This window comes from Sphaerodactylus townsendi, linkage group LG10 (genome assembly GCF_021028975.2).
Source record: "Sphaerodactylus townsendi isolate TG3544 linkage group LG10, MPM_Stown_v2.3, whole genome shotgun sequence".
Lineage (NCBI taxonomy): Eukaryota > Metazoa > Chordata > Lepidosauria > Squamata > Sphaerodactylidae > Sphaerodactylus > Sphaerodactylus townsendi.
The window spans coordinates 77,845,275-77,906,877 of record NC_059434.1 but is presented as its reverse complement, the minus strand read 5'-3'; the positions used below and the strand labels follow the sequence as shown (position 1 = coordinate 77,906,877).

The window sequence follows — 61,603 nt, the reverse complement described above, 5'->3', positions numbered from 1 at the left end:
TGCCCGGCAACGCCCCCATCGTGCCCCGCCCAGCCCCATTGGCGTTACGCCACAGTTTGAATCCCACCACCGTGGGAACCTGTTACTAAAATTTTTGGATCCCACCACTGGAAGTAAGCGTTCGTTTTTGGTTGTCACTTGCACATCAACATGCATTTGACATTATAACCAGTCCACGGCATTGTATTGTTGCAAGCACTACTCTGGCTGGGTGTGAGGGCATGCTTTCCTGAGCAAAAATGGGTTTTTTTACAAGAATGATTGGTGACTTGATAGTGTTTACAATGAAGCAGGACATCTCTATAAAGAGCACATATTTATCCTGCCACTCTTAGCATCATGAGCCTGTGTGTGTGAAGTGCCATTATTATTATTATTATTATTATTATTATTATTATTATTATTATTATTTAATTTATATCCCGCCCTTTCCCCGTAAGGCTCAGTCCCATCAAGTTGCAACTGACATATGGTGACCCTATAGGAGATGAAGAGTTTGGATGTATATCCCCCCTTTTTCTCCTGCAAGGACTCTCAAAGGGGCTTATAATCTCCTTCCCTTCCTCTCCCCACAAAAAACACTCTTTGAGGTATGTGGCGCTGACAGAGTTTGGAGAGAACAGCGACTAACCTAAGGTCACCCACCAGGCTTCATTTGTAGGAGCAGGGAAACAAATCCAGTCCACCAGATAAGAGTCTGCCACTCATGTGGAGGAGGGGGGAACCAGTTCTCCAGAACCACCACACCACAAAACAATCCCAAAGTGAAATATTTTCACAGTCACTTACACACTTCCATGTCACTGAAGCAGTCAAATAAATCCGTCTGCCATTGGCCTGTCTGTGGCTGGACGATTATAACCTGCTGTGGTTGAGTCGTAATCACAGGTTTAGTAGTCATTTTATTAGCTCCTGGGTAACGTAGAAGGAAGTAAGACATTTGTTAACAAACCATCTGCATTCTGAAGTTATGACAGTGTGGCACAAAAGTAACGTACTTTAGGATAAGGTAAACGTTATATGCCTGAGCTTCCTTAATTCCACAGTTGTTAATACATTTAGCAGTTTTTTAAATTTTAAATTTGATTTATAAGCCACTTTTCCCAAATAGGCTTAGGGTGCCTTATTACCAGTGGCGTAGTGCCAAGGGGATGGGGGGTGCACAATGCACCGGGCGTGAGTGTAACCCCCATGCTCAGAATGGGTTGACCCAGTAAGGGGTGGAGACTCAAAGCAGCAAGAGGCTGCAGCAGACCTCATGTAGTTTGGAGGAGACAAGGCTACCAGACTCAGACCTTGGTTGTATAAGCCCTTAACACCTTGTTAAGGTAACTGCAATGTTGTTGGGAACTACTGGGAAGGTGGTAGTTTATTTTTGCTATGTTGTAAATGTTGGAGTTTGTTGTTTCAGGGTTTTCTTTTTGTGGTTGTAATGGGTGAGAGTTCTCCTGGAAACCTGATACAAGTTGAATCCTCCCATCTGCCTTTGGATGCCCTTGTGGAGCCAAACCCACTCTGGGCAGAATTGGACCACAGTAATTGGGTAGACTGTAAATATAAGGACTTGAAAATGCAACCTGAACAGGACCTTGAAGTGTGATGTTAAATGTTGATGTTTGATGTTATATGTAAAAAAAAGTAAACCATTTTGTTTTTTAAAAAATTGTTGTTGCAAACTCATTCCAAGTTCTGCCCCACAGAACCCACAAGCTGAGGTTACATGAGCACCTGCAGGGGTGGACGGGGGTGTGGCAGGACGGGGCATACCAGAGGGCGGACAGGGGCTTGGAGGGGCGCTGGGTGCACGCATGCACCAGGCGCAATTCCCCCTCATTCGGTCCCTGCTTATTACATATTAATAACAAATTTAATAAAATGGTACAATTAACCATTCAAATCAACATGAGTACTTAACTCAGCACCCCTGAGTAAGCAATGGTGATCTGCTGAACAATAGCTGATCAATAGACCAAGTCAAAAACAGTGACCTAAACAACTGCTTTACATACAAGCAGTTAATCTCTTGGTAGCTGGATTGTGTGAGCAACTTGCAATTACCAACAACCGGGTGCTGGATGGATGCTGGAGAGTGAGCATACTTTTTGGCCATGAGCAAAAGGATAGCAGGGCAAAAACATAGGAAAGGACGCTGAGACAAGGTAGGGAAGCCGAAGGGGAGAAATTAGGTCATACTGTACCTGAGCTGGAAAACATGTTTAGCCCGATAGTGGTGGTGAAAGAATCACCAATAGGTAAACTAACTGCCAGGAAAAAAGCATCAGGAAACCAACTTTCAGAGTACTTAAGTTATTCTGAAGATTTAGAAGAAGAAGAAGAAGAAGAAGAAGAAGAAGAAGAAGAAGAAGAAGAAGAAGAAGAAGAAGAAGAGGAGGAGGAGGAGGAGTTTGGATTTATATCCCCCCTTTCTCTCCTGCAAGAGACTCAAAGGGGCTGACAATCTCCTTGCCCTTCCCCCCTCACAACAAACACCCTGTGAGGTAGGTGGGGCTGAGAGAGCTCCGAGAAGCTGTGACTAGCCCAAGGTCACCCAGCTGGCGTATGTGGGAGTGTACAGGCTAATCTGAATTCCCCATGTTACCCACAGCCAGGGGTAACTAGGAAGTGATTTCAGAGTGATTTCAGCTTTGTCAGCAATGAGCAATAGTGATTTCAGAGTGATTTCAGCTTTGGCAGCAGTGAGTGGATGCAGAGGCAGGCTGCCTTCAGAGCAAAGGTTCTTTATTGTGATTTCAAGCTCTTTCCAGGCCAGACTGCCCAGTACAGAACGAAACACAGCCCTTTTTATACAGTTTTTCACCTGATCAGAGGGAGGCAAGGGGGCAGCCCCCTGCCAAAGCATAATACAGACAATTTGAAACAAAGAGGAGGTAGATAGTCTTTGCTTATTTGCTGATGGGATTTTAAGTCCTGAAAGAAAAGGCTGCCAATGAATCTTGAGATCCTAGAAGTGGAAACTTCAATAGTCCAAATGGTCTTGAGATCCTAGAATTGGAAACTCTTTAATAGTCCAATGACCTTCTGGATCCTGGAGAGTAAAACTTCAGACAGTCCAATAGCAAAACAGGGTGACATCCTTTGTTAGTCAAAAGTTGTCCTTTTGTTGGTGAAGATGCCATCACCCTGGTGTTATTCCCAAACCAAATTCTGCAGGACTAGCCTCCTCGTCTCTTATTATCAACCTTTCTGGCCACTGCTTTGGCTTAATGACATACATTTCAAAAATAACATTTCTAAACTTAAAACAAGTTAGGGAAACTCTTTAAAGGTAAAAACATGTACAAATGGCACTTATGGGCAAGACTTTAGACCTTCTTATTGGTATGGCTTTCTTAAATCTAACAATAACAAACAAACCTTTAAACTAACTGAAGAACTCTAACTAAAACTAACACATCCTAAACTGCAGGCACATCACAAATCAAACTTAAAAGGGCCTTTTAATACATCCTAGAAAGGTACAAACAAGAGGTTCATATAGCATTTCTGGTTATAATAAAACATACATGTGCATTCTCTGTGGAACCTTTATGGAGCCTTCTGAACTACATGTAAGTCTCCATATCCAGGGCTTGAAGCTTGAAGTGTAGCTAGGTTAACCCTGACCCCGTGGAAAATGTTACTGTTTATTTTCCTGTCGGTAACACCCAGATAAGCCTCCACAGCTCAGGCGGCAGAGCTGGGAATCAAACCCGGTTCCTCCAGATTAGATACACGAGCTCTTAACCTCCTACGCCACTGCTGCTCCTTTACTGAAATATCTTGTGTCTTGGGCCATAAGACACTTTGGGGTCGTAGGGAGCTTTGGGGCCTCTAGCTGGCAATGGGGGTTGGGGCTAAAGGCACCAATCTCCCCTTTAAACTATAGCTCCAGCCAGCAGTTGCATTTAGTAAAACAAAAAAAGTCAACAAATGGTCTTAATTTCTTTTAAAAAACCGACCCAGGTTATTTTGCAGCGGACTTTTAACAGCTTTATCTCTTTTATTAATACATTCATGTATTCATGTTTGAATAAATTGATTCGGCAAGATGCAATTTTTATACTAATCCAAAAATAAACACAAAAGCCAAATAAAGGGTTGGATCCCACCATTTTGCCAATTTAATCTCATCCAATTCTGTTCCTCTCCACAGCGCCTGTCCCCAGTGATTTTGTCAAGGCAAGGCTCCACGGTCCCTGGCGTAAACTTTTCAATCATTTGCAAGGGTCTTTCCTTCCTCTTTCACTTGTGGTCAAGTTGAAAGGATCACGTCCAGAAATTCAAATTCAATTGTTAATTAAAACTGCTTTGAGCCACCAAGGTTGGTGGGACAGCTGGAGCGTAAACACTGAATTCTAGATGCTGTCCTCACATGAAGCAATGGAACTGAGCTTATTTGCAACTAAGACCACACTCCTAAAGACACTCTCTTGGGACTAAGCCCCATTGATTAATATGGGACTTATCTCTGAGTAGACCCCTTAGGTTAGCTCTCTTTAGTCTAGCTGACATGCCAATTTTGATGTCAACAGGTGGATGAATAGATAGATGTAGACCTCATAAAAACCAAAAGTAGGACTTATCCTCCCATTTCTTAAATGCGAATCAATTGCAATATTTTACACTATGCTGCTAGTCGGATCAGCTGTCAAGGTGGTGTTCAAATTGCACACTAATACAGAAATATTTTACTGTAGCATTCTTTCTCAGGAAATCTGGAGGCAACAATTAAGTACGTTTAAGTATTTAAAGAAAGAATTGTAACATTAAATAGCATAATTGCATAAGTAAAAGCCATATACCAAGTGCTCAGAAGGGGATGGTGATCCTCCTTGGTAGAAGTCCAGTGTAGTTATAACAATATTTTAGTGTACATATCAACCTTTATGAGTTTCCAAGACTATGTTTGGCAATTGTGGTCAAGGAAGCAAAAAAAAAAGATGCTCATAATTGCCTTCTGTTAGCTCACTGGTAAGGTTTGTAGCAACATGAACCAATACACTTTGTATACATGAGAGACCAAGATTTTATGTAATTCAGGCAAATCATTCTCAGAGGCCCCTTCCACATGGGCCAATAAACACAGGTTTAGAACGGTAAAAAACCCGCTTTGGAGGAACTTCTCACAGATCCCGCCCCTAAAGCAAATCTGCCCTGTGTTATTTTCCCCTAACCAGGGGCGTTTCCCCACTTGCCACGCCCCCCCGTATGCTGCGCGCTGCTCTCAGCGCGCGTCATTTCTGGCACGCGCCCGGGCTTCCCCACGACCCCGTGCTCTGTGCAGGGTCATCAAAAGGCGCCATTTGGAAGAGCGCCAGGAATGACGCACGCTGAGGGGGCGCGACAGCGGCAGGGCGCTGCGTTGTCGCCGCCCCTGTAGTGGGGAGTCTTGCCTACAGTAGCGCAGGCCAGAAGGTAAGTGGGAAAACGCCCCAAGTTTTTTGGGAATCACACTATTTGCAAGCCTTTTTTAAAAATCCCAGGTTGCAGTCGCTTGTGATCGAATGGCCAGGCAGGAGGTGCTTTATTTGCCTCTGTTTTCCTTTTTTACATTTTTTTTTCACGGATTATATCTGCGTAGTCACGCTTTGCAGATGGTTGTATCGTGAGGCGTCAGCATGACTCTGGGAGTTCATTTGTGCATGCCTGCGTAGCTACGCATTGGTGGGAAGTAATTTTTTTTTAAAAGGCACGCCTCCGTGTAAGGGAGCGACAGCTGCCCGCATTGTTTCCATGGGCTCCAATAGCAGTATGCACAGATACATGTGAACACATAAACAGGAAAACAGGTTACTTTATCGTGACTGCAAACCACTATACATTTGCTGTGCCGTGTGGGCCAGAGAAAAGGGGGCAGTACTTATTTGTGTTTCTGATGCACAGTAGGGTAGCCAGGAATGGTCTGGTTCTGGCAGGAGATTTGTGTGGGGGGGGTGGGGAGTGGACACAGGGGAGAGACGTTAAGCCAACGTTACGACATCAGTGCTGGAAAAAACCCTGGAAATGACGTCACATGTTTCTAGTTAGTGGAAGTGCTATAGCAAAACCATAGAGTTTCCAGTGATTCCTAGAACTTTCTGACATACATGCTGAGTTTTCTGCAGAAGTGGAATCTATCACTTGACGATTTTGTAAGATTATTTTTTTCTCTTGCCAGCTGCAGGATTGTCAGCAGAAAACAACAGTCAGTGGGAAAATGGTCATCCTGGCTCGTTGACAATATACGTGGCAATATCTTAATGGGAGGGAAGAACACCTTACCTTGTGGGTTCTTAGACCATTCTAGGAACCAGCATTAAATATACTCCTTACCACCTGGCATGACTTTTCTGAATGGTAGTACGTGGACATGATGATGGTGAAGGAATTTTTTTATCACTAATACCACCACAGAGTTGTAGGCTTAAAAATTTTTTCTTGTAAAGTGGGGGGAATGGAAAATTTGTGGGTGGAAGCATCTAGGAGCAATAATCAGAAAGTAGGAGCCAGGTGGCGTAGTGGTTAAGTGCTTGCACTGCCACTCACACGGTCAGGAGTTTGAGCCTCCTGTGGGTCAGATATCCTGGTAGCTGACTCATGGTCAACTCAGCCATCCATCCATTTCTTGGTCGGTAAATGAGTACCTAGCTCATAGCTAGGGGGTAAAGAATCGCCAGGGAAAGCAATGGCAAACTACCCCACAAAAACGGCTTGCCTATATAATCACTGCTTGCAGTGGTACCCCAGGGTCAGATACGACTGAAGGGGAAACGTTACCTGTTAGGGTTGTGAACCTGCAGGTTGTGCCTGGAAGTCTCCCACTGTGACATTTGATCTCCAAGCTACAGAGAATCGTTCACCTGGCCGCTTTAGAAGGTGGACTCTATGACATAATGCCTTGTTGAAACCCCTCCCCTGCTAAACCTTGCCCTTCTCAGGCTCCACCCCCAAATCTCGAGGTATTTCCCAACCCAGAACTGGCAACCCTGGTCGATTCCCCACCCACCATTAGATGCACACTCCTCACGGCAAATACCCTGGGGTCCTGCAGCACTCCCCACTACACCAACAGTGACAACGCAGTTACCCCGATTCTGCTGCTCCTCCCACCCCTCAGCGCGAGTCATTTCGGATCCTGGTTGGAAGTACACCTTTTTGAAACTGCGCGCCGAACACGGAGCAGGGGTCCCCTCCACTTTCACTTTTGAAGTGGGGAAAAGCCCCCTATCAGAAACCCTGAGCGCCTCTCTTCTTTAGAGGTCAAAGAGGTCTTCAACAGGGACACCAACCATGTACTGATCTGGCATTTAGTATAAGGGCATCTCCCTTCCTCCCTCTGTGTGAAAGAGAGAGTGAGGTGGCCCGCCCTCTTAAGTTGATGCTGGGTTAAAACAGGCATCAGGGAGTGATCTTATCAGTGGCATCAGAAAGATAGCTATGCCAGTCATCTATCAGCACCTCTAATGAGTCACCAGTAGGCAGAACAGGAAGTGAGTGAGGGGTGGCATGCAAGGGAGGGGAGGGAGGGGGAGGGGCCTCCGGCATCTGGACATGGTCCACCCACCCTAGCAGGGGGAGAGGGAGGGGAGGGAGAGATGGCATGCAAGGGGAGGGGAGTGGGTAGGGGAGGTAGTGAGGGGTGGCACCGAGAGAACACACGATTCCTCAAATCCAGGTACTCTGAAACTGCGGAGTTTTATTTATTTATTTATTATTTATTTCTTAAATTTATAGGGTGGGGGGGGGGGGGGGTGGGGGGGGGGGGGGGGGGGGGGGGGGGGGGGGGGGGGGGGGGGGGGGGGGGGGGGGGGGGGGGGGGGGGGGGGGGGGGGGGGGGGGGGGGGGGGAGGGGGGGGGGGGGGGGGGGGGGGGGGGGGCGTAGGGGGGGGGGGGGGGGGGGGGGCGGGTGGTGGGGGGGGGGGGGGGTGGGGGGGGGGGGGGGGGGGGGGGGGGGGGGGGGGTGTGGGGGGGGGGGGGGGGGGGGGGGGGAGGGGGTGGGGGGGGGGGAGGGGTTTTGGGGGGGGGGGGTGGTGGGGGGGGGGGGGGGTGGGGGGGGGGGGGGGTGGGGGGGGGGGGGGGTGGGGGGGGGGGGGGGGGGGGGGGGGGGGGGGTGGGGGGGGGGGGGGGTGGGGGGGGGGGGGGGTGGGGGGGGGGGGGGGTGGGGGGGGGGGGGGGTGGGGGGGGGGGGGGGTGGGGGGGGGGGGGGGTGGGGGGGGGGGGGGGTGGGGGGGGGGGGGGGTGGGGGGGGGGGGGGGTGGGGGGGGGGGGGGGTGGGGGGGGGGGGGGGTGGGGGGGGGGGGGGGTGGGGGGGGGGGGGGGTGGGGGGGGGGGGGGGTGGGGGGGGGGGGGGGTGGGGGGGGGGGGGGGTGGGGGGGGGGGGGGGTGGGGGGGGGGGGGGGTGGGGGGGGGGGGGGGTGGGGGGGGGGGGGGGTGGGGGGGGGGGGGGGTGGGGGGGGGGGGGGGTGGGGGGGGGGGGGGGTGGGGGGGGGGGGGGGTGGGGGGGGGGGGGGGTGGGGGGGGGGGGGGGTGGGGGGGGGGGGGGGTGGGGGGGGGGGGGGGTGGGGGGGGGGGGGGGTGGGGGGGGGGGGGGGTGGGGGGGGGGGGGGGTGGGGGGGGGGGGGGGTGGGGGGGGGGGGGGGTGGGGGGGGGGGGGGGTGGGGGGGGGGGGGGGTGGGGGGGGGGGGGGGTGGGGGGGGGGGGGGGTGGGGGGGGGGGGGGGTGGGGGGGGGGGGGGGTGGGGGGGGGGGGGGGTGGGGGGGGGGGGGGGTGGGGGGGGGGGGGGGTGGGGGGGGGGGGGGGTGGGGGGGGGGGGGGGTGGGGGGGGGGGGGGGTGGGGGGGGGGGGGGGTGGGGGGGGGGGGGGGTGGGGGGGGGGGGGGGTGGGGGGGGGGGGGGGTGGGGGGGGGGGGGGGTGGGGGGGGGGGGGGGTGGGGGGGGGGGGGGGTGGGGGGGGGGGGGGGTGGGGGGGGGGGGGGGTGGGGGGGGGGGGGGGTGGGGGGGGGGGGGGGTGGGGGGGGGGGGGGGTGGGGGGGGGGGGGGGTGGGGGGGGGGGGGGGTGGGGGGGGGGGGGGGTGGGGGGGGGGGGGGGTGGGGGGGGGGGGGGGTGGGGGGGGGGGGGGGTGGGGGGGGGGGGGGGTGGGGGGGGGGGGGGGTGGGGGGGGGGGGGGGTGGGGGGGGGGGGGGGTGGGGGGGGGGGGGGGTGGGGGGGGGGGGGGGTGGGGGGGGGGGGGGGTGGGGGGGGGGGGGGGTGGGGGGGGGGGGGGGTGGGGGGGGGGGGGGGTGGGGGGGGGGGGGGGTGGGGGGGGGGGGGGGTGGGGGGGGGGGGGGGTGGGGGGGGGGGGGGGTGGGGGGGGGGGGGGGTGGGGGGGGGGGGGGGTGGGGGGGGGGGGGGGTGGGGGGGGGGGGGGGTGGGGGGGGGGGGGGGTGGGGGGGGGGGGGGGTGGGGGGGGGGGGGGGTGGGGGGGGGGGGGGGTGGGGGGGGGGGGGGGTGGGGGGGGGGGGGGGTGGGGGGGGGGGGGGGTGGGGGGGGGGGGGGGTGGGGGGGGGGGGGGGTGGGGGGGGGGGGGGGTGGGGGGGGGGGGGGGTGGGGGGGGGGGGGGGTGGGGGGGGGGGGGGGTGGGGGGGGGGGGGGGTGGGGGGGGGGGGGGGTGGGGGGGGGGGGGGGTGGGGGGGGGGGGGGGTGGGGGGGGGGGGGGGTGGGGGGGGGGGGGGGTGGGGGGGGGGGGGGGTGGGGGGGGGGGGGGGTGGGGGGGGGGGGGGGTGGGGGGGGGGGGGGGTGGGGGGGGGGGGGGGTGGGGGGGGGGGGGGGTGGGGGGGGGGGGGGGTGGGGGGGGGGGGGGGTGGGGGGGGGGGGGGGTGGGGGGGGGGGGGGGTGGGGGGGGGGGGGGGTGGGGGGGGGGGGGGGTGGGGGGGGGGGGGGGTGGGGGGGGGGGGGGGTGGGGGGGGGGGGGGGTGGGGGGGGGGGGGGGTGGGGGGGGGGGGGGGTGGGGGGGGGGGGGGGTGGGGGGGGGGGGGGGTGGGGGGGGGGGGGGGTGGGGGGGGGGGGGGGTGGGGGGGGGGGGGGGTGGGGGGGGGGGGGGGTGGGGGGGGGGGGGGGTGGGGGGGGGGGGGGGTGGGGGGGGGGGGGGGTGGGGGGGGGGGGGGGTGGGGGGGGGGGGGGGTGGGGGGGGGGGGGGGTGGGGGGGGGGGGGGGTGGGGGGGGGGGGGGGTGGGGGGGGGGGGGGGTGGGGGGGGGGGGGGGTGGGGGGGGGGGGGGGTGGGGGGGGGGGGGGGTGGGGGGGGGGGGGGGTGGGGGGGGGGGGGGGTGGGGGGGGGGGGGGGTGGGGGGGGGGGGGGGTGGGGGGGGGGGGGGGTGGGGGGGGGGGGGGGTGGGGGGGGGGGGGGGTGGGGGGGGGGGGGGGTGGGGGGGGGGGGGGGTGGGGGGGGGGGGGGGTGGGGGGGGGGGGGGGTGGGGGGGGGGGGGGGTGGGGGGGGGGGGGGGTGGGGGGGGGGGGGGGTGGGGGGGGGGGGGGGTGGGGGGGGGGGGGGGTGGGGGGGGGGGGGGGTGGGGGGGGGGGGGGGTGGGGGGGGGGGGGGGTGGGGGGGGGGGGGGGTGGGGGGGGGGGGGGGTGGGGGGGGGGGGGGGTGGGGGGGGGGGGGGGTGGGGGGGGGGGGGGGTGGGGGGGGGGGGGGGTGGGGGGGGGGGGGGGTGGGGGGGGGGGGGGGTGGGGGGGGGGGGGGGTGGGGGGGGGGGGGGGTGGGGGGGGGGGGGGGTGGGGGGGGGGGGGGGTGGGGGGGGGGGGGGGTGGGGGGGGGGGGGGGTGGGGGGGGGGGGGGGTGGGGGGGGGGGGGGGTGGGGGGGGGGGGGGGTGGGGGGGGGGGGGGGTGGGGGGGGGGGGGGGTGGGGGGGGGGGGGGGTGGGGGGGGGGGGGGGTGGGGGGGGGGGGGGGTGGGGGGGGGGGGGGGTGGGGGGGGGGGGGGGTGGGGGGGGGGGGGGGTGGGGGGGGGGGGGGGTGGGGGGGGGGGGGGGTGGGGGGGGGGGGGGGTGGGGGGGGGGGGGGGTGGGGGGGGGGGGGGGTGGGGGGGGGGGGGGGTGGGGGGGGGGGGGGGTGGGGGGGGGGGGGGGTGGGGGGGGGGGGGGGTGGGGGGGGGGGGGGGTGGGGGGGGGGGGGGGTGGGGGGGGGGGGGGGTGGGGGGGGGGGGGGGTGGGGGGGGGGGGGGGTGGGGGGGGGGGGGGGTGGGGGGGGGGGGGGGTGGGGGGGGGGGGGGGTGGGGGGGGGGGGGGGTGGGGGGGGGGGGGGGTGGGGGGGGGGGGGGGTGGGGGGGGGGGGGGGTGGGGGGGGGGGGGGGTGGGGGGGGGGGGGGGTGGGGGGGGGGGGGGGTGGGGGGGGGGGGGGGTGGGGGGGGGGGGGGGTGGGGGGGGGGGGGGGTGGGGGGGGGGGGGGGTGGGGGGGGGGGGGGGTGGGGGGGGGGGGGGGTGGGGGGGGGGGGGGGTGGGGGGGGGGGGGGGTGGGGGGGGGGGGGGGTGGGGGGGGGGGGGGGTGGGGGGGGGGGGGGGTGGGGGGGGGGGGGGGTGGGGGGGGGGGGGGGTGGGGGGGGGGGGGGGTGGGGGGGGGGGGGGGTGGGGGGGGGGGGGGGTGGGGGGGGGGGGGGGTGGGGGGGGGGGGGGGTGGGGGGGGGGGGGGGTGGGGGGGGGGGGGGGTGGGGGGGGGGGGGGGTGGGGGGGGGGGGGGGTGGGGGGGGGGGGGGGTGGGGGGGGGGGGGGGTGGGGGGGGGGGGGGGTGGGGGGGGGGGGGGGTGGGGGGGGGGGGGGGTGGGGGGGGGGGGGGGTGGGGGGGGGGGGGGGTGGGGGGGGGGGGGGGTGGGGGGGGGGGGGGGTGGGGGGGGGGGGGGGTGGGGGGGGGGGGGGGTGGGGGGGGGGGGGGGTGGGGGGGGGGGGGGGTGGGGGGGGGGGGGGGTGGGGGGGGGGGGGGGTGGGGGGGGGGGGGGGTGGGGGGGGGGGGGGGTGGGGGGGGGGGGGGGTGGGGGGGGGGGGGGGTGGGGGGGGGGGGGGGTGGGGGGGGGGGGGGGTGGGGGGGGGGGGGGGTGGGGGGGGGGGGGGGTGGGGGGGGGGGGGGGTGGGGGGGGGGGGGGGTGGGGGGGGGGGGGGGTGGGGGGGGGGGGGGGTGGGGGGGGGGGGGGGTGGGGGGGGGGGGGGGTGGGGGGGGGGGGGGGTGGGGGGGGGGGGGGGTGGGGGGGGGGGGGGGTGGGGGGGGGGGGGGGTGGGGGGGGGGGGGGGTGGGGGGGGGGGGGGGTGGGGGGGGGGGGGGGTGGGGGGGGGGGGGGGTGGGGGGGGGGGGGGGTGGGGGGGGGGGGGGGTGGGGGGGGGGGGGGGTGGGGGGGGGGGGGGGTGGGGGGGGGGGGGGGTGGGGGGGGGGGGGGGTGGGGGGGGGGGGGGGTGGGGGGGGGGGGGGGTGGGGGGGGGGGGGGGTGGGGGGGGGGGGGGGTGGGGGGGGGGGGGGGTGGGGGGGGGGGGGGGTGGGGGGGGGGGGGGGTGGGGGGGGGGGGGGGTGGGGGGGGGGGGGGGTGGGGGGGGGGGGGGGTGGGGGGGGGGGGGGGTGGGGGGGGGGGGGGGTGGGGGGGGGGGGGGGTGGGGGGGGGGGGGGGTGGGGGGGGGGGGGGGTGGGGGGGGGGGGGGGTGGGGGGGGGGGGGGGTGGGGGGGGGGGGGGGTGGGGGGGGGGGGGGGTGGGGGGGGGGGGGGGTGGGGGGGGGGGGGGGTGGGGGGGGGGGGGGGTGGGGGGGGGGGGGGGTGGGGGGGGGGGGGGGTGGGGGGGGGGGGGGGTGGGGGGGGGGGGGGGTGGGGGGGGGGGGGGGTGGGGGGGGGGGGGGGTGGGGGGGGGGGGGGGTGGGGGGGGGGGGGGGTGGGGGGGGGGGGGGGTGGGGGGGGGGGGGGGTGGGGGGGGGGGGGGGTGGGGGGGGGGGGGGGTGGGGGGGGGGGGGGGTGGGGGGGGGGGGGGGTGGGGGGGGGGGGGGGTGGGGGGGGGGGGGGGTGGGGGGGGGGGGGGGTGGGGGGGGGGGGGGGTGGGGGGGGGGGGGGGTGGGGGGGGGGGGGGGTGGGGGGGGGGGGGGGTGGGGGGGGGGGGGGGTGGGGGGGGGGGGGGGTGGGGGGGGGGGGGGGTGGGGGGGGGGGGGGGTGGGGGGGGGGGGGGGTGGGGGGGGGGGGGGGTGGGGGGGGGGGGGGGTGGGGGGGGGGGGGGGTGGGGGGGGGGGGGGGTGGGGGGGGGGGGGGGTGGGGGGGGGGGGGGGTGGGGGGGGGGGGGGGTGGGGGGGGGGGGGGGTGGGGGGGGGGGGGGGTGGGGGGGGGGGGGGGTGGGGGGGGGGGGGGGTGGGGGGGGGGGGGGGTGGGGGGGGGGGGGGGTGGGGGGGGGGGGGGGTGGGGGGGGGGGGGGGTGGGGGGGGGGGGGGGTGGGGGGGGGGGGGGGTGGGGGGGGGGGGGGGTGGGGGGGGGGGGGGGTGGGGGGGGGGGGGGGTGGGGGGGGGGGGGGGTGGGGGGGGGGGGGGGTGGGGGGGGGGGGGGGTGGGGGGGGGGGGGGGTGGGGGGGGGGGGGGGTGGGGGGGGGGGGGGGTGGGGGGGGGGGGGGGTGGGGGGGGGGGGGGGTGGGGGGGGGGGGGGGTGGGGGGGGGGGGGGGTGGGGGGGGGGGGGGGTGGGGGGGGGGGGGGGTGGGGGGGGGGGGGGGTGGGGGGGGGGGGGGGTGGGGGGGGGGGGGGGTGGGGGGGGGGGGGGGTGGGGGGGGGGGGGGGTGGGGGGGGGGGGGGGTGGGGGGGGGGGGGGGTGGGGGGGGGGGGGGGTGGGGGGGGGGGGGGGTGGGGGGGGGGGGGGGTGGGGGGGGGGGGGGGTGGGGGGGGGGGGGGGTGGGGGGGGGGGGGGGTGGGGGGGGGGGGGGGTGGGGGGGGGGGGGGGTGGGGGGGGGGGGGGGTGGGGGGGGGGGGGGGTGGGGGGGGGGGGGGGTGGGGGGGGGGGGGGGTGGGGGGGGGGGGGGGTGGGGGGGGGGGGGGGTGGGGGGGGGGGGGGGTGGGGGGGGGGGGGGGTGGGGGGGGGGGGGGGTGGGGGGGGGGGGGGGTGGGGGGGGGGGGGGGTGGGGGGGGGGGGGGGTGGGGGGGGGGGGGGGTGGGGGGGGGGGGGGGTGGGGGGGGGGGGGGGTGGGGGGGGGGGGGGGTGGGGGGGGGGGGGGGTGGGGGGGGGGGGGGGTGGGGGGGGGGGGGGGTGGGGGGGGGGGGGGGTGGGGGGGGGGGGGGGTGGGGGGGGGGGGGGGTGGGGGGGGGGGGGGGTGGGGGGGGGGGGGGGTGGGGGGGGGGGGGGGTGGGGGGGGGGGGGGGTGGGGGGGGGGGGGGGTGGGGGGGGGGGGGGGTGGGGGGGGGGGGGGGTGGGGGGGGGGGGGGGTGGGGGGGGGGGGGGGTGGGGGGGGGGGGGGGTGGGGGGGGGGGGGGGTGGGGGGGGGGGGGGGTGGGGGGGGGGGGGGGTGGGGGGGGGGGGGGGTGGGGGGGGGGGGGGGTGGGGGGGGGGGGGGGTGGGGGGGGGGGGGGGTGGGGGGGGGGGGGGGTGGGGGGGGGGGGGGGTGGGGGGGGGGGGGGGTGGGGGGGGGGGGGGGTGGGGGGGGGGGGGGGTGGGGGGGGGGGGGGGTGGGGGGGGGGGGGGGTGGGGGGGGGGGGGGGTGGGGGGGGGGGGGGGTGGGGGGGGGGGGGGGTGGGGGGGGGGGGGGGTGGGGGGGGGGGGGGGTGGGGGGGGGGGGGGGTGGGGGGGGGGGGGGGTGGGGGGGGGGGGGGGTGGGGGGGGGGGGGGGTGGGGGGGGGGGGGGGTGGGGGGGGGGGGGGGTGGGGGGGGGGGGGGGTGGGGGGGGGGGGGGGTGGGGGGGGGGGGGGGTGGGGGGGGGGGGGGGTGGGGGGGGGGGGGGGTGGGGGGGGGGGGGGGTGGGGGGGGGGGGGGGTGGGGGGGGGGGGGGGTGGGGGGGGGGGGGGGTGGGGGGGGGGGGGGGTGGGGGGGGGGGGGGGTGGGGGGGGGGGGGGGTGGGGGGGGGGGGGGGTGGGGGGGGGGGGGGGTGGGGGGGGGGGGGGGTGGGGGGGGGGGGGGGTGGGGGGGGGGGGGGGTGGGGGGGGGGGGGGGTGGGGGGGGGGGGGGGTGGGGGGGGGGGGGGGTGGGGGGGGGGGGGGGTGGGGGGGGGGGGGGGTGGGGGGGGGGGGGGGTGGGGGGGGGGGGGGGTGGGGGGGGGGGGGGGTGGGGGGGGGGGGGGGTGGGGGGGGGGGGGGGTGGGGGGGGGGGGGGGTGGGGGGGGGGGGGGGTGGGGGGGGGGGGGGGTGGGGGGGGGGGGGGGTGGGGGGGGGGGGGGGTGGGGGGGGGGGGGGGTGGGGGGGGGGGGGGGTGGGGGGGGGGGGGGGTGGGGGGGGGGGGGGGTGGGGGGGGGGGGGGGTGGGGGGGGGGGGGGGTGGGGGGGGGGGGGGGTGGGGGGGGGGGGGGGTGGGGGGGGGGGGGGGTGGGGGGGGGGGGGGGTGGGGGGGGGGGGGGGTGGGGGGGGGGGGGGGTGGGGGGGGGGGGGGGTGGGGGGGGGGGGGGGTGGGGGGGGGGGGGGGTGGGGGGGGGGGGGGGTGGGGGGGGGGGGGGGTGGGGGGGGGGGGGGGTGGGGGGGGGGGGGGGTGGGGGGGGGGGGGGGTGGGGGGGGGGGGGGGTGGGGGGGGGGGGGGGTGGGGGGGGGGGGGGGTGGGGGGGGGGGGGGGTGGGGGGGGGGGGGGGTGGGGGGGGGGGGGGGTGGGGGGGGGGGGGGGTGGGGGGGGGGGGGGGTGGGGGGGGGGGGGGGTGGGGGGGGGGGGGGGTGGGGGGGGGGGGGGGTGGGGGGGGGGGGGGGTGGGGGGGGGGGGGGGTGGGGGGGGGGGGGGGTGGGGGGGGGGGGGGGTGGGGGGGGGGGGGGGTGGGGGGGGGGGGGGGTGGGGGGGGGGGGGGGTGGGGGGGGGGGGGGGTGGGGGGGGGGGGGGGTGGGGGGGGGGGGGGGTGGGGGGGGGGGGGGGTGGGGGGGGGGGGGGGTGGGGGGGGGGGGGGGTGGGGGGGGGGGGGGGTGGGGGGGGGGGGGGGTGGGGGGGGGGGGGGGTGGGGGGGGGGGGGGGTGGGGGGGGGGGGGGGTGGGGGGGGGGGGGGGTGGGGGGGGGGGGGGGTGGGGGGGGGGGGGGGTGGGGGGGGGGGGGGGTGGGGGGGGGGGGGGGTGGGGGGGGGGGGGGGTGGGGGGGGGGGGGGGTGGGGGGGGGGGGGGGTGGGGGGGGGGGGGGGTGGGGGGGGGGGGGGGTGGGGGGGGGGGGGGGTGGGGGGGGGGGGGGGTGGGGGGGGGGGGGGGTGGGGGGGGGGGGGGGTGGGGGGGGGGGGGGGTGGGGGGGGGGGGGGGTGGGGGGGGGGGGGGGTGGGGGGGGGGGGGGGTGGGGGGGGGGGGGGGTGGGGGGGGGGGGGGGTGGGGGGGGGGGGGGGTGGGGGGGGGGGGGGGTGGGGGGGGGGGGGGGTGGGGGGGGGGGGGGGTGGGGGGGGGGGGGGGTGGGGGGGGGGGGGGGTGGGGGGGGGGGGGGGTGGGGGGGGGGGGGGGTGGGGGGGGGGGGGGGTGGGGGGGGGGGGGGGTGGGGGGGGGGGGGGGTGGGGGGGGGGGGGGGTGGGGGGGGGGGGGGGTGGGGGGGGGGGGGGGTGGGGGGGGGGGGGGGTGGGGGGGGGGGGGGGTGGGGGGGGGGGGGGGTGGGGGGGGGGGGGGGTGGGGGGGGGGGGGGGTGGGGGGGGGGGGGGGTGGGGGGGGGGGGGGGTGGGGGGGGGGGGGGGTGGGGGGGGGGGGGGGTGGGGGGGGGGGGGGGTGGGGGGGGGGGGGGGTGGGGGGGGGGGGGGGTGGGGGGGGGGGGGGGTGGGGGGGGGGGGGGGTGGGGGGGGGGGGGGGTGGGGGGGGGGGGGGGTGGGGGGGGGGGGGGGTGGGGGGGGGGGGGGGTGGGGGGGGGGGGGGGTGGGGGGGGGGGGGGGTGGGGGGGGGGGGGGGTGGGGGGGGGGGGGGGTGGGGGGGGGGGGGGGTGGGGGGGGGGGGGGGTGGGGGGGGGGGGGGGTGGGGGGGGGGGGGGGTGGGGGGGGGGGGGGGTGGGGGGGGGGGGGGGTGGGGGGGGGGGGGGGTGGGGGGGGGGGGGGGTGGGGGGGGGGGGGGGTGGGGGGGGGGGGGGGTGGGGGGGGGGGGGGGTGGGGGGGGGGGGGGGTGGGGGGGGGGGGGGGTGGGGGGGGGGGGGGGTGGGGGGGGGGGGGGGTGGGGGGGGGGGGGGGTGGGGGGGGGGGGGGGTGGGGGGGGGGGGGGGTGGGGGGGGGGGGGGGTGGGGGGGGGGGGGGGTGGGGGGGGGGGGGGGTGGGGGGGGGGGGGGGTGGGGGGGGGGGGGGGTGGGGGGGGGGGGGGGTGGGGGGGGGGGGGGGTGGGGGGGGGGGGGGGTGGGGGGGGGGGGGGGTGGGGGGGGGGGGGGGTGGGGGGGGGGGGGGGTGGGGGGGGGGGGGGGTGGGGGGGGGGGGGGGTGGGGGGGGGGGGGGGTGGGGGGGGGGGGGGGTGGGGGGGGGGGGGGGTGGGGGGGGGGAGGGGGTGGGGGGGGGGGGGGGGGGGGGGGGGGGGGGGTGGGGGGGGGGGAGGGTGGGCTAGGGGGGGGAGGGGGGGGAGGGGGAGGAGGGGGAGGGGGGGGGGGGGGGAGGAGGGGGGGGGGGGGGGGGGGGAGGGGGGGGGGGGGGGGGGGGGGGGGGGGGGGGGGGGGAGTGCCAAAGGTTCGCCACCACGGGGTTAGCCTGAGTCATTCAGGGTTTTTTCCATGTGGGTTTCCCCCCCAGTCAGTACTGGCCCCAAACAGTTTTGGTTTATTCCCCCCGATTTCCTCATGCCTTGCTGTGTATTTAATTTTCACTTCCCTTTTTTTTTTATTCCCCAGGTCCTCCAAAGTCCGAGAGTTGCATAGCTACTCACACACTCCACAGTCAGAGAAGCAGTCGCATAACCCCGTCTGCCACTGGCCTTGTTGTGGCTGAACAATCACAACCTGCTGCGGCTGTGACACAATTACGGGCTGGGTCAGCATGTTAACGGTCTCTGGATAACATAGGAAGAAGCAAAGAGGTAAGTTAAACAGTTGGCATCCTGAAGTTATGACAATACAGCAAAAGGTTCTTCAGGATAGGAGCAGCTTGTTTCGCCTAGCAGCAGATTCTTCCTCAAGGGAGCGAAAAATAATGGTGTTACAATTGCTCATGTGAAACAGATGGGACTTTGTAACCCACCTGAGGGACCTGACCCATAGGCTTGGTGCGGATGGAGCCAGCAGTATAAAGCTGGAGCTGGTCAAACTGAGAGCTCAAAACTTGCAGTTTAAAGCTGGAGCTAGTCAAACTGAGGCCATCCTCGAACTGGCATATCCTGCCCCTGAACTCCACGTGGAGTTTGGGGGTGGGGCGAGCCAAGCTGAATGCTTGCATTGTCCAACTGTGCACCTGCCCCCAAAATCTACATGGAGATGGGGCAGAGTGCAGTCGCTCCTAGAGGCTGGAGGTGCCGGCTGGCACCCTTTGAGGAGCAGTGCCCAGGGCCCATGCCCTGCTCGCTCCACCCTTGATACGCCTTTGTTCATTGCCTCTCCCATTATAAGATGATATGATGCCACTGAATGACAAAACACACATGAGTGAATTTTCAATCATCTCGAGACAAGAAGAGGCACCGTAGCAGAAGGAGGAACCACTGTTAATGGTGGAACAGCTCCATGAGTGACAACCCATCTTTCCCCAGATTAGTTCACAAGTAATAGTAAGGTTCAGAAACAGTAAAAAATAAATGAACATGAAGACAAGGTATTGGCTGGGATTATACGGTCATTGGCATCCTTTTCCTGATAACTCTTGATGGCAAGCCTAGAGAATAACAACAAACGAAACGCGTTGCAACCACCGCCTTTCAGTGCTCAGTCTAGAGTATTAAACAATAAAGTGCATGTGTATATTTGACATACAATACAATTACAACATTATTTTCTCTATACTCTAATATTGAGAACCGTAGCTTTTCACTACAACTGTCACAATAAAGTATCCCTTTAAATACATTGTGTCCAGTTCTTTGTTGATTCCGTTTCACTTTCCTATGACGATAATTATCTCCTGTTTCAGTCTCTGGAGATTCCAAAATTCAAGTAAGCTCCATATATAACGATACTTCCTATACCGATACAATTATCTCATGGTCTGGTCTCTGAAGATTCCAAGATTAAAGTAAACGCCATGTACAATAAACGGACTGCGCTATTTTTTAAACCGTTTTCGAAATATCTTCGTCAGATTATTTATACATCATAGTAGCCATAATCGGGGTAAATATTTATTGGTGAAAATTTTTCACATTCATCAGCCTCCCCATCTGGCTTTCTAGAGCCTAGAGAATATAAACACAGGTAATCCAGAAGAGATCCGTTGGCCCAGTCATGATGTATCCAGGAAAATGAAATGCTCTTTTGGGAATAATCAAAACGAAGAGTGGAAAAATGGCATGGGAGGTAGAGCTGGGAACTGTTGAAACCTGAAGGCCACAGATTCAGGGGAACACCCAGAATGGTAACCCAGGTGCGGTGCCTTTGAAGAGGAGAGGGGGTATTAAATTTAATAAAATAAATAAGATAGAGAAAGACTCCAGGCACAATTGTATGGGGGAAAGGTCCTTGGACTGAGACAGGAACATAAGGAGATCATGTGTGTATTATTTGCTCTTAAGTCACTTCCAAGTTATGGTGGCCCTATGAATTAATGAACTCTAAAACATAGGTGTCAAACTCACGGCCCTCCATGCTGGCAGGGGATGATGGGAACTGTAGTCCATAACATCTGGAGGACCACAAGTTTGACACCTGTGCTCTAAAACATCCTATCATTAACAGCCTTGCTCAGAGTTTGTAAACTGAGGGCCATGGCCTCCTTGATGGAGTCAGTCCATCCCATGTTGGGTCTTCCTCTTTCCCTGCTGCCTTCAGACGAGAATTTGATACACAAGATCATACAAAACAATTAATGATATTATGTCAAGACAAGAATTCCTTGGACAAGAATTTGGTACATAAGATCATACGAAACAATTAATGATATTATGTCATGTGGGGTGGAGGTGGGGGAGGAATAATCACCAAGAATACCATCCATCAGATTTGGCAACCCAACAAAAGTGGCTGAGAAATTACTTTTCCTTATAGTCCACTGAGAAGACAAGCTTTGCAGAAACCGAGAGAACAGTGACATGCTAAGGGCATTTCCTTTAACACGGACCTCTGACACAGATGGACCAAAAGACAGGGAATGATTCCCCGCCCCGCCCCCATGGTTAATGTACCAGAATCCATTTTTGACATGGTGATTTTCAAAGACCCTTATGAAAGTTACGCTGGACATGCAATCCATGCAATTCAAATAGTTTTTAACAAGCGTTATTTCATAACTTGGGTGCCTTATTGGGTCTTTTTTGGTTCTTTTCCTCTAGTGGTTATTCCTGGTGCAGCATATTCCAAACACCAATCACACATTGCGAGAAGAAGTGTTTCCTTTTATTAGTCCTAATTCTTCCCCCCCAGCATTTTCAATGAATGCCCCCTGGTTCTAGTATTGTGAACTCTACTAGTTGATTTGATATTACATCGATTTATGTCTGGCTTATCTGCCTGCAGATTTAAACTGCAGGTTTTTATGACAGACATAAAGTGATTTAATATCGAATCAACCATGAGAGAGAACAAAAACATGGGCAGAACAGGAAAATGCCCCTTGAAGCAAGAGGAACACACAAGCAAGGAAAATGAGGATGCAGAAAAGCCTCTAAGGCCCCTTCCGCACAGGCAGAATAATGCACTTTCAATCCACTTTCAATTCACTTTGCAGTTGGATTTTACTGAATAGAAAAATCCACTTGCAAACAATTGTGAAAGTGGATTGAAAGTGCATTATTCTGCCTGTGCGGAAGGGGCCTAAGACCCTGGAGATTTTGAAAGGCTGCTTCCACATAGACTTTGGTTCAGTCTGGCATCCAAACCTGAGCAGGCTTTTTCGAGGAATTTGCACAGCAGCATTATCCTCCAACTGTCCTCTTTCAGTATTTTTCTCTGCTCTGCTATAGGCTTTTATAAAACCAGTTTCATATGATCTTTTGGAAAGATGCAGTCAAAGCACTTTGTATGCCCTGTGGACAGAAGATGTGCACCTTTTCGGGGTGCATCTACGTCCACCCCATTTCACTTCTCTCAAGCATCCCTAGTATTGCCAGCATCTTTATGTGTAATATACCATCTAATTGTTTACATACCAGCTTTCTCTCAGCATTTGACATCCTGTAAATTTAATTTCTTTAGTCCAAAGACTCTCCCATTGATTCATACTTACATTTTCTTCAAAATTTTGCATCCATTTTACCATACGATCTTTTACTTGTTCTGTATCTGAATTATACTGCAATAATAATCCGTAAATTTTCCCTAACAAATGTCTTAAGGAAACTGGATGTTGTAAACAAAATGTTTTGTAATAATCTTAATTCCTCTTTGTTAAATCTCAAACCTCAAGCCAATAAATGGACTTTGGAGTACTGATCAGTAGTGTTTATTGATGAGGCATCGAAGAACCAATCTTGGCGAAGCCAGTTCTGACAAACCCGGCCTTTGCCATCCTCTTCATTCCATTGCAAGTCCCTCCCGCTTTCCCAAGAAATGTGTGAAAAACAGTCCCTGGAGTTGAGGCTCCCCAAGGTAGGTGGCAGATAGTAAGAGAAAGTCACCTGGCTTCCTACCCCCACAAGATAACAGATGTAACTCTAATTATCTACAAAGCGTGTGAAGTCATAAAGTAAAGATCAAGGAAAGATGGCAGTGGTAACATATAGCAGGCTGGTTACATATATCTTTTAGCAGCATTGATCTGTAGCTTTAAGCAGTTACATCGAGTTAGGAATGCATCTCAATCACATAGATACAATCCCCCTGACACTCAGACAAATATTAATTCCAAGAATCTTTCAAACCCATTTGTTAAATGTACATTGCAAACAGTTGAAGAAAGAGAGGTTTTCATCAGATAAGGATGATGCTTAAGAAGATTTCCATCAGATAAGGATTATTTGGCTAGACATTAATCCTACTCAGGAATTGATTTTCTTTTCATAATACTTCACAATATAAAAGATAAAAATAGGTCCTGTGCTTTGGGTAGTCAATGCCTAGGAAACAAGTTTGTATTTTAAAAGGAAAGGGGGAGAAAGTAGCAATTGCTGTGATTACAGGAAAATATAATCTCCCTAGAAATAAACAAAATTTTGGTGCAAAGACAAGGTTCTATAAACAAATAATATCTGAAATTGCAAATGACAGTCAAACTACTTGCAAAATTATTGGTTTGGATTACGCTGTAGATACTGGGTTGCCATAAATTGTCTGCGACTGACGGCAGTTTATGGACATATACTTGTAATCTGCCTTTAGTCTCAGCAGTGGCATAGGAGGTTAAGAGCTCATGTATCTAATCTGGAGGAACCGGGTTTGATTCCCAGCTCTGCCGCCTGAGCTGTGGAGGCTTATCTGGGGAATTCAGATTAGCCTGAACACTCCCACACACGCCAGCTGGGTGACCTTGGGCTAGTCACAGCTTCTCGGAGCTCTCTCAGCCCCACCTACCTCACAGGGTGTTTGTTGTGAGGGGGGAAGGGCAAGGAGATTGTAAGCCCCTTTGAGTCTCCTGCAAGAGAGAAAGGGGAGATATAAATCCAAACTCCTCCTCCTCCTCCTCCTCCTCCTCTTCTTCTTCTTCTTCTTCTTCTTCTTCTTCTTCTTCTTCTTCTTCTTCTTCTTCGAAACAGGCAGGTTATAAACTTAAATAAATAAATAACTTTGATTCTGCCCAGTTCCTGCCTCTGCTTCTGAGTGGCTTTTGTCAATCAGTTTACACCACCCTCAGCATAACCTTTTCAGTATTCAAAAAAGTCATCTTCTTTGGTTTTTGCAGGTAGACAAGCTGGTAGGATCCAGTCCAAACATCCAAAGACGACAGGACCTTATGGGCCTGTTAATCATGAACTAGAGTTCCTTTGAGCTGCAATGGTTGGTGGGGGCTGATGGAGCATTAAACAAACACTTGATTTTACAAGATTTTAGCTGCTATCTTTGTACAAAGCCGCAGCTTATCTGCAATTGAGTCTAGCCGATTTCGATGGCACATATTGTGCAATCAGCTTAATTGAATTAGGGATGCACAGACTTCTGTAGAGCTGCCAGTTCTGCTTTGAGAAATTCCTGGAAATTTGAGATTGGGGCCTGAGGAGGGCACAGTTTGGAGAAATGAAGTGAAATATAATGCCTTAGAACCTACTCTCCAAAGGTGCTATTTTCTCCACAGGAACTGATCGCAGTGTTTTGAAGTTCATGTATAATTCTGGGAAATCTCCAGGGCCCATCTGGATGCCAGTAACTCTACCCTCCTGAGATTTCTTAACATTTGGCTGATTTGCTCTCCAGTTCCAGAGGTGCCAGCAGGAGGAAATGTGTGTATGGGGCGGGGGGGGGGGGGGGGGTTGCAACATGTGCCAAACTTCTGATTAACTTGTCATGGGTTATTTCAGGTGGGTAGCTGTGTTAATGTGTAGCCGCAGAACCAAAAAATTAAGTTGAATTTGCAACACTTAGATGTACTGTTTGAAATTTTTATTCTCATCTGCATCAACTGTTATTGTTACTTATGTAAAATTTAAGCATCAAGCATTTCGATACATAGTATGTATTATATATGTTATATTTCTTATCTGTTCGCCACATATATTACATTGACTTATTACTGTGTACATTACCGCATTTCGAAAACCAATAAAAATACAATTTTAAAAAATGAAGTTGATTCGCACATTAAAATTTTTTAAATGGGTTGTTCTTCTCAAGTTCCCCTGAACAATTTTGGAGCTACTCAGTACCCTCCAATTTTTGCAATGGTCCAACTTTTGCCACTATATATTTTTCAAAATAATGAAACAAATGTAATAAAGATTTGCCTGACTTGTATAATATGTTCATATTGTTAGTATTAAGTCTTTTGCATGCAAAATCTGCATGTCAAGATACACACACACACACGCGCGCGTACAAAATCAAAAATATAGGCAACTTCCAAACAAAATATTAAAACAGATCTTATTTCACTGTAGTTTTGCTTTCCAAATAACAAACAATCCCTAATAACAATTTCCAAGAATCCCTAATAACAAACAAAAGGGATTTCCAAGAATCCTTTTAACTATTTGCAGCAAATTGTATTGTAATACTAGCAGATAAAGTGCAAAAATACAATCTACTTACCCAGTGCTTCTGCCTTTGTTGAAGTCTAGTATAGCTGTAAATGTATTTTATCTAAAAAAACAACTTGAATAAGTTCCCAAGACTGTGATTGGTTATTTATGTTCAAGGAAGTTGACTGAAAGTAAAAAAAAAACCACTGAAGCGAATTATCCCCCTTTGTTCACAGATTGGGTTTGTAGTTTGTAGAAAGGGAAACATCTGTGTCTGCAGGTGAGTCAAATTGAACAAAGAGGGTATGGCTTATTTGTGTGTTTCGTTTGTTTAGGAAAAGGCAGGATTTATACAGAAATGAAACTGGTGAGACTGTTTGGGCACCTTAGGCTATTTCTGCACGGCACAATTATACCAGGTTACAATCAGTATCTTACAATACGGGTCTATTTTATCCTGGTTTCTCCTTTCACATTGCTGCCTGTTTCTGTGAAGGAATCGAGTGAAGAAATACTCCAGTTTGTTTTGCACAAGCCCGGTTCTTTTGTATTTACACTGCAAACATATCCGTGCATGCGCAAGCATCCCTGGTGTCCTACATTCTGATTGGCTGTTGTTTTGGGGCAGCAGCAGGGGGGAATGAAGTTCCCCCTTTTCCCAGTTTTCCCTCGGTGATATGCCCACTAACATTCAGCCCAAGGTGTACATCTCCCTAGCTATGCGATCCAAGCAACCAGTACATGTACTGAACATGTATTGAAAACGGGGACATTTTGGGACTCCACTCCTGATCAACCCAGGCGAAATGGCACTTGGTCGATACCATGAGCAGAAAATGTGCTTGGGGGAATGTTTCAGGAAGGGCGGGCTGCAACAGTCGGCAGCTCAGCAGAGTTGAGAACTGACATGATGACATGTGGGGAGATCAGGTGGCTGGGCGAGAAAAATAAACTGGTTCTGCTCCCATGGTGTTTTCACGGTAGTGGGTTCACTGTGGTTTTATAAAAAAGAATAGTCAAATTGGAAATTTTTGAAAATCCCAGGATGAGGGAAATATTGCAGGACAAACCCGCTTTAGATCCAGGAACTGTGCAAACTTCTTGGCCAAACCGGAATCTTTCCCTTGCTCAACTGGGATAGTTGGACCGTGCAGAAGCAACCTTAATCATAATCAGAAATTCTTCTAGGGAAAAAAAGGATTTAATTGATTTAATTACATGTAATATTCATATCCTGCCTTTGGACTGTGCAGTCTAGAAAGTGGATTCCATAAACATTTACAAATAATTACAAGGTACAGAAAATTAAAGTTATAGTGACAGAAGTAAAATATGGTCCAGAAGCCCTTACTGCTGACCAAAGTTTTCTGGTTTTAACATAGGCCAGGCAAGACACACACATACATGCACCAAGATAATTAAAGAACCCAGAAGAGAAAGACTTGATGTACACCCTTTTGCTTCTGAGGCTCATTCCGCACATGCAGAATAATGCACTTTCAAACAGCTTTCAGTGCTCTTTGAAGCTGTGCAAAATCCACTTGCAAATAGTTGTGAAAGTGGTTTGAAAATGCATTATTTTGCATGTGCGGAAGGGGCCCCTGATTGATAAGTTCTCCAAGGAAAGGAGAGTAGAATACCTGACATAAGCTGTTAGTTTTTTGGGCCAAGGGCTGATGTAATGTTCAAGGGAGTTTATAAATTTTGCTGAAGGTATATTAAAAGTTTGTTTAAATAGGTTGTGAATTAGGAATAAAACAGTTTTAGAGAATAGCTATTCTATGTATGGTTTGATGAATATATATATATAAATGGTATTTATATTATATGTTCTTAATTATGAATGGAGAGAACTATGTTCTTTGTGCCTTTGAAAGTTAATAAGCCTCTGCTTCACAGAGAGCATTTTAGAAAAAGCCCAGTTGCCCAGGAGTATTGGAAACCTGCCTGAAGATTGAAGATTCTTAGAACTTCAAAGTACCACTGAGATTGCACCGTACTCCCTAAACTTGATATATTACATAAGGTCAGGGTGGCCAGAATGGAAGAGAAATCTTAGATGGTTAATTGCAATTGCTCTATTGAAGCGTAAAGTTTCGTCATGACATATGTGAGATTTATGGTTTTGTTTTGAACAGAGATGTATTCTTAGCCCTTTCTTATAAAAAAGGGCTAACTTTCTTTGTTGGTCCAGCCCTCTCCTGTTTGCCACGAGAATATCTGCTGGTTTGAATAAAAATTATTAATTAACTCAGCCTCTTGTCTCCTGGCATTTCTCACACTTTCCCTTCCAGGAGTAAGAGGGTAGCTTGCCCAAGTTGCTTTCGGAGCAACAAAGTGACCATATACTAAATAAAACAGGTTAGGTGTGAAACAGTATGGTGTAGTGATTAAGAGCAGGTGGACTCTAATCTAGTGCACCGGGTTTGATTTTCCCTCTCCTCTACATGAGCAGCAGACTCTTATCTAGTGAACAGGATTTGTTTCCTCACTTCTACATTTCTTCTGGATGACCTTGGGCTAGTTCCAGCTGATTCAGAACTCTCTCATCCCCACCTATCTCACAAAGTGGCCATGGTGGGGAGAGGAAGGGAAAGGGGTTTGTAAGCCACCTTGAATCTTCTTACAAGAGAGAAAGAGTGGATATAAATCCAAACTCTTCTTCTTCTTCTTCTCCAAACAGAGGTGTAACAGCAGCAACTCAACTCACAATACCTTTAGACAAGAAAGTTCTTTTTTAGCTTGGTGTCAGAGTACCAGATGTAGGGATGCACTGCTGACCCAGCAGCACCGTAAGTAGAGCGCTGGCACACCGGCGCTCCTACGGCCTTCTGGTCGCACCGCTCCCCCACCCCTCATCCCCCGATGAGTCACGGGTCATGAACTACCTGGCTCACAACCACCGGGTGTCCCGGACAAAGGGACAATGGTCTTGCCCCCAGGTGAGGATTAGGCCCAGACGCTGATGCTCCTCTCCGCACGTAGCAGCCAGGTGAGATCACGCATCACATGATGATCTCTTAGTCTCCCACTCTCCCGCTCTCCCAGAATTCCCCCCGTTCCGCCCTTCTACACGCCCCCGCTAGAATAATAATAAAAGGTGCCAGGAACCAGCACGCGGCAGAGTCGCTAGGAACACGGACACCCGCGCTCCCGCTGCTGGCACTCTCCACCAGATGTTATCACCGCGTCTCGTCTCGTTCTTGCGCTGACCTCGCGGTCACGACTACACCAGAGCTCTGTCCAGAACAGGAAAAAGCCAGAAGCCAGAGGTGGGAGTCAAAAGCAGTCCATGACTGAATTTTCCAAGGAATCATGTGAGGGTCTGAAGGCCAGAGGCAGGAAATGATGTCAAAGGCGGGCACAATCCGAAAAGGGAAGGGCAAATTTAAGCTCAATATCAGCTTGGTCTGCTGATGTTCCCCAGCCTGAACACATGAACGGAAGAGGTGTCCTGTTAGATCAGACCAGTGATCCATGTGGTTCAGCATCCTGTTTCACACAAAGAGCCAACAGACTGGGCAAAAAGGCACCGGCCTTTCACTGCTGTTGCCTCCTAAGTCTGATATTCAGAGGTTTGCTGTGTCTGGATATGGAGGTTCCCTTTTGTCACTATGGCTGGTAGCTACTGATGGACCTGCTCTCCATGGATCTATTTAATCCAGTTTTAAAGCTCTCAATGCTTGTGGTCATTGTGGTGTCCAGTGGCACTGAATTCCAAAATTAATTACTTAGTGAAGAAATACGTCCCGGATCTATTGTCCGTCAAATTCATCGGATGTTCCTAAGTCCCTTCCGCACATGCAGAATAATGCACTTTGAATCCACTTTCAATGCACTTTGCAGTTGGATTTTACTGTGCGGAATAGCAAAATCCACTTGCAAACAATTGCATAAGCATAAGCATTTTATTGTCATTGTGCACGCATAACGAAATTTACAGCAGCATTCCTCGATGCACACAATTTCAGACTCATACCCCATCCTCACTTTCCCCTTCCTCCACCCATCCCTACACAGCCCCAAACACATCAACACGAAGCCGCGGAGTTCAGCATCGCCACAGCTCTAGAGTAGAAGCTGTCTCTAAACCTCTTTGTCCTAGTTTTGGTAGACCTGTAGCGTCTGCCGGGTGGTAACAGTTCAAAAAGAGAGTGTGCTGGATGAGACGGGTCTCTCAGAATATTTTGGGCTTTCTTTAGGCTTCGGGAATTATAGAGTTCTTCCAAGGAGGGGAGAGGGCAGCCGATAATCCTCTGTGCAATAGTGATCACCCTTTGGAGCGCCTTCCTATCTGCCACTGCGCAACTGGAGAACCATACACAGATGCAGTAGGTTAAGAAAGTGGATTGAAAGTGCATTATTCTGCATGTGCAGAAGGGGCCCTAGTATCCAAGGCAACTAGTAGTATGAGAGAGGTAGGGGGAAAAGTCTCATTATCCAGTTTCTCCAACCCATACATAATGCTACAAACTTCTACCTTGCCCTCCCCCCCTCCATCCCCCGTGTATGTAAAATGCCATCAAGTCACAATCAACTTGTGGAGATTCCATAGGATTTTCGAGGCAGGTGATTAGGAAGAGGTGGTTTGCCATTGCCTTTGTCTGGCTTCCTGCTTGGTGGCACCGACTCTGCTTAGCTTCTGAGATCTGATGAGATCAGGCTGTACTATACTATTCCACATCTCTCATGCCTCCCTTAATCGTCTCTAAACTGAAAAGTCCCAGACTCCTTAGCCTTTCTTCATAGGAAAGATGCTCCAGTTAATGAAGCCACAAACCTCTCGCAGCACAGCAATGAGCTGTCCTTATCTCACCAGCGCATGACTTGAATGGCTGTTAAACAGCTTTGTGGCTGCAGTAGTGGAATTACCTGGGTGGAGCTTCATTTCCTTGTTGCCTTGCAGGCTACTAAACATCTGTGCAGTAGGTACAATTCATTCTCCCACTAGGTCATGGATAGTTGGGTGAGGTAGTGAAATTATGTGAGAAAGGGGATGTGAGAAAGGACTGGCTAAGTAGTTATGCAGTTTTTGGGATGAAAACATGCCCAGGATCGGAGCCTGCAGAGCAAACATCCTGAGGCAACCTTCAGCAAAAGGCGGCAGGGAGAATCCCCTTAGCAGCACACAAAAAGCCGGTCGCAAGCAGAGGAGGAAACTGACCAGAGAGCAAAACAGCCGGCAGCCTCTTTCCCCCTCTGTTGTCTTTGCTGTCTGGAAAGCACCCAGAAGCTGCCTCCTTTTATAACTTCCTCCATACATCTTATTATAGGCAGAGGCGTGCCAGGGGTAAATGGCGTCTGGAGACAAATTGTCTCCAGGACGCCCTCCAGGCTCCGCCCCCCACTGCCCTCGACCCCACCCATGTCACCATGGACATGGGCAAGGTCTAGGGTGCCCGGCAGGGGGGAAGGAAGGGGGAGTCCAGGGCGGGGTTGAGGGCGCTTGGAGGCAGCAGGAAGTCCTGCTGTCTCGTCTGTTTTGCGTGCCTCGGACAGGGTTGAGGCACGTGAAAACGAGACAGCAGGACTTCCTGGTCACGTGAGGGGCCGATTTTGCGCCCCCCCACGTGGCCAGAAGAATGACGCCTGGGGACAAGGGGTACCCCTTTTCCCTAGGCAGATACGCCACTGATTATAGATATGTGGAGTGAAAAGAGGCAGCTCCACAAGATTTTTGGGATGGTGCTGGGGTGGCAGGGTTTGGGGACAGGACCTGGGCACTATATAATGCCATACAAAGCACCCCCCAAAGCTGCCATTTTCTCAGAGGGGACTGATCTTGGTCATCTGGAGATCAACTAAAATAGTGAAAGATGTCCAGGTGCTAACTGGAGGCTGGCAGCCTGACAAATCCATCAGGTGAGCAGGCATCTTGTGTGGAAGCTGAAAGGGATGGCTGTTTCCATGTAAACAGAGGCTACTTCTGCACATGCAGAATAATGCACTTTCAAACTGCTTTCAGTGCTCTTTGAAGCTGTGCGGAATGGCAAAATCCACTTGCAAACAGTTGTGAAAGTGGTTTGAAAACGCATTATTTTGCGTGTGCGGAAGGGGCTAGAGAAAAGGCTCCCATGTTATATTCTGAGCACCCCATTAAACAGGAATTAAGATTCTTCTTTTTTAAGTTAAGAGATGAGGGAAAGCAGGAGCTGGAGGCAACAGGGGAGTCTCAGCTACGGTTGCAATGGGTCTGGGGGAAACGGATTCCTTGAACTATCTGCTGCCATTTCAAGATTCAATTAGTAGACTCTGTTCTAGGTTTTCTGGAACCTGTATCTTTCCAGGGCAATGTGGGGTTGCTAATACGGTTCCCAGTCCCCCCCCCCACCCCAGTGGGGGTGTTGATACAAATAAAAACTATCCAGGCCCAAATTTAAGGTGCCTTTTTGGGTAAAAATGTGAAGCTAAGTAAAAAGCAGAAGTGTCAAGGTAGAAGTGCCAAGGCACTGCAGTCGTCCTGAGGAAACAGATGTATCCTCAGTGTTGAGTAGAAATGTGAATAACGTTATTGCTGAGTCAAAGGTATGCACAGAAATCAAACAGACAAACAAACCGTTAATGGCATAAACAAAGAAGTACCAGTATACAAAATGAATTAAAGCTAGATAGCTAAGACTAATACCTAGATTTATCTCTGCGACCAAAAACCTTATGTAAAAACTTGGCAACCATCTCTGTAGTATGTGGCTGGTTGCCACTCAGCAAATATGATACTGTGTCCTTATCTGATCTTCTTCAAAATGGCTTCGAGGAAAAAATGAGCGAAGATCCTCTAAATCATTACATTGAAGAAGTACGTGTTCTGTAGTCTCAGGCACAGGAACACACTCTGTTCTCCTATGGAATATTGTTTGGGCATTTGTTTGGGCAGTGGGTAATACGCACAGAAATAACTTGTTCGTATCAGTAGAGTAAACTGGGACAGGCGGGTGGGCAGGACAGGCGGGTGGGCGGGATAGGCGGGTGGGCGGCCGCGCACATGCGCGCACAGCCGCAGGAGCGCACGGCCTTCTGTGACAGGGCGGGAAACGGGAGCGCCCCAGAAGGCCATGTGCTCTTGCGGCTGCGCACGGGTGGCTGCCGCACTGCCTTGCGCCCCAGAAGGCAGTGAGGCAGCCTTAAAAAAACTGGGACACTTGAAAAAACCCGCGGGATGTGGGACAAATTGTTTTAAGGCGGGATTGTCCCGCCAAAAGGGGGACGTCTGGTCAGCCTACAGTAAAGTGATTTCCTGGAATGACAACACAATTTTTGGGTTGTTGGTGTAACAAAAAACCCTTTACCAAAAGAGATGAAACCCGTAACATTTTTTAAAAAGGAAAAAGGGCCTCCCTGGAATGGCCAGGCAATAGCAGGTGGTCTCTCACTCACTGTGGAGGGTCCAGTGGAATGGAGGCAAATAAAGCATTTCCTGCCTAGCTGTTCGCTGCGGAGAGGCTTCAACCTGGGATTTTTTCAAAAGAATTGCTAGTTTCGAGTTGGGGGAAATAAAATGGGGCAGACTCATTTTGAAGGCAGGACCTGTGTGAAGTCCCCCCCCCCCAAAAAAACAGGTTTTATAGCATCCTACAACCATGTTTGTGGGCCAATGTGGAAAGTGCCTTTGTGAAACAAATAGACCATAACAAGGAAGTGTGGAAAACACGGAGTTTTGAGCTAAAAGGTAAGTATTTTAAATCACTGATCAGTCATTATAAGAGTAGGAAAATTAAATGAATGAGGCCCGATTTATTAGCCTGATTGCTTGTAGCCTGCCGCTCCATTCCCCATCCCTCTCCTTCCCCCCGCCCCGTAAGAATCAGCAAATAGAACTGAGCCTGTGTCAACAGGTGTCTACTTAAGTATATGTAAAAACAAACCCTATGGTCCAATTCACTTGAAACTGTGGAGATCATTAGATTAGAGTGAAAAGTATTTTATGTGCAAGTTTGGTGCCATTATCTGTAGGAACAGCTGGCCCCACACCTTTATTCCCCATTGAAAGTAATGGGTCCTGAAGCTCCAGAATCCGAAAAACTACATGGATTTGAATCCCAAGGAGGCAATGTTCTACACAAACATAGGGCCTTTCCCCACTTACCTTAAGCCCCATGCTACTCTCCTCGAGTAGCGCGGGGTCCCCCGGCACTCCCCACGACAGGGGCGGCAATAGCGCAGCCGCCCCGATGCTGCCGCTGTCGCGCCCCCTCAGCGCGCGGCATCCCTGGCGCTCTTGCAAACGGCGCCTTTTGATGACCCCGCGCAAAGTGCGGGGTCGTGGGGACGCCCGGGCGCGCGCCAGGGATGCCGTGCGCTGAGAGCAGGGCGCGGCATAGGGGGGATCACGGTGAGTGGGGAAACGCCCATAGTTAATGACAGGACTCCCATTTCTCGGCAATGCTGGGTTGGCAACACTATATATTATGGATGTAAACCTAATAACACTTTAATAGGATAACACTTTATCCTACTGAATAAAATGGGACTTATATCAAAGTAGACCTTCTTAGGCTTGCCTCCCTGTTTCAGGAAAAATTATCACTGAAGTCAGAAACCAGAATTTTACTTTTTAATTAATTTCCAAACAAAACTTTCCATTAACAAAATCACATATTCAAAATAGAATCTGCATTAAGTAGATACATTATCTTGCAGTTAAATACATCTGCTGCTAGAGAGCACACTTCGGGCATATTGGTAAAAGCTGGGAGATCACTTCCTCATCATGGTGGTACATCGATAGAATATACAGTTGCCGGACAGAAGAAAATCTGAAAAAGTGAGAAAATAAACATTCGAAGGAGATAAGCGAACTTTCATAATATACAGAAGCAGGTTAAATATACTCTGCAGGGCAATTTATTTTCTTGTTCTATGTGTGTTGGTGTAAGCTGCATTACAGGCGCTACAGGTGGAAAAGCAGGACATTTATTTGAATGTAAAAAACAAGCAGCCTCAGGGTTAGACTATGCGTGACCCACAATGTGTGTGTGTGTGTGTGTGTGTGTGTGTGTGTGTGTGTGTGTGTGCCATCAAGTCACAGCTGACTTATGGATGTCCCATAGGGTTTTCTAGGCAAGAGACCTTCAAAGGTGGTTGGCCATTGCCTGTCTCTGCATGGGCTGAGAGTTCTGAGAGAACTGTGGCTGGCTAAAGGTCACTGAGCAGCTTTCATGTGGAGGAGCAGGGAATCAAACCTGGTTCTCCAGATTAGACTCCGTTATTCTTAACCACCACACACACACTGGCTCTCTGACCTACAAAGACATGGATGAAAACCCTGCTGGCTGATTATGATTAAGGGAAAAAACGGAGGTAGGGATGCCAGGTCTCCCTCCTGCATCTCTCTTCTTTGCCCATTGGTGCTGGCAACAAGCAATGGAGCAGGAAATGGAGCACATCCTGGTGGTGTACCAGTGCACTGACATCACTTCTGATAAAAACTAGACAAGACCAACCCCCATAATTGTGTAGGATTTTTGAAAACTCTCTGGTTTTACCATAGAGTTGTGAATCTCAGAGCATCTAATGACATCAATTAGAGTTGCCAGGCCAGGCAACAAGAGCTTTGGGAGTGGAGGACATGGAAGGTTCTGGCATCACACGTGGCATTGTTTCTGGGGAAAACTAGAAGTCCCAACCCATTATGACGGCGTCTGCTCAAACAAGGAAAACAGGATAACTTTACAACCTCTGACTACGGGACTACTTGTATGCAAGCAATGTCAGACTGACTGGCCAATAGCTTAATCGGGCCATAGAACTGTGACCTCAGTAACTGGTTTATATACACACAGGCCCTTTCCCCACTTACCTTAAACCCCGCGCTACTCTCCTCCAGTAGCGCGAGGTCCCCCAGCACTCCCCACCACAGGGGCGGCGACAGCACTCCCCACCACAGGGGCGTGTAATTCCTGGCGCCTTTTGAAATGGCGCCTTTTGATAACCCCGTGCAGAGCGCGGGGTCGTGGGGAAGCCGGGGCGCGCACCAGGAATTACGCACGCTGGGAATTGCGCGCAGCAACCCTCAGCCCAAGGTAAGTGGGGAAAGGGCCACAGTTAACTCTTCCATGATTGAAGTGTGACAGACTCTTGCAAAAATGCCAACAATATGATTATTCTAAAAAAATAATATGATGTATATATTGCACAATGTGTATTTTGTAAAGCCTTATGGCTATTATAACATTCGTGGATCATTAACACTGTGCTGTGTATGATTCCAGAGTGGTTGAAAACCAAGGCCCCCAACCCTACAAACGAGGCCACTAACCTTCCTAGAACGCTCCCATGGATTTCCTCCTATTGATGTCTCTCTTTAGCTGACAGAGGGAGCAAAGAGGACAACAGCCGGTAGCCAAGAAGTCCCCCACGAGAGATCCCTGTTTGGGAAAAGGAAAAAAAAAACACCTGACATCAGCATTTTGGGAGAAAACAATTATACATAGGACAAGTGAGAAGTCCCAAAGCATGACTTGATTTTTTTTTTATAGCCATCAAGTCAGCCATCACTTAGCTGAGTTCGTAGAATCATAGAGTTGGAAGAGAACCCAAGGGCCGTCAAGTCCAACCCCCTGCCGTGCAGGAGCAAGGGGGAGTTACGGCAGTCTTGCAGGATTTTCAAGGCAATAGAGGTTCAGAGGTGGTTTGCTGCAGCCTGGCTTCATGTCCCGGCCCTGGAATCTCTAATACTTGTCAGGGTCAAGGCCAGAGGCGTAGCTCCAAGGGGGCCAGGGGGGCGTGCTCCTATGGGGGTGTGAAGAGGGCGTTCTGGAGCGGGGTGGGGGCGGAGGAGGCACCAGGAGGAGGCGCTTCCCCCCCTTGCTATGCCTCTGGTCAAGGCTGAGTGTGACTGGCCCAAAGTCACCCAGCATGTTTCCATGGTAGCCCGACACCTTAACCATTAAACACCCTGGCTCTCCATAAACATGCATACTCAGAAACAAATCGGGGTGGGTTGGATCCAGCAATGCATGAAGGGAAAAGAAAATCTATTTAGCACAGTTCCATTTTCACAAGCCATAGCACGATAACATATCAGTGTGCACAGGAAGTCATGGAATGTATAAGCAGTCTGTTTGATTTTATTTAGTTTTCATGTGAAATTGCGACGGAAAATAGCGAGGATAGAATCACGTTCATTTGAGCGCAAGCAAACAAGCAGACAAAAGGAACTTTCACTCTCAAAAGCTTATATCCTGAAAATCTTGTTGGTCTCTAAGGTGCGACTGGATTCGAATCTAGCTCTTTTATGAGGACTGTCTGGCAGGCAGAAATCTTATGTGGGACCCAACTCCCTAGGCCAGGGGTGGCCAACCTATGGCACTCCAGATGTTCATGGACTATTGGCCATGCTGGCAAGGGCTGATGGGAATTGTAGTCCATGAACATCTGGAGCGCCATAGGGTTGGCCACCCCTGCCCTAGGCTTACCAGGTTCTCACCAGGGATGGGGGATCCCCCACCTCCTGGCTCTTGTTTTCTGTTGCAAATCCTGCAGTCAGCAGGAGACAAATAATGTTAAGCAGATCACCATTAGCAATGGCATGATGTCTGGAGTAAATGCAGAAATCACACTAGTCATTCTAAAAATTGCTCAAAATTCTATGGTTTTTCCATAGAGTTTCCAGCAATTCCTAGAGAAGCATGACATTCCAGACATCCATGAGCTGCTGTGCCGTGCCATGCTTTACAATCTCCTGAACTCAGTGGGACTTACTTCCTAGTCAGGATGGTTAGGATTGCTGCCTTAGGGCTCAGTATGATAATGGGCAACTCTGGCCTCCTCCTACTTTAAAAAAAATTGCTTCAGGAGTGGGAGTTTTGAGTGGAGATGTGGCAGGAAGTGCTTTATCACTGCTTCTGCTTCAGCCGTACTGTCAGGTATCGTTGCCAGCCAGAGATGGTAGTCCCCCAGAAGGAATTGGGGGGGATTAAGACAAACACGCTGGCATGTGACATCACTTCTGGCAAAACCCACAAGAGATATCATGATGACACTCTCAGATGTGCCTAAAAGTGAGATTTCAGTGATTCCTAGAATGACCCCGCCTGGCATCACAATATCACTTCCTGTTTTCACCAGAAGTGGTGTGGCCCCCATTTCTCTCCCAATGACTTGAAAAGCACGGGTAGGGAAACGTGGAAAAATGCTGGGGCCCCGACTAATCTTCATGCAACACGCGACTAACCTCCTAAGAGTTGATACTGCATTAGATTTAGTGCAGACTGTACAAAATCCCCCCACCCAATAATCTACAAGCCCCCCAGATAAGTAAGGTTTATCACACGCTCTCCATCGGAAAAATTCATTACCTCAGAAGCTTCTGATCCCTGGCTAGCAGAATAATGTGAATATTGGAGAGAATTAAATAACCACTGGGCCTTTCCCCACTTACCTTAAGTCCCACGCTACTCCCCTCAAGTAGCGAGGGGTCCCCAGGCACTCCCCACGACAGGGGCGGTGACAGCACAGCTGCCCCGATGCTGCCGCTCTCGCGCTTCCTCAGCGCGCGGCATCCCTGGCGCTCTTGCAAACGGTGCCTTTTGATGACCCAGCGCAGAGCGTGGGGTCATGGGGACGCCCGGGGGCGCCCCAGGGTTGCCGCGCGCTGCTCTCAGCTCGCGGCATAGGGGGGATCATGGAGAGTGGGGAAACGCCCATTATGTGCACCTACTGCCCCAAGCACTATATCACCATTAGTTCCTCCTGCTCCAGCCCTGGTCAGATGCGTTGAGCTCCATGACAATTCTAGGTCCTGCTGCATTATTTGTTCCTTATCCTATGTTGTCCGACTGCACTGTTTTAGATCCTGTAATCTGCCTTGAGTCTCAGTGAGAAAGGCGGACTGCAAATTAAGTGCATAAATAAATACATAAAAATCATCACCCAGGATTCAAGCGTAGGAAGGGCAATATGGTTAGACAGACAGAACACTTACTGGGATTCTGTATCTAGTCCGGTAGACGGATCGCATCGCCATGGTTGGGCCACAGAGGCAGCATTCATCCATGTCAGCCGCTACTTGGCATCCCAAGCAAGTGAAACAAAACAGTCCGCAAAGGCCTAAGCAAAAAGTTGGAGTCAGAGCGTGAAAAATCGCTTGGTAGAATGTAACGCTGGCGTGAGACAAAGCTCAATCCAACTGTTCTATGCACTTTATTAAATTCCCGAAATTCGGGATCAGATTCTATGGGCGGGCGTTAGGGCTGGCATCAGCATATTCTGAGGTGGGCCAGCTGCCAGGGCTTGTAGAAGGGCCCACTGCTTTTAACCGCGCCCCTACCCCAACTTGCTAGCACTCTATCACCCAGGCTTGCACGCATTTCCTGGTGCCCACAGGGAAACATTGTGAGTAATGCAGGCAGTTGCAAACATGGGCAGTGGAACATCTTGCAAGCAGGCGCAGGAAGGACAAATAGGCAGGTGGGAAGGAATTGGGTGTCAGCAGGGCTTGTTGGTGGGCAGAGGAGTAGAGGGGGGTCTTGGAAACTCTGCCCAGAGCTTCCAAAAACCTGACACCAGCCTTGGGGGTAGCATTGCCAACCTCCAAATGGTAGCTTGAGACTTACTGCTCTTAAAACTAGAGATTCCAGGCAACCAAGATCAGTTCACTTGGAGAAAATGGCTGCTGCGGAAGGTGAGTTTCCCAAGTGCATTTAGCAGACTGCTGTTGAAGATGGATCTGATCCTCTGAAGCAATTCTAATATTGGCTATTGTGTGTTTTTTGGGCTATGTGTTTGTGATCTGGCAGTTTTTGCTCCTAATATTTCACCTGCATCTATGGCTGGTATCTTCAGAGGCATGTCACAATAAGTTGTGTTTCTCTGTGTGTGTTTCTCTGTGCCACAGAGAGAACCACATCCTATTGTGACACACCTCTGAAGATGCCAGCCCTAGATGCAGGAAAAACATTATGAGCAAAAACTATCAGACCACAGCCGCGCAGCCCGGAAAACCCACAACATCCAGTTGATTCCGGCCTTCAACAATATTCTATTATTCTTTTAAATCAAGGCACCACAAGTGTTTCCTCTGTTGTTACTTTAGAAAATCATCCCAAGGAGCCAATAAACACTGTTTACTTCTGCCTTACCTTCCCACTCTTTTCAGAGGAGACCCAGATGTGTGCTGTCCCAGGTACAGGTAAAGACAGCCCCCACCCCACACATTTGGGAGAAAACCTAAAGGCATAGTGAAGACGGACATACAACTCATGCTTCCTCTCATGCCTATAATTCAGAATATCCAAGGAAGCCATATTTCCCTCGCAATTCCATTTTCTTTTCTTTATTTTTCCAATCCAGCCAGGGCTGTCCAATTATGGCTCATTCCGCACATGAAGAATAATGCACTTTCAAACTGCTTTCAGTGCTCTTTGAAGCTGTGCGGAATAGCAAAATCTACTTGCAAACAGTTCTGAAAGTGGTTTGAAAACGCATTATTTTACGTGTGCGGAAGGGGCCTATGTCAGCTGTTCCTAAGCACTTTTTTTTGCCCACAAGAATTAGACTTTGAATCATAAAGAAAGTCAGATTTTGAAGGCAGGGCCCAGAGAAAGTGAAATTTGGAGAGGATGTCATGTCACTTCGGTGATGCCGTATACAAAAAATACCACAGGGAGGTGCAGAAATGCTTAGCGTGTCACCGTGGAGGCCATTTTGTGGACATTTTTCTCACACTCCTCAATAAGGCTGCTACAGTCTGGTATTGTCTGAAGAGTTTGGTATCTATTTTCACTGACCCAGGAAAAACCCGGGGAAAATACCAGACATTTAAACATCTGCTGCTTTTTCACCATTGTTCCTCAACAGTCAGTGAAAATATTGGTCTGTTCAGACCAGGGGTAGGGAACCTGCGGCTCTCCAGATGTTCAGGCACTACAATTCCCATCAGCCCCTACCAGCATGGCCAATTGGCCATGCTGACAGAGGCCATGCTGACAGAGGCTGATGGGAATTGTAGTTCCTGAACATCTGGAGAGCCACAGGTTCCCTACCCCTGGTTCAGACCAACTGGCAACCTTACCCAGCTCAAAGAGTAAAACATGCTGTTTGGGCTTGAAGGAGGCAACACTGAACCAGTCTAACCACAAAGCCGCAGGGCTGGAGCTGAAAGTGTACCTAAAGTGACAGTGTACAGGGGAAACAACGTGCTTTGTGCTATTTGCTCTTGGAGGAGGTCACGCCAAGCAAGTAACAACAGCCCCTGCTGATTCACACAGGGGACAAGCGCTCCTGCCAGGATAAACAGCATGCTTTGCATTGTTTGCCCTGGGAGGAGAGGGCAGAGTTTTGATAGTCCTGCATTCTTTTCTCAATCTGGGAACCCTACTCCTCAGTTCCTCAAGGGTGGAGAATTAGGGCTGGGTTTTGCTCGTTGCAGGGATGCAAATGGCAAACCTCAAAAAGGAGACGCTTCCACGTCTTCCAAAAACTATATAACAGGTTGGATTTATTCTATTTCTATCCGTTCCCTTTCTTACCACAGCCCTCAACCCATCTTGCGATTATACCTGCAGACCCCAACGTAACCTTTTTTGGTGGTCAAAGGGAACACCTCCTTTTATACTAGCAGAGAAGCTGGTTGGGTTCAGCCCAAGAACTGAACTTAAGGTTGCCAAGGGCCAACCTTCTTGTGTTGGCTGGAGATCTTCTGGGATTACAACTGATCTGCAGTCAACAGAGATCTGTTCCCCTGCAGATAATGGATGCTTTGGACTCTATTGCATTTTAACCTGTTGAAGTCCCTCCCTTCCCCAAACCCTCCCTTCTTCATGCTCCACACTCCCAAATCTCCAGGTGTTTCCCAACCAGACCTTGCAGCCCTAGTTGACCCATGCCTAGGCATGCTCTGGGTGCCCCCACCCCTGTCCATCAGTTGTAGCAGCCTGGCAGGACCAGGCCAAGGGGAGGGCTGGGTGTGTGTGTGTGTTTCTCTGCCCTCCACGTGGCCAGTTGGGGTGCACCCAGGGACATGTGATCCCACATATCCCCATGGGCGCTCCGTCCCTGCCCATGACTTCATGTTGTGACTGACCTCACAGAGAAGGAAGGCTTTTACGTAGGGTTGTTAAGTGCTCACTGGGGCTGGAAGATCTCCCAACCTTGGTAGGCTTTGCATACCAGCACCAATGGAGGAGAAAATGCCTTTGCCTCCATGATGGAGAAAATAAGATCTCTCCGCCTCTATCATGAAGAGAGTTAAAGTGACATAAGCGGGTGGAAAATTTGGTCTTCTTACCAATGCACCTTGCAACAGGGTATTGCAGCCTTTCTTAGGAAATGTGCTGATAATGTGTCTCTGGCCGTTTCCGCACGGCCTATTAATGGCGCCCTGGGAATGGTAAAAACGCCGCCCGGTTATTTCTGATAAGCGGAGCCATTCAAGCAGCAGCAGCGGCGCTGTTGTTATAGCAGCCGACTCAGCGCTGCTTCCCCTTTCTCCCCAGGGCGGCGTTAATAGGCGGCTCTAAAAACAACCCTTTAAAGGGTTGTTTTTCCCCATTGACAGCATGTTCTCGGCGGCGCTGGGTGCAAAACAGCACCGCCGGAACACGGCAGCCTCTTTTTCGGCCGTTACCTACCTAGCCCCGCCGTCATTCTGATGGTCGCCGTATAGTTCATCGCTGCCCACGTCCCCGACCCCTGGAGGTCGGAGGGCATGTATGGGCTTCAACGCCAGCAGGCCTAATTCACAGGACACGGTGAGTCGAACAGGGAAGGGGACGAAGGCCTCATGCGAGCCAGCCTGCCAGCTCTGTCGCCTTCTCCAGAGGCTGTCCGGCGATGCATGCATTACGTTATCTGTTTTCACTTCCACGCCGGGCAGAATTCTTGTCAAGTGGAGAGCGCCAGGGAGGTCGCGGCGGAAACGGCCTCCGAGAAATGTACCTTGTAACAGCACATGCTAAACCACAAGGTCTTTTAATTACGATCAGATCAAAACAGTCTGTGCTTCTGTAGCACAAGAGTATTTTTAGTAAAATTCCCCTGTTGGAGTGCTTTTCACATGCTCTGAAACCCACACTGGGAGGAGTCTATATAAATTTGTATGTGCAATCATCTAGAGTGGCTCTACCCCAAAGTTGCCCTGTGGCCACACTATCGGAGTGCTAACAAAGCTTCCTTTACTTTCCACCCGACTGACTCCTGAATTTCAGCACCTCAAAAACTGGCAAGAGAAAGAAAAAGTTTAGAAACAGCTATCAATGGTGGCATATTGTCACTTCCACAAAAACCTGTGAGTTTTGACAGTTTTGACCTCTCTAGGAATCGCTGGAAACTCTATGGTAAATCCGTAATTGTTAAGGTGGTTCCAAGATAAAACTGACATCACTTCCAGGGAAAACACAAAAGTAAGGTCAGCCCTCTGTAGGAATCACCGAAAACTCTATAGTCTTATAGTTTCCAGCAGTTCCCACAGAGGTGGGATGTCTCTTCTGTTTTTTTCCTGGAAGTGACTTCATGCTGTTCCTGATATCTGCTTCCCATTCCCTCAGCAGTCTCCCACTGGTTATCTGGATGGGTCTGGCAACCCTACTTCTAGGACGGTCTGGGTGCTTTTAATTATGACCAGTAATTTCCTGGTGGATCCCAGAATCACACCCATCTATACTACAGACAGGTCAGTTGGTCATCAGCAATTATCTGCATTAAGCCAACTGTGTAAGGCAGTGGCATACGGGGTCCAAATGGTTTGAGCATCAAAACCCTCCGGGAAGCCCTCCCTCCCCGGTGGAGCTCCACTCGCTTATGCGTAATGTAGCTACCATCCCTCATCACCACTTACCCTTTCCTTTCCCCATAGGCTCTGGGCTTCAGGGAAGCTGCCGGTCAGGCAGCCAGTCTCTATGACTTTCTTAAAAGGGCAATGCTCCAAAGATTGCTTAAGCCTCAAGCTGGGTAATTCTACAGATGTGTGTCTCCCATGGCCACATAGGTGGGTCGGTGATGTCTCCATAGGCAGTAATGCCACCATGTAAGTTGGCAGGTCACTGTTCAAGTTGGGTGTGAGATGTGAGATTTTATAAGCCTGATGAGTGTCTGGGGGATTTTCTTTATAACAAAGTATGACATCTGTGTGCACAAAGCATGCTGATCATACCACTCTAACCCATTTGCTCTTCCCTCAGTAAACACATGTCATCTACAAGACAAATTGCTATTGTCCAACAAAGCTTCTGGTTGGTCCAACATTCTCTCAAGTCTATGACACATCCCCGAAGACAAGCAGTAGATTGGCCACTCACATACTCCGACGTCACTGCAGCAGTCACATAAATCCGTTTGCCACTCGCCACTTTGTGGCTGAGACACCACCACAACTGGCTGCTGCACTATCACAGGATTCATTGTGGAGAACTGCTGGGTAAATACAGAGAGAAAAACGGAAGTCAAACGTATTTGTTAACAAACAAGCTGCATCCTGAAGTTATTCATGGTTGGTTACCCAGCAAACGGAATGAGATGGTCCCATGGTTCAGCAGCAGAGCATGTGTTTTGCATACAGTAGGTCTCAGATTCCTTTCCTGGTAGAAGGTGATATGAAAGACCTGACGCACTGGACAGCCCCTGCCAGTAACATGTTCTCCAGGACTCTTTACAGCACATTACAAAGCTGATTGGCTTTTCCAAGGAGTCACATGAGGGTCTGAAGCAGTGGTGGGATCCAAAAATTTTAGTAACAGGTTCCCATGGTGGTGGGATTCAAACAAGTGGCGAAGGCCATCGGCTTGGGCTGGGCACTCCACGGGCGTAATAGGCATTCCGGGCGGGCATTAATAATTTCTCTGTTACTGTAAAAAACTCTTACTGTAAAAAAGTTCCTAATTTCCAGCTGGTATCTTTCTGTTCATAATTCAAACTCATTATAGCAAGTCCTATCGTCTACTGCCAATAGAAACAACTACATCTCCTCTTAATTGACCGCCCGTCAAATACCTCTAATACCTTTCAAATACCCTTAATTTTGTTTCTAGAAATCAAAAGAAGCGAGACTTTCCTTAAAACAAGGAACTTTTACCATATTACTAAAACATGTTTTTAAAACAGCCCAGCAGGGAGAATTATCCCCGCTTTCTCACCTTCACAACCAAGCCAAGGAGCATATAGGGGGAAACAACAGGACTTTAGGATTTTTGGACCTAATGGAATTTCTAACGCAAAAGCAGACCCAATTAGTCACCCCCTCTCGGCACACACAAATAATTAGTAACCCACTCTCGGGAACTGGTGAGAACCTGCTGGATCCCACCTCTGGTCTGAAGGCAAATACAAACTGTTCTTCTTCTCAGGACTGTATGGGCCCAGTTAGGATCAGGGCTATCATGTTTGGAGAGAGGGGCTTTGACTTTCCTCTCTGAAATTGTCCTGACCTGAAATAGCCCCAGGGAATGCCACAGAATCCACCTTTCAAAGGAGTTGTTTTCTTTGGGGGAATTGACCTCTATTGTCCAGAGATCAGTTGTAATTACAAGGGCTCTGCTAGCCCCAACTGGAGGTTGACAACCATATGCGGACAGCACTATTTGTAGACACAACTGCGCACAGCAACATGTTGTGAAATATATTTGAAAAAGGAAAGTGAACTGCCTTTTTTTACAGTGGAGACAGAGGGTGGGTGATAATTTTCATGGGAAGAAAAACTGAGATAAACAGGGAAGAGGGGAAGCTAGAGAAATGTTGAAAGAACAGAACAAGTAACAAACAACTGGTGTAAATATCACATGACATAATGAGGCCCAGAGGTGGGATCCTGCAGGTTCTCACCAGTTCCCGAGAGTGGGTTACTAATCATTTGTGTGTACCGAGAGGGGGTTACTAATTGGGTCTGCTTTTCCGTTAGAAATTCCATTAGGTCCAAAAATCATAAAGTCCTGTTGTTTCCTATGTGGCTGGTTAGCGAAGGTAGAAAACGGGATCATTCTCCCTGTTGGGCTGTTTTTAAAACATGTTTTAGAAATATAGTAAAGTTCCTTGTTTAAGGAAAGTGTCCTTCTTTGATTTCTGTGGTTCACCAAGTGGCATCGGTGCATTTGAGCAATTTGGATTCAATCCGCAGTCAATTAGAGGAGAAGTATTGTTTCTGTTGGCAGCAGACGGCCAGGACTTCGCTATAATGAAAGGCTTAAATTATGGACAGAAAGATACCAGCTGGAAATTAGGGAACTTTTTTTTTTTTTACAGTAAGAGTTTCTTTTACAAAGTAAACAGAGAAATTATTCACAATGCCCCATTCCAGAATGCCCGCCACACTCGGTCAAGTCTCCCCTACCAAATTCCAACTGGCGCTTACCAATCCGTTTGAATCCCAACCCAACCACAAACCCGTTACTAAAATTTTGGATCCCACCACTCGATGAGGCCCTCCCAATGTTTGGCGTGCATGTGGTCAATAATCAAGAAGAGTACTCTAGTCTACGCATGCTTGAGTGTGTTCAACTCACCACTGAGTAACTACCACTGCGTAAATTTAGGGAAAGGATTTCAGAATCAAAGGTGTCCAGCCTGGAGGCGAATGTGCCAGCCTTTTTGGCTTTTACAGCTAACTTTGAAATGTAAACCTCAGACTCTGAATAGGGGCTTCAAACACGCAGAAAGGAAATTATCACTCACACTCCCGTGTGTGTGTACTTAACACAGAAAGTTATTTATTAGTGCAATATAATCATGGAATTTGCGTATGCTTCCCTTTTGAACTGGATATATACAAACAACCACAACAGGAAAAGGACACAGCACCTTTGAGGTACTATAGCCTTTTCCAGAAGATTTCAGAAAGGACAATAGGGTCTGTCCGGGCGTGGCCATGTCCCCAGCGCCTGGACTCAGCACAGCAGGCAGGGCAAGGCATGGGCAAAGGGAGAGACAGCAGGATAACAGCCGACAGAGAGTAAAAGCCAGCAGAGTGAGAGTTGGTAGGAGGGGCCTCACAGCTGAGCTGGCATTGTGAGAGAGAGTGATGAGCGGCAGCCGGGCCGCTAGAAGAGAACAAGATAAAAGGAGAAGTCGGAAATGGGCCTCTGACAATACCGCTGCAAGCAGGCGCCTGGGGAGGGTGTTGGCAGAGGGAGTGAGGCAGAGAGGCAAGGAGCCTTAGAAGGGGTTGCTGCCCAGTGCTGTGGGAACCCCGGAACAGGCTGGGGAACCCCGGCTTCACACCGGTTGCCCACTCCACCCCAACTCTGTGCAGAAGCATGCTAACAACAGGGTGGGGGCAAGGGAAGCCGGAGAGAAGGGGAGAAACATCTAGAGGGCTCTCCTCTTCCTGAGGCAACATAACAGAGGGGTCAGGCAAGCCGTAGGGGCTCTGACAAACAGCACCGGGAATCCCCAGGCCAGGGTAAATGGGGAGGAGGGTGGCCAAGGCGGTCCTAATCCAAGGCTCTGTGGGCAAGACTGCTCCTTGGCCCTCAGCTAGGCCAAGCTAATGTAACATTCCGTTCGGGGAGTCCAACCCCCCAGGTCAGGGAAGGTGGAGCTGGGTACAGTTACTCTATGGGCTGGGTCAACTAGGGGAAATCCCACAGGGTGGTCAGAGACATGATAAAGAAACCAGTCATTGGACTATTGTAACTCAGCTGTGTCGCCGCCTTCCCTGGCGCTTGATTCGAAGTTAAAACTGGTTCAACGTGGCAGCACGCCTGCGTTTCACAGGAGGGCGCTTTCAGAGCAGTTCACATCCAGCCTGTGTTGGGCGCAGCTAGCTAATATTGGCTTCCCGTTGAATTCGAATCATCTTCAAGGTGTGGGTTCTGACTCTTTATTGTTTTGCGCTGCCTGGGGCTCAGTTCTTCGCATCTTTGGGACCGCAGACATCACCCCATATAAATTCACCCTGCCCTCTCATGCGCTCTTCTGCAGAGGCCAATCTGCTGGTGGTGGTCCCCGCCCCTCTATGATGCGGCTGGTCTCCACGTGCTGGCCATTGTGGGCTCTTTACGGTGCACTGGGTCCCCGCCTGGTGGAACACCCTTCCTCCAACTGTCCCGGGTCCATTCTGCGGGACCTGGGTGAGTTCCACAGGGGCCTGTAAGACCATGGTTGTTCCACCGGGCCTTTGGAGTGTCCAGCTGTTAATATGGTGCCCCCCTCCACTGCCTCTGGGTGCCTAGGGGCAGTTACATCAGGGTCCCCTCATATGCGAGGAGCCTCCCCTCATATGGGAGAGCTCCCACTGGCCCCTCAGGGGAGCAGTAGGTTTTAAATTGGGGGCCAGACACCTTCTATTTATTTATTATGTATTATGGTTACTTGCTGTTTTAAGCTATTTTATGGGATGGAGCCTATGTATTTATATATTTTGTGGCTAGATTGCTTCCTGGGTTGTTCACCGCCCTGAGCCCCCTCCCGGGATCGGTATGCATAAATTCGGAAAAAATAAAATAATAAATAAATAATAAATAAATGTTCCTGAAGTTTGCAATCTTACTAAATGATGTGGAGAGACCTGCATATACTTCCAAAGATTTTTAAAATTCAGAACATCTACTTTAACTCCCATTGTAAACCAAATATAAAACTTTCCTGTTTGGCTGTGTGACTGGGCATAAGAGAAGACACCTCTAACAAAATATCTACCTTTTCCCGTACATCTAAACTGATCTTTGTTGTTTCCTCTTTCCTTATATACAGTCATTCACACAGAGCCTTGGGCAACAACCATTTCCAACCTTGCAGGTAGATATTTGCTCCAAGCACATTCCAAAGGGTGTTAAAAAACGTCATTTCTCCACTTTATGCAAGAGAACAGAATGGCTTGGGGGTGCCATTTTACATAGCAAAACACTTTCTGGATCCTTCACTGTGAAACAGGAACTGACAAATGTCCTGTGTTGTACTGAATGTCACAATCCTCCAAGTTGTAGAAGTTTGCGAACAAGACACAAACAATATAAGTTTTCCAGTGAGAGACGTCCTGTCCATTAGAACGTGCCTTTGAGGCACAATTAGGAAACATATCCTTAAGACAATATTTTTGTTTGTTTGTTTATTCAATTTATAAACTGCCCTCCCCTGCAGGGCTCAGGGCAGTGAACAACAATAACAAAACAGTACACAACAACAATCATAAAAACATAACAGCATAAAACTGCATAAAGCTTTAAAAAAAATGCAAGGCTGACGATAGATGGCGTCACCCAGAGGTGGGATCCAGCAGGTTCTCACAGGTTCCCGAGAGTAGGTTACTAATTATTTGTGTGTGCCGAGAGGGGGTTACTAATTGGAGATTTTGCCACGTGATTTTTGCCTTAGTTACGCCCCTCCTCTCAGCAGTAGCGCGCAGAACTTGAAGCAGTCTAGCAGGAGGTGTGCACCGCATGCAAGGCAGCCTGAGCTCATGCAGCAATTCATTTCCCTTCCAAGCGATCTGCATGCAGCAGCTGCGCCTGCCACAGCCCTCACTCCCAGGAAAGCCCCGCCCACGGAAAGCCTGGCCACACCCCCGTCGTGCCCCGCCCAGCCCCATTGGCACTATGCCACAGTTTGAATCCCACCACCATGGGAACCTGTTACTAAAATTTTTGGATCCCACCACTGGCGTCACCCAACCCCATTATATGTCCCAGAGAGGCCACAAATATCTAACAGATTCAGTTGGATCCGGCTGGCCAGATGTAAAAGCCTGGCGGAACAGCTCCGTTTGACAGGCCCTGCAGAAACCATTCAGATCCCGCAGGGCCGTGATCTCCTTAGGGAGCCTGTTCCACTAGGTAGGGGCCAAGGCCGAAAAGGCCCTGGCCCTTGTACATGCCAGCCGGATATCTTTCCATACACCATTTAAACTTTAACCTGCATTAGCCATGAGGGCTGTCATGGGTCAAGATCACATGGCTTCTGAAGGGCCAATTGAGAAAAGGAGGAAGACAACTCTCTTTACTCAAGTGGGGTTAAAGTTAGCTCACTGGTAAAATTGGTTGCCTTGAACCATTCGCTGGAAAAGAAACATGCAAATAGTATATTCAAAAATATTTTCAGTCTAATAGTCCCTGAAGTCTTTGGCAAGATTAACGAGACTTAATTTTCATATAATGCCTTCAGATTGTCGAAAATGCATGATGAGTTGACAACCTTAATAAAGCCAGGCTTTTCCTGACATAAAATAATTTAATGCTGTGGTTGCAAGAACGGAGGCAGTTATGCAAACGACTATGTTGTTTCTCTCTGTAATCTGTAAATTCTAAAGGTTAATCTCGCCACCCACCACAAAAAACAAATTAGTGGAACAGTAAAGCAGCAGCAACCTTTGATACCAATATCTGGATATGGTCCTGGTACTAGAGACCCAACCAGTGGGGTAGAGTGATAAGAAAGCCAGACCGGGATCAACCACATCCTATTGTGGAGGCTTTGGATGGAATCGCTACTCTGCCCTAGAAGCTTGCTGGGTGACCGTGGGCCTCTACTACGTCTTCCGCCTCCCCCGGTGCCTTTTTTCTAAACTGAAAAGCTCCAGGCTCTTTAATCTGTCCTCATGGAGTTAACGATGCAACAAAAATAAATAGGAGTCTCAATGAAAGGGTTTTTTTTTAAAAAAAAATTTCTAGCATAGGCCAATTATGCAAAAGGCGTCTGCTGTGTGGTGGGGGCAAATGTCTGTTATGGCAAGATTTCTTCTACGGAGGTATTTCCTCAACCCCCTACTTTTTCTTCTCTCCACAGCAAGCAACAGCATGACTTTAATTCAGAGGCAGGGCTACCAGGGGACGGGGGGGGGGGTGCGTCACGCACTGGGCGCACGGTTTTGAGTCATGTCAGGACGCAAAATTCCCCCTCCCTCTCCCCCTCCGAATCACATTTCTCGACACCTCAGTGACACTTTCATCCACGGTAGCTTCTTACTCCCCTTCTGACACTTATTCTTAGTTTCTTTCCTCTTCCTAGTAACTTTTTCAGACCGGCGAAACAGCCTGTTAACAGTACAGGTTGAAAACGGCCTGAGGAACTACATAGTTCTTAGGAGACCTTTAGGCTCATAAGGTCTCCTGGGAAGTATAGTTCTATTCACAGGCCTGCTTTTAAGCTTCCGAACTGCTGGTTAATAGGCCTTTTTTTTCAGCCTGAAAAAGTTCTAGGGAAAGGAAAGGAACTAAGGTAAGTGTGGAAAGGGGGGAAGGGGGGACGCCTTCGGGGGCGCTGTGGGGGGCCATGGGGGGCGGAAAATATAGACTGCGCACCAGGCGCAGTTTGGCCCAGCTATGCCTCTGCCCACTCGTTCAAGTCAAAGAAAAGAAGCTCAACCACACGGGCTTAGCCAAAACATACCAACCTCTACATTCTCAAATTGATATCTCGATATCTCAATATAATAACAACAGAGAGTGCTTGGAAATAACAAGCCTTTCTCTCCTCCTGTCGCAGCAGTAGCAAAAAGTGTGTGTGATGAGTATAAGGGTGGGGGAGAAAATATCATCCAGTACAGTCGAAATAATATGAACGGTGCTGTATCCCGTTCAACTTCAAAGCTCCTACCAGACCCCTAGAAATGTAGGTGGGCTAAATGGAAGGCTACACAAAGAACTGAAAATAAGCTTTTCCACCTAAGAAGATATGAGTAGCAGTTCCGTTTCCAACAGAAAGGGAAAGGAAAGAACATTAGAGAAAGTGGAACAGTTTTCTATCATATTAATATTCCAAATGAGAGATAATAGGAGAGTATATTGGAATGCTAACATTAGTTCTCACGTGTATGTTCATTTCCAGAGGATCATAAACACTGTGGTTACATGCATGTCTGAATAAGCCAACCTAGGCAATGCTTTCATGGAAAACACTAAAGGGATCTGTTCTCACATTCATCTTAATCTGTTACCACCAGTTCACAATAAATCCCAAGCTGTACATACAAGCAACCTTTCCAACTGAAAGGAAGAGAGAAACATTGGGGAAGTTGAGGAGGTAAAGAAACAAGAGAGTGGGGTTTCTGAAGGAAAAAAGAGTTTCAGTTGGATCCGGTCTTGTGAGACTGCAGAAAGACAAGGATTGTTGGAAAATCACCGATGCAGAAATGTTAGGAGAGTCCCAGCACATAAATGAAGGGGCCAAATCCAAATGGATACTGGAGCTCAATCTGAATAGAACCTGTAGTAACGGAGTAGTATAGAAAAGAGAGAAACGGACTGTAAGAAAAACACGAAGAAACCGCATAAAAAAACCTCAGTCTCTGCAATGAATACCAATCATAGAAGATTAGGATCGTGACAGTTCAAAAAACACAAGAAGTTCAAGGAGAGCATCAGGTAAGAGTCTCAAACCTGCAAATGATAAACTAGCCCCAAATAAACCCGGCCATGGGGAAGAATCCTTATCTAGGAAAAACAAACATGAAACACAGACTGAATGTTCACCAAACTCATATGGGAGAGAAAAATGAGAAATAAGATAGCACTTACTCAGAGAAAGCTGGTCAAGATCAGGGGTACTTTCAGAGAAAGGGAATAACAGCCAAACTGGAAGGGGAAGGCTACTGAAAGTGTGAATGGAAGAGGTGGGAAGTATGACCCGGAGAACTGCACGAACAAACAAGAGGGAATAAACAGGTGCCGTTGAGGGCAGGGCTTCTGTACCTGTAATCGCAGTACACAAGAGAGAATTTTGGCAGGTGAAACCTGTCATGGCATACAGCACTGGAGAAGTGGAAACAGCTGTGCCTGTCGAATTCCCACTTGTACACTGTTGTCACAGGTAGTGAAGAGCAACTGCATTGGATCGGCCTGAACTTTGTGCTGACTAATTCAGAGTGTAGAATCACAGCAGAATTCCAGTTTCTAATAACGCTGACAGTATATGCAAAGAAGATAGTGGCCATTTACACACTTGTGGTCTTCTTTGCACTAAGCAGACAATCTCTTTGGGTTTGATTCTCAGTTATTAACATGTTTATCTCTTTTCAGAACTCACTGTGCTCTCACTGTGCTCTCAGAATAGAGAATCCTAGCCATTTCCAAAACTGGGAAAAATGGCCCTGGTTCTGCTTCCGAGGAGTTTTGCATGGCGGCGGAAGCCACCGGACCAGCAAAGAGGCATTTCAAAAGAGCAAAGCCATTCACAGAGCAACGCCAATGCCTCAGGGTGGCTCCAGGTCAAAAACGTGGCAGACATACTGCAGCCATGAAGAACTCTCAATTGCAGCCATGAAGAACTCCCAATTGCACTGGGGCACTTCCAGTGCCAACAGAGGAGCAATTTCACCATGAAAAATCAGCCTAAGTGTAACCTTTTCTCTCCCTTCACAGGGAAAGCAAAGGAGGTCACTGTCATTAAGCTTCCTTTGGGTTTTCTCACTGCTTCCCAGCTTTACCCACCAAGCAGTTTCTTCCACCATTTTAAAACAATCAGAAGGGCTTTCTTTTCTTTTCACACTGAAGGTTTCTTCTTCTTCTTCTTCCTCTTCTTCCTCTTCTCCTCCTCCTCCTTCTCCTTCCTCTCCTCCTTCCTCTCCTCCTCCTCCTCCTCCTCCTCCTCCTCCTCCTCCTCCTCCTCCTCCTTCTTCTTCTTCTTCTTCTTCTTCTTCTTGGCATGCATGGCCAGTAAGAGGTTTCCAGCAGACAATGAGGCTCTTCTTTCCTCCTTCGCACAGCCATGTTCCTGGATTTTCTCACATCCCTGTCACTGTAGACTGTATATGTGTATCTCTTGGCCACATCCTGGTGAATAGTAGTTGCGGCGTCCCCCTAAAAGTGGTGCTGAGTCTGAGTTCAATAGATTGTGCTGCCTTTGGGTTTACTGAAGCCCCCTTGGATTCACTCATTTTTTTTGCATCTGATGAAGGAAGCTTTGATTGCATTGTTGAAGATGTGGGCAAAATGTTAGGAGCTAAAATTACCAGACCACAGCCACACAGCCCAGAAGACCCACCCCAGCCAGGAACTTTGACTCTTCAAAGCTCATACTCCTCAAAATATTATTGGTCTCTCAGGATCTAGTGGACTTGACTCAATTTTTTTCCTACTTGCTTTGATGTGCACCTGGAACTGCCTTCTCCTGAGCTGCATCAGTGGTCTACCAAGGTCAGTATTGCCTAGGGTTTCTAGCAGCATCTTTCCAGGGTTTCTAGCAGATCTTTCCCATCACCTCCCACCTGGTCTTTTCAACTGGAGGTACCAGAAATTGAACCTAGGACCTCCTGCCTGCCACGGAAATGCTCTACCGCTGAGCTATGACTCTTCCCCTGTTAAATCTTTCAAGACTTTGTTTTCTTTGTGGTCTCTTCAACATTGTTAGCACCTCTAGACATCTCCCAAACCGTGCAGAGTGGAATATAGTAGGAAAACAAATATAAGGCAAATTGGCCTAACATGTTTGGATAACCAGTTTTCTAGATTTTCTAGGATATATATGCATAAAATTGATCAACATTCAAAAGCAAACTTGTGCCTGCTTTTGTCTCCCCGTTCTCTTCAATAAAAAGTAATTATTACTTAATTGTAGCATCCTTCTCCTGGCGATCTTAAAGTCAACAGTTCTTCTTCTGAATATTTACAGAAAATCTTGTTATAACATTAAAGAATATATGTACATGTCACTTACCATAGCAACTTCGGAGTGAGTGCAGAGATCCCTCCAGCCACAAGATCTCTGTCAAGATTTAACATATACCCTGCCCTAAAAGAACCAACTCCTGTCACTTTCTAATAAAGCCAATTATTAAGCCATAAGCCGAGGAAGTTGATAGTTGGATCTGTATGACTATTGAGTTCATGAACTGTCAATAGCCCAAGATTTTACACAATCCAGGAAAGACAAGAAGTGACTTACTCATGGGTTTTATTGGTGCACTTGCTGTGCAGAGGAAATGTTCCCATTTTGTGAAAGCAAATCCCTGAGCAGATTAGGTAAGAGACTTTTGCTACAGAGTCCAACCTAAACAAGCTTCCGTTCTGAAACAAGCGAAATTCATGCAAAGTTACTCCCTTATTCAACTGCAAATGACAAACAAAGGCCTGCTTTTTGCAAGGCCTCTGGTGCTAATAGCTGTATGACTGGCAGAAATGCAACAAGTGATTTTCCTGGTGTGGATTTATATATATTGCTGTCAAGTTGCTGCTGACTTATTGCAGTCCTGTAGGGTTTTCAAGGGAAGAGACATATAGAAGAGGTTTGCCACTGCTTGCCTATACATAGCAACCCTGGCCTTCCTTGTTGGTCTCCCATCAAAGTACTAATCAGGGCTTGCGCTGGTTTACTACGCACAGGGAGCTTAACCTGTCCAAATTGACCATGGAGTCTTTGTTTCTAATAATGTTGCCCATTATTACCCACCACCCCTTTCCCCGCCCCGTACCTTCTCCATGTTTTGGCTGCACATCACGCGCATTAAGCACTGAAATACCCACCCACACTATACACTGATATTGACCGACTGTGCCCCCTGAGCTCGATGGTAATCCAGCACCACCAGCAAAGCAATGAGTACAATACTGCTGGGCATGGGCATCATAAGGGCCAACTCTCATTTTCTAGCTAACTTCCAACTTTTCTACCACAACACAGCACAGGTGAATGAGTGACCGCTTTGCGAGGGCGGAGGCTGCGTTGGCCGACCTGGCAGGTTTGCCCCCAGCAGAGAGATGAGTGATTTACACCATTATACAACCAGAGGAGTATGTCACATGACATATGACACTCCATCTCTGCTCACATGATTCCCACCATTGACTCGTTGCCTCCTCCCATACTCAGGGACCACAGAGGTGACTCGTAGCGTAGAGAAGTGCCTGGCAGAGATGGAGCACCGCCTGCATGGGTGGGGTAAGTATCAGGCAGGACAGAAAATGGCCCTCTGCACTGTTAGCGGTGAACGTAGCTTGATTGGACCTGCTCCAATGTGCTCAACAGTACGCAATTTGTGGCTGGGCCAAGGGCCTTCCTTGTGTAACCAATTGAGTATTGCTGGTCTAAATTGTCCTGCTTCTCTCCCACTTGTTTAACTGGGCGAGGAGAGGAGGGACCAGGTCCCAGCATAGGCCCAGCAGTGTTGTCTCTACAGCATGGGATGGAAGCCCTCGAGATGCTCTAGCACAGAGGTGTCCAACTCTGGCGTTTCAGATGTTCATGGACTACAATCCCCATCAGCCCCTGCCAAGGAAATTGAAGGGTAGAGTTACGCAGGGGTGGCCAACCTATGGCGCTCCAGATGTCCATGGACTACAATTCCCATCAGCCCCTGCCAAGGAAATTGAAGAGTAGTTACGCAGGGGTGGCCAACCTATGGCGCTCCAGATGTTTATGGACTACAATTCCCATCAGCCCCTGCCAGCATGGCCAATTGGCCATGCTGGCAAGGGCTGATGGGAATTGTAGTCCATGTACATCTGAAGCGCCAGAGTTGGACACCCCTACTCCAGGAGGTTCCCTGGGCAAGTTTACTGAATGCCATGTGGCATCTTGGGAACACTGATGAATCGCCACTAATTACTGTCCCTTTGTCTTACTTCCAACAGACTGCATTCGTGCATTAGAGTCAGCAGTCCCAAGCCACAAACTTCTAGATGCCACTAAAGCCTTAATTACGATCTTTGCAAAAGCTGGCTGGTCTCCTTGCTGCCAGAGGCCATGACTGCCTGGGTTTATATTGTTGGTATTGTTTATACTGTTTGAGGCTATTGTTCTGGTTACAATTTGTATAGCTGATTGTTGATTATTTTTGTTCTTCAAGTGTTCAGATGGGCCACAAAAAAGTTGTAAGGTGCTCAAGTTGCCGTTCTGCTCTGTTTCCAATAACATACTATTTGTCCCAATGCATTTGATTTGATTTCATTTAAAAGTTGGTTCCTCTAAATACAGCTGTATTTTTCATAATGGGCGAAGCAGTACACAGAGTCACCCATGAAATAGAGAAGTCGCTTCGGTACACCAATTCTGAAAATTGCCAAATAGGCACAGAGTCACATGTTTATGAATAAACACTCTGGGCCACCGATTCTAAAGCCTTTCCCTGACATTTCTTTCTGACAGACAGTTTAAACTTCCCCAGAATCTTCAGAAAAGCTTCTCGGACCATCTTTTAACGCATGGGCAACCTTATATTCCCACATATCCTTTACAGATTCTTCCCAAATGGATGTTCACACCCTCCAGGACACGCCACAAACACCAGCCTTGCCTGCTGTTGCCACATTGATAGAGATTCTCCAAACTGAAATGGTGACTGCAAAGAACAGTGCTGCTTATATCTTTCTAAATTCATGCCCTCAGCCCTTTCTAAATTCATGCCCTCCAGGGAAAAGAGAATTTACAATGCCGAAGTGGGAGTAAGCACTTTATCCTTTCTTCCTTTTCCATTCCTCCCCCTGACACCTCTTCCTGGTCAAAGCCCAGCAGAGAAACCAAAGGTCAAAGAAAAGTTGGAGAAGGGAAGGTACATTTTTGTACTAATTATTTCCTGAACTCTCCCTACCCCTTTTCACATTGCCCAGATAGATTCCATCCCGCCTCAGCCACCGATCTGGTCCACAAGGTTGGAGGAGACACTAGCAGTGTGCTCCTAAGAACACCACCCTGGGTGTAAGCCCCATTGACTAGATCTCAGCAGGATACTTACTTTGGATTGTTCTGTCATTTGTCATTTTAGCATCAAAGTGAACAGCAAGGAGCTTGCGGAGGGGAAGGATGTGTTTGAAACGGAGGGGAATAATGCTTGGAAGATTCATTCATTCATTCATTCATTCATTCATTCATTTCTCGCTCTTCCTAACTGGAGTTAGACTCCAGGCAGTTTACATGCAGATTAAAACATGGAATATGACACATAAAATAATACAAAGCTTAACATTTAAATAGTACAGAATTTTAAATCCACCGATGACAACTATACATAAACAACAACTCCAAGGCTATAGAATTACAACATCTCTCATCCTGACATAGTCCAGTTACCAGTTTGTTGAGCTGAAAGAAATGGGGGGGGGGGGCTTATAATTAATATGCACATGTTGGAAAGGTGGGGGGCTGGCAAGATGAAAAGTTGGACAACCGGTTGCCTCAACCAAAAGCCTAGTGGAACATCTCTGACCAACAGGCCCCACAGAACTGACTGAGGGCCCTGGTGTCTGGTGACAGAGAGTTCCACTGGGCTGGTGCCAAGGCTGAAAAGTCCCTGCAGTCTACACAAGCTCCGGTTGAGGCCAACCTAGTGTCCTTGGGGCCAGGGACCACTGGGAGATTACTACTGGAGGAGCGAAGCGTCCTCCGTGAGCAATATTTCACACAAAAACCTCTCCTCTGTCTCCGAATCCTCTTAATCTGCAGTCTACACAAGGTTTGGGGAGAGGAGGAACCTCTCCAGGATATAATGCCATGGAGTCTACCCTTTGAAGCTGATATTTCCCCCAGAGGAAATGGTTCCTCTAGCCTTGAGCTCACAAACAATTCCAGGAGATCCACAACTGCCGCCTGCAGTCTGGCCGCCCTGGGCTCTCCATCTGACAAACTGGTGCTTCCTCACAATGTTCAGATGGGTTTGGGAACCATACAACACCCAAAACACATAGCATATTACTGTTCACTCTGCTCTAAAAGTAAGTGTTGTTTCAAACCAATCTGCTGGGATTTTCAATGGGACCCCCCGTTAAAATGCAAAGCTGGTTAAATTAGCCACTGGACTTCTTTAAATTTATTCCAAGAGTTATTGTTTGCTTTCCTTTGAAGAAAGATCAGTGATAAGAGAAAGCAGTAGAAACTGCAGTTTGGGATGTTGACATATTTTAAGGAAGTGTTTATATTAAAGGTTTATTTTGCTTTGCTGGATTGTCTTTTGAATAATTTGTCATCTTTTGCTATGGTTAATGCGACTCAAACATGCTGCATCCCAGGAGCAAAGCGAGACTTAGTGCGACTTCACACCCCAAGCAAAGTAAGCACTCCAACACAATGCTGAACCAGGCACCTGTAGGCCAGTCACTACTTCTTCAGAGCTCTCTCACCCCACCCCACAGAGGAGTAGCTCCAAGGGGATGGGGAGGTGCAATGCACCAGGGGCACGGCCCTGTGGGGGTGTGGCGAGGGCATTCCGGGGGCATTTGGGGCAGGGCAGGGGCAGAGGACGCACCGGTGCACCAAGTGCTTTTCCCCCTTGCTACACCTCTGGCCCACCCACCTCACAAGGTGCTCTGCAGGCGATTGTAAGCCACTGTGCCTCCTCCTGAACTCCTCCAACAGTGCTGTTGAACTATTGTGGATGGCAACTGTGGGAGTGCCTGAGGATTTTGTAATTGTACGCCAGTGAGGTAAAAAAAAAAAAAAGAAGAAGCCTTGGAAATCTCACTTTCGGAATCTGCAGGCGGCTCTCATCTTAGCTTTCAGGATGAAAATGATTTGTTTTGGATTCTGTGGCATGATACGCTACTGAGCTCCCTCTCGAAAGCCTGCCTCCTCCTAGCCTCCACCCGCAAATCTCCAGGAATTTCCCACCCCAGAGCTGGCAACCCTTTACATAAGCCAAGTCTGCCTAGAAAGATAGTCACCCAGGGTTAGGGCCTAGATAGGTGGCTGGGAATAATCTGAGGCCAAATCAGGCATTGCTATGAAGCTGTGTGAGCAATCTACCAAAAGGAGCAGAAGAGAAATTATGGGGGAGGGTTGCGGAACCTTTTCCTTTTCTGATGATTATTCAGAATTCCCCTAAAAGGAAGAGAAATGGAGATCCTCTTTTTTCAACCGTGGCTGAAAAGCATTCTTAGCAATAGTGGGTAAACGCTTTTGAGCAGAAAAAGATAAGGAACGGAAAGTGCTGATCAGCTCCTTCCCACAGTGCCTTTCTGCTCCAAATGGTCTCCTCTGGAGAAACCTATCCAAAGGCTTCTCATCTATTTCTATTTCTGTTTCCTGCGATGCCTAGTTTGGTTTTATAGGGCATGAATGTGACCCATTGCTTTGGAATTTCTGTCATACTTGTGTATATTTCTCACAAGTATTCACTGTAAACAACCTATCCCACATTTGTAAGTCTGAATACCAAAGAAATGAACTGTTAATTGGCTGTTATTTAGAGCAGAACGACACATACCATGATTCTTTTTAGCCGTTTCTGCCCCACCCTCGATGGTGGTTTACTAAGGTAGTAGGGTGGTTTACTAAGGTAAAAACTAATGGAACCTCCCCCCCCCCCCAATTATTTCAAAACTGGCAATTAGATATTTAGTTCTTTTTCCTATTTCTGTTCTGCTGCCAAAAATCAGAAACCTAAACTGTTTATGCTTGTGTCCGCAAACCTAGAGGTAGTGAGACTGGATAAGAAAACAAAGGGTTTTATATATTTTGACGCAGATCTGCTATTGCCAGCCCTCAGCACGGCTTCGCGCACAAAAAAAACAAAACAGCAACAGAATAACACAAACCACTTCTTTAAAAAAAAAAAGTCGCAAGAAATTTACGAGATTCTACATAACGCCTGTTATACCGCACAGAACGTGCCAGATACATTAATACAAAAACCCCAAATGCTATCACATTCAAACGAAACAGATTACATACGCAGCTGTTAAATTCTGTCCCAAAGCTCACTAACTTCATAAAACCCTGCCAAAGATACAACCACAGATCTGACTTTTCAGTGTCACCTGTATTTTGATAAGCTGTGTGGCTCTACCCCACATGGGCCACCTCCAGTCATTGATAGCCACTGAAATTGGAGATGTCACCTTTTTCAGTGCGGCTCTTTCCCTAATTTACCTTAAGCCCCGGGCTGCAGGTTACTCTCCCCTCAGGCGCAGCGGCGGGGTCCTTGGCACTCCCTTGACGATGAGGGCGCAGCCACCTAACGCTGCTGCTGTCGCTACCCCTCAGCGCTGCTGCCATTCCCAACATGCTCTTGTAAACGGCGCCTTTTGCGGGGTCGTGGGGACGCTTCAAGGCTGCTGAAATGACGCGCCGCCATTGGAGAGCAGCGCTGTATAAGGGTTTGCAGTGAGTGGGGAAACGCCCAGAGGGACATTTGATGAACTGAAGTAAACCAACCATCTCCCCAAAGCTGATTGCTTCTCTTGATAAGTTATATTGTTGAGGCATGAACAGACATATGATGCTTCCTTCTACTGACCCAAATCATTCCTGTATTAAAGTCAGTATTATCTGCTGTGACTGGCAGAATTCTCTGATAGTGATCTTTCACATCACCTTCTACTTGATCCATTTTTTAACTGGAAATACCGGGAATTGGAAGCAAAACCTCTCTACCCTGCTCAGGATAAAGATGTCAGGATGAATTCATCCACCATTTCCTGGACCGCCTTTGTTCTAGAATGCTCTGCTTGGGCCCTGGGGCCTATCAAGTTCTATCCCCAAGGCACTACAACCAAAGCAGACCATTCTAGAACAAAGGCGGTCCAGGAAATGGCGGATGAATTCAACCCTTCTCAAGCCCCCGCATTCCAGAATGAAGAAGAAAAAGAGTTTGGATTTATAATTTCACTTTCCTCTTGTTACCAGCTACTGCATTTGCTCAGGTGTCATTAAGCGATTTCCCAGCTCAGCAACTTAATGAGGCATGGTAGGAAGTAGGCGCTCTTCAGCGCAAAAGCATTTTATGGCTGCAGATGAACAGCTCTTCAGTTTTTTCAGAGAATTGCTTCTTGCAAAACGCAGAGAAAGTGCGTTAACTTTTATTCCCAAACTTCAAAGGGGGCAAAGGGGAGGTGAGGGGGCAAGTCCCTCTACCCAAAACACCAATCATGAAACAAAAAACAGTTTAGCAAACAAGATACAATTACACTTTTTCTAAGGAATGTGGGACCCCCAAATCCTTCGCTGTCAGAAACAGCGTCCTTCCCCGCTTTGAGATCTCGCAATAGTGCTGAAGGAGAGCCGATAGCAGTCCATTCCAGGTGGCTTACTATCGCACTCAGCTGATCTTATTATCAGCTGGCTGTTTCCTTTTCCAGCTGATGCCCTCAGGCTCCCGCCTCTCCCTGCTGTAACAAAGAAAAGTTCAAACTGTCCAATGGGATTCCTGCATGTCTTCCAATGGCAGAGAGACCTTTGGGTGCTGGCTGCAGATTTGATTTGTAATTCCAAAGGGGGTCGTTGTCCTTATCAAAGAGTCGGATGGGCGTTGGTCTAAGCTGCGTTCCAGAGCCAACTTCCTTGTCCCTTAATATCAAACCTTAACTGGCTATTGCTTTTACTATCAGACACAAATTTCAAAAATAACATTTCTAACTTAAACATTAGGGAAACCTTAAAGGATAACACTTATGTACTTATACTTATAGGCAAGGCTTCACAAATACTTATTGGCAAGGCTTTCTTAAATCTAACAATAACAAAACCTTAAGCTAACTGGAGAACCTAACTAAACTAACATCCTAAGCTGCAGGCACATCCTAAATTCAACTTAAAAGGGGCATTTATTACATCCTAGACTGGCACAGACAAGAGGGAGACCATATAACATTGGCACAAACACACATATGTGTTCTCTGTGAACCTTTGATAGCGGAGCCAGAAGTGAAATTCCTCCATTTCTGGACTGTGTTCGAATTAAGGTTTATAAACTGTCCTGTTCTCTGTGCTAGCTAGATAGAAATTACCTGTATTAGATAGTGAAATAAGATTTGTAAGTTTCTTTGTATTTGTGACTGTATGGAACCTCCTTAGCCCAAGGCAGAGAGCCATCTCCACTCCACCTGGGCACATCCTATTCACGTGTAAAGGTTCCTGATGCACGCGGACAAAGGAAGACCTCAGTCGAAGCGCCTCGCCCTGCCTAATCCCATCAGCAGGCAGATAAGGAAGTTCTCGTCATCACCCTCTGCTTCCTGACCCTGAACACCTGGGGAAACCTTTTGTGTTTTCCCGCCAGTGAATCAACGTCATCGCCTACCAAACCTCGTGTGCGAAGCTCAAGAAGGGAATGCTTATCGAACTCTGATTGGTTCCTGCATGTTGCAAATGAATGATTGGTTGTTTGGAATTCTGTTAATGAATGGTGGTGGGCTGTCTTTTGAGTCTCCCGGGCTCCCGACGGGAGAAAGTGTACTTAAGGGGTTATGTACTTATACTTATAGGCAAGGCTTCACAAATACTTATTGGCAAGGCTTTCTTAAATCTAACAATAACAAAACCTTAAGCTAGGCAGCGCTGTTGTTGTGTGGGGCGGAGGTGCTGACACTTAGGTCAGCATCTCAATAAATCACTTTTATTTATCCAAGCCGTGTCGGGTCTTGCTTGGGTTCCTGGGCGCTGCCGAGAGCGGGATACTTCTGAGTAAGGAAAGTGTTACCCAGAGCAGCGCGGTAACACCTTATGGAGGCTTCTAACACACACAAGTCTCCGTGTCCAGGCATGGAGCCAGTGTAGCCAGGCAGCCTGTCTTCAAGAAAAAAATTCTTTATTTTCTTGTGGCGGTAACACTCTCCTGTAAGGAGAC

General features: G+C 53.5%; 1 protein-coding gene across 3 annotated transcripts; it reads right to left on the bottom strand.

Moving 5' to 3' along the window:
• Window positions 1–32,791: 32,791 nt before the first annotated feature.
• Window positions 32,792–52,809, bottom strand: PLAC8 (placenta associated 8). 3 transcript variants are annotated; one of them, XM_048509624.1, is made up of 5 exons: window positions 52,775–52,809; window positions 42,489–42,608; window positions 37,178–37,302; window positions 34,511–34,619; window positions 32,792–33,008 (listed from the first exon to the last, which is right to left on the bottom strand). In XM_048509624.1, the coding sequence occupies exons 2-4, from the start codon at window positions 42,589–42,591 to the stop codon at window positions 34,515–34,517; spliced, it is 333 nt and encodes a 110-aa protein (XP_048365581.1). In that variant the 5' UTR covers window positions 42,592–42,608; window positions 52,775–52,809; the 3' UTR covers window positions 32,792–33,008; window positions 34,511–34,514. The 3 variants fall into 3 exon arrangements, with proteins under 3 accessions (XP_048365581.1, XP_048365580.1, XP_048365582.1); XM_048509623.1 differs by lacking the exon at window positions 52,775–52,809 and adding an exon at window positions 50,631–50,739 and having other exon boundaries at window positions 42,489–42,603; XM_048509625.1 differs by lacking the exon at window positions 52,775–52,809 and adding an exon at window positions 50,631–50,734 and having other exon boundaries at window positions 42,489–42,600.
• Between the last annotated feature and the right edge of the window lie 8,794 nt (window positions 52,810–61,603).

Coding starts and splice junctions, on each gene's coding strand:
- PLAC8 (XM_048509624.1), bottom strand. CDS start 42,591: ATGAATCCTGTGATAGTGCAGCAGCCAGTTGTGGTGGTGTCTCAGCCA. Junction 37,303..42,488: donor CTGCAGTGACGTCGGAGTAT/GTGAGTGGCCAA, acceptor CTTTTTGCTTAG/GCCTTTGCGGACTGTTTTGT. Junction 34,620..37,177: donor GGACTAGATACAGAATCCCA/GTAAGTGTTCTG, acceptor TTTCCCAAACAG/GGATCTCTCGTGGGGGACTT.